The sequence below is a fragment of the Salvelinus namaycush genome, chromosome 11, assembly GCF_016432855.1.
Source record: "Salvelinus namaycush isolate Seneca chromosome 11, SaNama_1.0, whole genome shotgun sequence".
Classification (NCBI taxonomy): Eukaryota; Metazoa; Chordata; class Actinopteri; order Salmoniformes; family Salmonidae; genus Salvelinus; species Salvelinus namaycush.
Window position 1 is genome coordinate 12,924,475 of NC_052317.1, and position 72,089 is coordinate 12,996,563.

General features: G+C 43.4%; 2 protein-coding genes across 3 annotated transcripts in view; one reads left to right on the forward strand and one right to left on the reverse strand.

The window, feature by feature from the left end:
* The window catches only part of LOC120055834 (TLC domain-containing protein 4-B-like), a 13,806-nt gene extending 5,977 nt beyond the window's left edge, over positions 1–7,829 (reverse strand). Inside the window, exons 1-5 of one of the 2 annotated variants that reach the window (XM_039003833.1) lie at positions 7,791–7,829; positions 3,466–3,632; positions 3,141–3,230; positions 2,955–3,013; positions 2,757–2,851 (exon numbers count right to left, since the gene is read on the reverse strand). In XM_039003833.1, the coding sequence (XP_038859761.1) occupies positions 2,757–2,851; positions 2,955–3,013; positions 3,141–3,230; positions 3,466–3,620 (399 nt within the window). In that variant the 5' untranslated portion in view covers positions 3,621–3,632; positions 7,791–7,829. Of the gene's footprint in view, positions 1–2,756; positions 2,852–2,954; positions 3,014–3,140; positions 3,231–3,465; positions 3,633–7,462 lie in introns of both variants that reach the window. The other variant, XM_039003831.1, reaches the window with a different exon arrangement.
* A 9,392-nt stretch (positions 7,830–17,221) lies between these two features.
* LOC120055836 (calponin-3-like) lies at positions 17,222–35,070 on the forward strand. Its single transcript, XM_039003834.1, has 7 exons — positions 17,222–17,518; positions 28,602–28,723; positions 29,184–29,250; positions 29,390–29,527; positions 32,711–32,827; positions 33,097–33,243; positions 33,520–35,070. The coding sequence occupies exons 1-7, from the start codon at positions 17,462–17,464 to the stop codon at positions 33,907–33,909; spliced, it is 1,038 nt and encodes a 345-aa protein (XP_038859762.1). The 5' UTR covers positions 17,222–17,461; the 3' UTR covers positions 33,910–35,070.
* The last annotated feature ends 37,019 nt before the right edge of the window (positions 35,071–72,089 follow it).

Consider the following 72,089-nt stretch of genomic DNA (forward strand, 5'->3'; position numbering starts at 1 on the left):
TTCAACTCTCTAGAGACAGCAGGAGCAGTAGAGATACTCGGAATGATCGGCTATGAAAAGCCAACTGACATTTACTCCTGAGGTGCTGACCTGTTGCACCCTCTACAACCACGGTGATTATTATTATTAGACCCTGCTGGTCATCTATGAACATCTTGGCCATGTTCTGTTATAATCTCCATCCGGCGCAGCCAGAAGAGGACTGGCCACCCCTCATAGCCTGGTTCCTCTCTAGGTTTCTTCCTAAGTTCCGGCCTTTCTAGGAAGTTTTTCCTGGCCACCGTGCTTCTACACCTGCATTGCTTGCTGTTTGGGGTTTTAGCTAGGTTTCTGTAGAGCACTTTGTGACAAAAGCTGACGTAAGAAGGACAATATAAATACATTTTATTGATTGATTGACTTTTGTTGATTTTATATAACAACATTCCAACCTCGTTTAGCATTATCTATTCAATTATGGCATAATTCTACTATTTATATTAACTTGCATCACTGTCAATGACATACTTTTATTTTGAAGGCTAACTGCAAAGTCCACTATTGTGGCTAATCCTTATTGTGGCTAGCTTCACATAGATGGGTCTGACCACCATTAATCAAATAAGAACTGTCTTATAAATTAGTGTTATTTTAGATGACACCTAGTTATATAGTTAGCTAGCTAAATATAGCTACTGAAACAGATTGTCGTTTTGCTATGTTTTTGGGCAAGAACATTGTTTGCATCCATAGCTTTTTAAAAATTTTATGACCAGCACTGTAGGTGCGCGAGACAACTTTATCAGCATCACAGCATTCGTATGTATCGATGAATCGTTGTAACATATGAAATACGAGTGATAGTGTAATAACTACATACAAAATCCATGAACTCGTTCAATTATTATGTGACATGCAGTCATATTCAGGTCCTGATTGGTCAACAAGCTTATTTGACGTGTTAAATAGTATCTTTTTTGACACGCAAAGACCCAAACGGCGTTCCATAGAAATCCTGGTTGAGAATGAAATGACTGAACAAATGAACAACGAAACAGCACAGCAAGTAAGTGAAAGAAATAGGTTTTGATTATGTTTCTGGTAATGAGGACATACGTAAATGCCAACAAAATAACTTTTTGCTCAGTGTGGTGCGTGTGTGTAACCTTTATTTAACTAGGCAAGTCAGTTAAGAACAAATTCTTATTTACAATGATGGCCTACCCCGGACTACACTGGGCCAATTGTGCACCGCCCTATGGGACTCCCAATCACGGCTGGATGTGATAGCCTGGATTCGAACCAGGACTGTAGTGATGCCTCTTGCACTGAGATGCAGTGCTTTAGACCGCTGCATCCATGTGTGTGTGTTAACTATTTAACTGTACTAGAATGCTTAAAAGACTGCAAAAAAAATGTATATCACTTATCGTAACGTTTTTTGGGCAAGGAAAATATCGGTATCGGCCAAAAATGTTATATCGGTGCATCACTATCACACATGTTAGTGGAGGAGAGACAGAAAAAATACATACCTACACAAAACAGAAGTGCAACTAGTGAGAACTGGCACAATTAAAAAGCCCCCATCTCAACATTGAAAAAGAGAACAAACACTCCCGATAAAATAAAAGATGTATGGACTACCTATGTCGATGACAGATAAGTTAATGTCATGATCAATTTCAGAACCTTTACTCTACAATCCATTCTAACATTACCTAGTTTACTAAAATAAGTCAGTGGTGACTTGGAAATATATGAGAGGTCCCTTTCTTTGTATAGTTGTATAGGTTGTAGGGTTGAAAGGTCAAAACAAACAAAAAAAAGGCAGCATGCACCTATCACCATTACAGACTGAGTGAAGGGAAGGCTTCATGCAGTATAGACAGAACATCTACAGGATGGTTTACTGGGACACAGATTAGGCCCAGTCTGGGACTAAAAAGCACTTTCAATGGCGACTCTCCATTGAGCATGTTTTCTAGTCCAGGACTAGGCTGAATGTGTCCTGGAAACCCGCACTACAAGCCATCACATTCCATGCAAAAAATGGTCCCAATTGTCATCATCGTTAGTCTTAGCAGCCACTGAACCTGATGGCCCAGAACACCTACACAGGACAGGACCAAGAGTGAACCGTCATCTATACATACCTACCTACCTACCTACACACTGTTGTCTAGCTTTCGGTGGTACGTCAAATGAAGATATGCAATAAATGCAACAAAAACAATGATTTTCAGTCCAACTAGCTCCCAAATATTTCTTCTGACTCATACATGCACAAAAGACAGTGCAAAGTGTCCTTCCTCAATAAAACTCAAATTGTCAGCCAAATACCTAGTTTAAACTCTATCCGTAGCGATTTTTATATGATACAGATACAATTGAACAAGCAACATTTCAAAAGTGCTTGACAAATGTAGCTACTCACTTACACTGTACCTTCCAAAGAGGGGAGGGAAACAATTTTTTATGTTCCATTACTGGGTAATACTCTCGTAAGTGCAGTAAAACACATTTTGCAATTATTAAAACTGAGTAATAACACGTGTAGCAATGTACTTATAGGTCAATTACACAGTACCAACACTGTAAATCAAAGTGTTCCAAATATAATGCTGACTAAAGTGGAACTCTACTATTTCATCACTGACCAGACTTTTGTTATCCACTCTAACCCATCCCATCAAACTACATGGGTGTTCACCCTTGGCCCATGTCCCTTCCCCATCTTGCCTGCACATTCTGCTCTGGGTCAGTAAGGAACTCACCAGTACATAGTAGTAAGCATAGAGTGCTGCCAGGTGGTGGATTACAAAAAACTTGTCCCCTATCGCCCGCCAATAGTAACATATGAGCAGCATATCTGCAAGACAGACAAGGGAGATAGCTCACTGTATGGGTCAACATAATCCATGGGAATATGCAAAGTAATACAAGGGTTAGACATGTCTGAAGTGGAGACCCACCTGATAGGAGGTAGCCACAGGTTATGGCCACATTTATTTTCACCAGTGACGGATCTCCCCTATTGGCAAGATAGCACAAAGCACATGTTGAAAATATGATAAGAAAGCCTGGTATCAAATATACAAAATATGACTACTCTACCAAGGATTGCACACTTATCACTCAGTAGTCAGGGAGATCCTTACCAGACAGGGTCATAATTGACTGCATCATCATGAAGTAATATGTAGAGACAAAAAAGCCCCACTATCAAGGCGTGCAACGTAGACACAGTTCTAGAAAACACAAAAAACAGACACAAATACTCAGAAAAGCATACTTCCTTAAACGCAACATTTGGTGGCAGCGGTGGTATTCCACGCATATGGACAATTCTCGACAACGATATTTGAAAGTGTCTACGCTCAGAAATATGCTTCAACTGGGAAAATGATAATACAATAGGTCTTCTGATAGGAGCTTTGACTGAATAGTCAATAATATCATTTCTCAGATGATCAGATGCTGTACCTGGAGTTCCACTCTATGGTGTGTCTGGGACTGAGACGGTGGTACCCAGGAAAGAACTGAGCAGAGATCCAGGGGCTGACAAAGTGGAACAGACACTGGAACGTCACAAAGCTGGTGGCGGCGATGGACAGGACCAGCGATGAGAAGCTCTCCATGATCACTCGTTACTGAGAGATAGAAAAAACAGACAGGGGAGTGTGAGTTCATAGTAGAGTGTCAAATAGGAGTGTGAGATATGAAAACATACAGCACAGTCAGTCAGACTACATCAACTGATATCTTATACTAATACACTCACTCAAAGAGATGTAATAGTTTCTCTCTCAAAACATCAATTATTGGCACCCCTAAAGATTCTTATAAATAAAATCTGCATTAATTTTCAACTTTTTAAAATTCATTTCAGCTTAAAAAAGGTCAAATGCAGCCATTTTTAATCTCTACATCAAAACATTTCTGGTTAACAATTAAGTATCTTACTGTGATTGTTTTAAATTTTAAAAATGATCAAGCAAAAATAAAAAATACTGGGGCTTCTTAGCAAAGAGCAATTTCTCATGCCATCTTTTGCTAGGACTGTCTGGGAGTGGTCTAAGTGGGGAAGGGAACATTTTAAAATAGCTGTTATTGGCAGAGAGGTTTGAAACTCTCTTACTGGTCTATTACCTAATTTACAGCCTGTAACCAAGCAGCCCAAAACAAAATCCTGCCAAAAGAGGCTGACATTTGAGGCAGTCTTTTCAAACAGCTCTTACACTAAAAGCTCGTTATCAGTTTCACAAAATCACAGTATTATTCCAAACTCAGTGTGGAAATCAAAACGCTGGAACCGGTTCAGGGAACAGAACTGAAAATGAAAGCTGAACCCGAGATGAAAGCTATCTATACTGTTCAGGAGCAGAACTGTTACTTTAAAAGCATTGGAACCGGTTAATAATGTTTTTTATGTTCCAAGCATTTTTTTCCAGTCCCTCAATAAAACATTTTAAAATCACCTAGCAAAGCCCTCACTCTGTCACTCAGAAACATATTCCAGCATCTGTGGTGAGTTTGCTAGCTGGAAATCTTTGCCAGTGGCTTGCGTAGGCTACCTGCACCTCCCCGCTGAAGCATAGGTTACTGCAGCCTACTGAGGACGTTACAAGCATTACAAAAAAAATAATTTAACATTGGATTCATTAATTACAAAAAGGTAAGTCGCGTTTTAATTATAGTGCTGCTCTGCACACACAACTTCCTCCATAAAAGCCACTCCTCTGTAGGTATAATTCAGATAATGCATGTCATAACAAGATGCCCAGTGATTCAAGGCAAGCTTTCTTCATCCTCCCTTGTGCGCAAAATGTCAGTTGCACCACGCAGTGAGGAAGATGGTTCGAGAGGCAAAGAGAAATCCAGTGGCCAAAGTTGGAGAATTACCGAACTTGGTTACGTCTTCGTGTCACCCAAATCTACAATCTTCCATGCCAAGAAGCTCTTTAAGGGTTGCCAGAAAAAAAGCCTTATTGAGAGCAACCAACAAATGTAAACGCCTGGAGTTTTCTAAACAGCATTGGTACGTGGACTGGCACCGGCGCTCTGGTCAGATGACATGAAAATAGAGCTCTTTTGCCATGCACACCAGTGGTGAGTTTGGCGTCAAAAGAAAGATGCATATGCAGAAAATAATCTCACCTACTGCAAAATATGGTGGTGGATCTTTGATGTTATGGGGCTGTTTTGCTTCCACTGGTCCTGGGGCCCTTGATAAAAGGTCAACGGCATCATGAACTCTCCCAAGTACCAGGACATTTTAGCAAAAAAAACTGATTGCCTTTGCCAGGAAGCTGAAAACTGGACGCAAGTGGATTTTCCAGCAAGACAATAACCCCAAGCACTAATCAAAAACCACAAAGAAATTGTTAATTGATCACAACATCAACATTTTGCAATGGCCATCTCAGTCTCCGGACTTGAACCCCATTGAAAACCTGTGGTTTGAATTTAAGAAGGCAGTCCATAAGCACAGACAAAACAATCTGGAAAGATTCTGTATAGAGGAATGGTCTAAGATCCCTTGCTATGTGTTCTCCAACCTCATAAAACATTTTAGAAAAAGGCTCAGTGCCGTTATCCTCGCAAGGGGAGGGTGCCGGAGTATTGAAAACAGGGGTGCCAATAATTGACACCAATCTTGTTGAGAATTATTTGTATTACTTGTTAAACAAAATCTATTTCACTTAACAATTGTATTAGTATAAAAGTATTCGTTTTTTTACTATTTGAGCATACAATATAGCTCAGTATTTGAATTAGTTATTTTATACAGTACTTTTTGCTCATCTTTATCAAGGGTACCAATTATGTTGGACTGTATGTCATCACTTACTTCTGCAGTATCTGACCTCGGGCCAGGACCCATGTATTTACCACCGGCTGCCTTGAAACAGTGGACTATTTGCCTATTCCTACATAGTATTTGTTGATTTAGTTGCGTTATCACGTTAAGGTCATAATCAGTCCATGGGTCAGCCAAAGCCACATCTCATGTACTCCCCCACTGCTTTACAAATAGGCCAGTCACACTCTCACTCATGTGGTCATCAGATCCTTTGGTGAAGGGGTGTAGTAGATGACCCCCGACCTTCTGTTCACCTGTCATTACTAAAGCTGGAGCGGACATATTTTATGCAAGGATTTATTTGGTGAGAGGCATTTTAGGAGGAAGTGCAACTATGGCAAACTGCATTCCTAAAAGTTACTTGAAGTGTTTCTGTATTTCTTGTTTTTTGAGGTTCTCAATCGTAGAACAACTCAAATTCTGCTCAACTCCCTACTAAGAATAACATGTCCATGTAGAAGTGTTGATTCCTCAAAATGGTGAGAAACATTCCTAGTGCCCTTAAGAAAATCGATTGAATGAACCAAACCTCACCTTTAGCTAACAGGAGTGGGCCAACCAATCATACTTGTAAACAACTCTTTGACCCCATCTGGCTCTGTGTCAAAATCGCTGATGGTCTGTAACTAAATACAGGGACACACGCAGATCCCCCTACATGTCCCCACAGCCCTAAACCCCAACCCTCCTCCACAAATGAAAGGAAACATGGGGAACCTCGCCAAGCTCTCCTCAAGTGTCTGGGTCAGGTAGTTGTTGATCACAAGTGAACCTGTCTGAAATAGCCAATGACTGAGGAAATATAAGAAATTGTGGAATCGCCTAAATTGTGGTCAGACAGAAATCTGAACAGCTGACCTGTTTTAAGATAAAGTAGACATAGCATACTTTTTCAAACTAAAGCACGAATAACTACTGTACAATACAACATTATCTCTACAGTAGACACCGAGTACAGTATACTGTAGTACTGGGTTATGAGGGTAGATACTGTACTGACAGAAGTCCATAAGACAGTAGCATCACTTAAGTGTGATACTGATAGGTCAATAGACAGGCAGACAATTGATACAAGGCAAGCATATCGCACACCATTGACAGAAGCATACTGTACTTACCCTCAAGCCACTGTCGTAGTTTCTAAGCAATGCTATTCCCCCGAGTAAAGGTGCTACAAGGAGTAACAAGACTTGCACTGGCAATGACACCCTATAACCGTCCCGTCAAGGTGCGCTACAGAAGTGCGAGTAAGGCCAAGTGCATTTCAAGGGGAATACCATTTCCCGATATATAAATATCCCCCGTGATGTCGAAACCCAGGCTGTGTACAAGAGAGTACCCGTAAAACTGGTTGCCCGACATATTTAGGAAAAGTGACTCCACATCGCAACGCAGGCTGTGTAGATCTACAATAGGAGTTGGTCGCTATACGGACAAATGCTTTACACCTATGTTGAGATTTTTATATTGACTAAAAGTTAAACGCGTAAAACTGGTAGCGGGAAATATTTAGGCTGAAATGACTAGAATGACTTCAGCATATGTTCATGCAGGAGAAAATGTAAACAATCCTGTTTTATGACTCGTTTGCTTTAGCTAGTGCCCCTGTCAACTTACCTTGTTTTTCACATAGTCATGAAATGGCTTTGAAATAGCCTAATCATAACGCTGCCTTTCCATATTTTAAAGAAAAATGATGCTCAAGTTAATACAAGCTAGCTATATTTGGAATGACTAGGCCTATTCCTTTGTGGCTTTTTTTCCCCGAAAAGATTTAGCCTAAGCCTGTTTTGAAAGCCACTGTTAGGCGGTGAATTCATCTGATGTTTGATAGTTGCACCCGGATGTGGAAGGTAAGCTACTTTTTTTTTTTTTAAACAATAGTTTTTACAGCCTCTATTGTCTTCTAAAGTCAGATATCTATCTTCCTCCCTCCATTTCGCACCTCTCCCTGTATGTCGCTGCTGCTTCTTCTTCTTCTTCTTCTTTGGTGGATTTTTTTGTGGCGGTTGGCAACCAACTTTAATGTGCATTACCGCCACCAACTGGACTGGAGTGTGGACTAGAAACAGGGAAGGCTCCGACTCTATAACTCTTTAACAAAAAAAATGCATTCAGCCACAAACATATTCAGCCTGTTCCCACTTGACACGTGTCCAAACTTTTTACAATTCTGGCATTGCAGTGGCTTGTACACACACGCTCTCACGGCGTATTTTATATACACCAACTGTACATGCGTCGGTAGCTCTTCCTAAAACATCAGTAATGTGCATGTGTGTATTGTGTGACGAAACAGATTGTTATAACCTCAGAGTTAAAATGTACATACATAATTTTTTGTAGAGCTTCCTATTGTTCGATTCCAGTGGCGGCCAGTGCCGTTTATGATGAGGCAGGACAATTGAGCATGGCCTTATTTCTATTACAGCATGATGGAAGACTGTCATTCATATTCCATTCACCCAGTTCAATGTAACACATCGATAGGTTTAGGCTACTACATGATACTCAAATTTTCCCTATACCCATCATGAGTTTGCTACAAACTAGCCTATGAATTAAAGTTTACAATGTAGGTGCACACAGGTTGAGAGAAAAAATGTAGATGACAGACAGTGACACATTCAATACCGCCTTGCACACTCTTGCCTGCGTCTAGCTTATCCAGGGTGTAATCATTAGTCCAACAGTTAGTCTAAAATTCAGATATTTTTATCCCTGTGTCGTTTGCTTCCGTTTAATAAACGTTTTGCAACAGAATCGGCAGAATGAATACTCTGATCACGCATAAACACAGTTCACTTTCATAGCAGCCACATTGTATTCCTTCTCTCCTCAATGCACTCTCCTCCTCTCACCTTTTCCCTTCATTTGTGGACTTCAATGTACAACACATCAGCTGTATGTGACCAGGCAAAAAAAACTTTCCAAGCCAAACCATGTCATAACCGCTACACACAGCCTACATCATTGTCCCCATATTTGCTAAAGTAACGTCCTAGTCAACATAGTTAATAGAACTAATGCGCGAGTAAACCCGCTACAATCATTAAGTAATGTTACAGTGTATAGTCAGTAAGCAGTTACACCGGCGGGCCCCGGTGGCAATAAATTAATAAAACCAAAAGCTTAACTTGACTTGGAAGAGTTCCAGTGTTGGATAGTCATAGCCAGCTAGCTAACATAGCATCCCTCTGTTTGAGCCAGGTGTTCGAGTAACTAAACTAGCCAGCTGCATTTGCTAGCTAAGTAAGTGAAACTGAAAGTGAAAAAATATGAAAATCTCTCTCTCTCTCTCTATCTCTCTCTCTCCCTCTTGCTTCTTCATTTTTTAAGAAATTAATTTGTTGAAAACAGTTCAACAATTGTCTTTCCCTCTCTTTTAGTCAACTACTCACCACATTTTATACACTGCAGTGTTAGCTAGCTGTAGCTTATACTTTCAGTACTAAATTCATTCTCTGACCCTTTGATAGGGTGGACAACATGTCAGTTCATGCTGCAAGAACTCTGATAGGTTGGAGGACATCCTCCGGAAGTTGTCATAATTACTGTGTAAGTCTATGGAAGGGGGTGAGAACCAAGAGCCTCCTAGGTTTTGTATTGAAGTCAATGTAGCAAGAGGAGGATGGAAGCTAGCTGTCCTCCGACTGCACCATGATGCTACCAAACAAAATGCTGTTAAGGCTACTGTAGACCAATTTAAAACAGTGTGTTTTAATTAATTATTTGGTGACTATATTTATTATAGGTTTATCTAAAAATGATAACTTTTTCAATGTTTTACATTTTTTTTTAAATTAAATTCACTGAGGAGGATGGTCCTCCCCTTCCTCCTCTGAGGAGCCTCCACTGGTCGGTTTCGGAGTTTCCAAGTTTTAGTTGTTTTGAACGTGGAAATAAGAACCGTGTGGAGTATCGTACTACTTTACTGTATGCCATTCACCCATAGCATGTCATTGAACCAGTCATATAAGTAAACAGTGTTGTGGGAAAGCTAATGCCACAATATGACCAGCATATTCAGTTGCTCTCTTGTCCTCTATCCAGTTGCTAGTCGACTTGATAAAGGACCTCTGGAGCAACTGTCTACTTCTGATGTGTTGGAACAGCTACTTATGATTGATGTAAAAATAATCAACTGGGGCTGATATGCTTGATCCCTTCTTATTACAGCTTTCTGCTCCATTGATTGCGGAAGCATTAACACATATTTTTAACTTGACAGTTACATCAAGTACTATGCCTAGAGTTTGGAAGGCGGCCCATGTACTTCCTCTACATAAAGGTGGCGACCAGAGTGATCAAAATAATTATCGTCCCATTTCCAAACTCTCTTGCCTGGCAAAAATCCTGGAATCATTGATTAATACTCAGCTTAGATCCTTTTTAACTGCTACATCTTTTCTGAATGTAAAACAGTCAGGGTTCAGACCAGGTTATAGTACCATCTCTGCTACTTCTATGGTTTTAAATTATGTCATAAATTGTTTGGAGACGAAGAAACACCGAGCTTCCCTCTTCATTGACCTGTCCAAGGCATTCACACTGTGGATCACACCTTACTTATTCAGAAACTCTCTACGATTGGCTTAGATCAGGCTGCTTGTCGCGGGTTTGAGAATGATTTAAAAGACAGATCACAGTGTGTACTTACTGATGGCGTTAAATCAGGATTTCTAGACATAACAAAAGGTGTCCCACAGGGTTCGATTCTTGGTCCAGTTCTTTTCTCTATTTATATTAACAGCATTGGTCTATTTGTACAAAACTGTAACTTTCATCTGTATGCAGATGACACTGTTGTATATGCTACTACACCTATGGCAGCTCAGGCTCTGTTGACTCTTCAATCTGCTTTTACTACCTTGCAGAAAGCCTTGGTTGACCTGTAGTTGGTACTAAGTGCTGATAAAACCAAGTACATGCTTTTTGCCAAATCATGTAATAATGTAACTGATGATTTGTGCATAACTACGTTAGATGGTGCCCTCATTGATCATTTCCTCGCCTATAAATATCTGGGCATCTGGATTGACGAAAAGCTATCTTTTACAAAGCACGTTGACGAGTTAGTCGAGAAATTAAGAATTAAGTTGGGCTTATTCTATAGGAATAGGGCTTGCCTTTCATTAAATAGTAGAAAACAGATCATTCAGTCTACATTTATTCCTGTTACAGATTATGGCGATATTATATACATGAATCCAGCTACAGTAACAGTGTTTTGAAGCCCTTGGACACAATTTATCACAGCGCACTTCATATTATCACATCTGACAGTTTTGACACTCACAACTGCATCGTTTATCATAAAGTTGGTTGGACCTCACTAAAAACGCATAGGTCACATCCTTATTCTGTTTTTATTTATAAAGCCTTACTCAATAAACTACCAATTTACTTAACATCATTTTTGAAATATAGAAACTCAGAATACTACACTAGATTCCAGGATTGGTTATTTAAGGAGACTCCACGTGTATCCACAGAGTTGGGGTAAATCTGCCTTTTCCTGCCAGGCCCCAATCATGTGGAATAATCTTCGAGCAATGTTTCATTTGGATGTGTTGTTGTCTCTGGGTCAGTTTAGAAGAAAGACTAGGAATTTTATATTGATACATGTGTTTGTTTGATTGTTTATATAATATTTGCTATTTAATTTAATACATTTTGTGTTTTAAATTGTGTATAATTTGATTTTCTGTATTGTTCCCAGGGCACATTTGGAAATGAGACCTAGGCCACAATGTGTTTTCCCTGGTTAAATAAAAGTTAATACAAAATATAGCTATTTACAATCACCACTAGATGGTGGGATTCCCTTTCTGTTTTTCACTTGTTTTTTTCACCAACACAAATGTTTTCCACTGATGAATACAGTATTTACACTTTCTTGAGTAATCTCAAGCAAGCTGAGGAATTCTTACATGACATAGCTAGCTTATGTGATATTATATCAAATTAAAGTACAACAACCCCATAATGTGTTGCTTCATGTATGATTAATAGGCTGCTGTATGCATGCCTTCATCAATTAGGCTACCTGAGGTTCCTCTACATAAGTGAATATGATTTGAACATGGTTTAATATCCAATATTATACCATGAGCTGAAGTGTATGACTACTGATTACTCTAGCCTATGGTTTATACTCACAAAATAAATATGTTCCGTTACAAAACAAATCAGCAGTCCAAGAGGCTAATTACTAATAGCATCAACTGGCTTACAGTATTCATTCAGAAACCTGGATTTGTTCTGGATAATATTTAACCAAACTAATTCCAAAAATCTCTCTCTGCATGTTCCGTAATAACAATATTACAAAAACTCTCTGCATGTTCTACAGGCCAACCGCTTTGAGGATAATACAGTGCCACCAACGCGACCCGTTACAAAGGACTGTGGGCTCTCCCTGGCAGACGGGAATAAGACATTTATACGTGTTAAACCTCGCAAGGCTGCCGGCCCAGACGACATCCCTAGCCGCGTCCTCAGAGCATGCGCAGACCAGCTGGCTGGTGTGTTTACGGACATATTCAATCTCTCAATATCCCAGTCTGCTGTCCCCACATGCTTCAGATGGCCACCATTGTTCCTGTACCCAAGAAAGCAAAGGTAACTGAACTAGATGACCATCGCCCCGTTGCACTCACTTCTGTCATCATGAAGTGCTTTGAGATGCTAGTCAAGGATCATATCACCTCCACTTTACCTGTCACCCTAGACCCACTTCAATTTGCTTACCACCCCAATAGGTTCACAGACGATGCAATCGCCATAACACTGCACACTGCCCTATCTCATCTGGACAAGAGGAAAACCTATGTAAGAATGCTGTTCATTGACTACAGCTCAGCATTCAACACCATAGTACCCGTCTGGCTGCATCACCACCAGGCACAGCAACTGCATCGCCCACAACCGCAAGGCTCTCCAGAGGGTGGTGCGGTCTGCACAACGCATCACCAGGGGCAAACTACTTTCCCTCCAGGACACCTACAGCACCTGATGTCACAGGAAGGCCAAAAAGATCATCAAGGACAACAACCACCCGAGCCATTGTCTGTTCACCCCGCGACCATCCAGAAGGCGATGTCTTTACAGGTGCATCAAAGCTGGGACCGAGAGACTAAAAAACAGCTTCTATCTCAAGACCATCAGACTGTTAAACAGCCATCACTAACACCCAGAGGCTGCAGCATACATACAGACTTGAAATCATTGGCCATTTTAATAAATGGATCACTAGTCACTTTAATAATGCGACTTTAATATGTTTACGTATCTTGCATTACTAATCTCATATGTATATACTGTATTTTATACCATCTATTGCATCTTGCCTACACCACTCTGTCATTGCTCATCCTTATATTTATATGTATATATTCTTATTCCATTCCATTACTTAGATTTGTGTGTATTAGGTAGCTGTGGAATTGTTAGATTACATGTTAGATATTGCTGCACTTCTCGGAACTAGAAGCACAAGCACTTCGCTACACTCACAATAACATCTTGCTAACTATGTGTATGTGACAAATACAATTTGATTTGATTTGATTTGAACCTGTTATTACTGTAAATGGGGCCACAAATCTGATGAAGTACATCGGATGAAGTGTTACCTTAATTTTGAGAGCTAATTACTCAAATTACTTAACGAATGCCTCTGAATGGCTCAGCTAAGATTTGCAAAGAGGTTTAGAAAGTGTCGATCAATCACAATACTTTTGAATGCTTGTCAAACCTTTTAAATGTTTAAATGTTTAATGGTCATGATACAGAGGGCTGAATGAAAAGTGTATTGTGAAAGTCAAGGACATTACCCCATTGAAATGACATAACTTTTATGACTTATCTTGCCTATTTAAAGGTTATTGTCTCCATGTATAGATATACTGTAAACAGTGAGATGTTAACATAGAATTAGACTTGACTGGGCCTTTTAATCCTTGTGATTCATTAGGAAGCATTCCCCTCTCTCTCTCTCTCTCTCTCTCTCTCTCTCTCTCTCTCTCTCTCTCTCTCTCTCTCTGTGTCTCTGTCTCTTGCTCTCTCTCTTTCTTTCTTTCTTTGTCTCTCTCAGATGTCTAGGCTGAATATTTGTCTGAGCTTTACTGCATGTCTACTCTACATGGGTCAGGGTCAACAAAGGGGTGCTCATTAGCAGTGTGTAGCACCACATCTCAGTGTAATCTGCTGATACAGGACCTCAGTCACCATTCTATATAGTGTTTTTCAGTCAGATTCTCCATATCTAATAGGGCTCCGACTCCATGTTTGTTTGGAAGGAAACCATACATGACAGAGGGGGCCAAGAGTCACAGATGGGGAACGTGTACAATAGAGTTGGGAGGAGTGGGATGGTTGTGTCACCACGATGGAGAGGGAAAGTTGGTGGGGAGGGAAAATTCACATCTTTTCTTTCCTCTAGTCGACCTGAAACTTTTGAAAAGTGTGGGGCAAATGGCCACATAAGTCCACATAGGTGTTTAAAAAATGGCTTTTGAACACATTGAATACATCTAGTCCTGAATCTGGTCGGATTTCTTGTTAGGTTTCTAGTAAATCATGCATGACAGTAGGAGCCAATGTCCATAGCTGGGGAGAATTCCCGAGTTGGGATGAGTGGGATGGCGGGCTCACCGCATAGGAGAGGGAAACTTGGCATTCCCAGATATGTGATGACCATACAAGGGCATTTGAATGAGATCATGAGATAAGTACTTCAAGTACCGGTACATTAATCCCAAGAGGCCCAGACATGGTGAGTACTATCTTTGTTGCCTGACGACTCAAACTGAATTATTTGGCTACTCTATGTTCGCTACATACTTCAATCTAAGACTGCCATCGCTGAAGTTGTTTGTAGTGATGTCAAAATAAGGGGTGTTGTACAAAACAAAGTCATCAGCGATTGGATCATCTCTAACCAATCAGAATATCAAAGCCAATGGCAAATTTTCTAATGCCGCTTTACCCACCTGTGTTCTGGCTCTGGCCCAACCCATCGGTTTCTGAGACAAATCAGAACGGTTAGAATGTGTTTGCATTCTAGAAATCATCGGGAATTATTCAGATCCAGACTCACGGAGGGAGTTCTATTAATCTGAGCTGTGGTGCACTGGTCTATGGCCTGTGACGTGAACGGGTAAAAGCGGTGAGGGAGGAGCACCCTTCTCAAATGGAACAGTAATCTGCGCTGCTCGGCCATGTTGTCAACAAGGCAGCATGGTGCATCGTCCAGAAACATACAATATATATTTTCCATAAAACTAGTTTTCATTGGAAGGCAGAAAAAGCATTTTTATCAAAAGCAATCACTTTCGCATCAGAAAATACAGATTCCTTCACACTACTTCATGTGGTTAATCTAGCCTAGGCTAGAGTTGACTTCGCTGTGGGCTTTGAATAGGGCACCTGGTTTACACCCAGGAGGCAGCCCGGTTCCCCCCAAAATAATTATAATCCAAAATAAATCCAATCACTTTTCCCCGGTGCAAACTCCTCCCATGGGTGTAATATGGTCCAGATAATCAAATCCCCTCATTGCGGAGAAGAAACTAATGTCTATGGGCATGGCATAGCATTTGGCCTGAGCAAGGAGTTTGGGTAGCCAGGCAACTATCTTTTCCTACAGTGGGAGCTATTCTCATGCTGGGAAAAATGGGAAATGGTGTTTTATTATACTGGGTAGTATTTAATGGACAATGGCTGGTTGTCAGTACTCTGCTTTACTAATTGTTTTTGTTTGAGCACTATAGGCTCACAAACACACACACACACACACAAAACATTTTAAACACTGCTCATTTTAAACACTCAGGAATACAGTTCCATGCCATGTAGCCTATTTCCCGGCAGGACCTGATGTAGAGAGAGAAAAAAATGACTGATGGACTTAACAGTAAATGTCTTGGCATTGCAATGTGTTGAAATAAGCCCACTGCCAGTTTCCATGAGAAATGTCTTCTGCACTACCCAATTGTCTTACCTTCTACAGTATTTTTCGGTAAACTGAAAGTCTTAGTTATCTCCCTTCCTAAGCAAAATCATAATGGCTAACAGTCATTGCTTCAGTGAACTGTGGATCAAGCATGCAGTAAGTAGTACACTACCTACAGTAGTTGTGCAGTTGGCATTTATTAGTTGTTGGTGAACAAGAAATGATGCACAGTAATAATTACGCAACAGGTTAAACTGGAACAAGAGCTGAATCAGATCAGTGGAGTCTGTATAGTCACTGCTTGTGCAAATTGGAAAAAGGGAATTGAATTTCCATTCACAGTTTGTTTTTCTTTTTTGTGGCAACTGTTACCTACCTAGGTGAATACCAATTCCCTCCCTTACTTTTTTTCTCATCACCTAAGTAACATCCAAAACACCAGACTCATACGCATGAATATGTTTCATGTACAGAATAAAAATGTTTGACAAAGACAGCCTACACTCAATCCAACAGTAATAATAACATGCACTTGACTCTTTCTATGAGGCATATACAGTAATAGTATGACTGTCATCCTGAGAAAAATGTGTTGTATTTTTGCTCAACTTTTCAAATGACTTTTCCTCAGACATTTAACCCAGAACTATTTCAGGAGTGGAGACAGACTAGTAGACTAGGCCTAGACCACCCTGAGTGTTTCAGAGGAAAAGGCAGAGACTGAGACCCAGCTAGGCCTCATGGTGGGAATAGCATGGGGAGTTCTTCAGAGGGTAGCTCTGTTTGTGTTATTTTCAGGATGAGCAGTTCTGACAGCAAGTTTCCATTGTGGACAGTCTTCCTGTTTATGGACACTTGGAGTCCCTTGATGGCACTGCTCAGGGGACAGGAAACACATGGAGGGAGGGGGAGGGATGCAGGGAGGGAGGGAATGATTTGTTTGCATTCGGCCAGCTTAAGTAGAGATAGTATAGACAGAGACTTACTAGAGGCTGCTTTTTAGAGCTGATCTCAGTCTAGTGTAAACTTGTCATTTCTCAATGCATTGTGGAAGGAGGCATTATTTATGTCACTCTTGCATTACTACCCTAAACCATCCTGTTGTGGAGGACTCTTGGAAGAGAGGCATATGCTGCATGATAGCCTACTATAATGCAATTAGACATCTTCATAAATTATTTGCATTGTTTGTAATTCCCTTTATATTCTATTGATATTTTATGGAAAAAGGATCGAATGGTAGGAGTGTCATATAGCCTAATCAGGGGATACTTGACAAACCAAATTGTGAATCTGTTATTGTGAATAACGTGTGTTTAACATCCTTATTTCTTTATCTTCCTTGCGATCCATGAGCGAGTGCAGGGCAAATCAAGGCTTCTGATTGGCTTACCGCAGGTCTCTCGCGCTGCACACTTTTTTTTGGTCGAAAGACAAGCTATCTACTGCGAACCAGAACTTTCTGCGCAAGCTCAATTCCGTTCTCTTTCCATCTGCTCGTCGAAGAATCAGGCTATTAAAGAGGTTTACGGATTTATTTTCATAGTTGTAACGCTTGTACGGAACTTGCTACTTTGTAACAGAGGAAACGTGGAAGAAGGCGCAACTTTTTTTTGTGCAAATTATTGACACTGTTTTACATTTGCAAAACAAAGAAAATGACTCAATTCAACAAGGGTCCAGTGTACGGTTTGACTGCAGAATTGAGAAGCAAGGTAAGCGTGCGTGAATATTAGGATTATACCATTTTACCTATCAAAGTGATTAAATGAGAGGTGTTTGGGAGAACTGATTATTTACATGAAATAGGTCCCCGTGGAACTGCTTCGGATCAAGTCGGTGCATTCATTTCCTCTCGATACGACCTGCAACTGTTTTTATAATTGTGGAAAGTGTGTGTTGGCAAATGGCCACGTCATCCAGTATGAATTATGCTCAATTTCTTAATCAATGTGCCCTTTGTCTTGTTGCACAATTTGGCCCAAAAGGGATAGTCTATCAGGTTACAGGGTGCAGGACACCCTCCCCCACACAAAAAAAGCGAATTGCCTGTGATTTAATGTCGTTAACATAACATAATATGTAATTTTCTTAGCAAGAACACTGCGCTGGAAAATAAATAGCCTGTATGTCAAGTATTGTCATTCTTGGTCCACTTTTCCCAGACCTTTCACAAATGCAACTTTTTTGGGCTACAGTGATGCTGGATGAAAACAATTCTACATTGTGTACAATATTCCCTTATGATCTTTTTTTGCTACAGGAAAGGATGAAAGCGTCATGAATGTTTGGCAAGGCCAACAACTCATTGTTGCTCCAACATAGTGGGTGGAGCCCTATATGGTTTGTGTAAGGGTCCCTATACTGCTGAGTGAAGTCTGCAGTACTAGACAACATCCGCCTCAACAATGCTTTCTCCTTGTCTGACCTCACTGTAGTTTATTGAATTTTATACACAGTGTAAAACTGCAGTGTCGCCTTCATTGTCAGACTCATGTGGAATCAATTTGCTACTATCGTTTTAAAGGGTCCCCTAGATGTTTTTCTATCTACCGTTCAGCAATATAGCATGAAAATTAAATATGAATCTTTTTAGCTGTTGAATGATGGGCTGGGCCCCTTGCCAAATCCTCTGTGGGTTTTTTTGTTGGCATCTGCTCAATTGAGCACGTTGCTCCTGGGGAGAATCCCAGATGGCCCAGAGGTCTATGATCCACACGTACAGTATGTCCCACACGATAACTAAAGAGGTGGATCACCCCCCCCCCCCCCCCCCCCCTTCACTAGGGCCAGGAGTTTTTCCTGATCACCTAACTTGACCTGGTTATAGCTACAGTATATCTAGGGCCCAGAGTTTTCCAAGTCAAGCCACATGGTGTGAAAAAACTGCTATCATATTTACTAGTCTTTTTATACCGATATCCACAGCTCCTCTCCAGTGGGTTTTTGTCCTTTCACTCCCTTTCTAAATGGAGTCCAAAGTGGGTCATTCCATCCATGCGAAGCAATGGTTCCATCCCAATCCCCGCCTCCTTCCAGTGTGAGCGGAGACATTTTCCATGTGGTCTGCCAGAAGATACGCTTTATTAGAAGTCTGACAGAGATATGCCAGCCCTTCAGTGGTCTGCTGCAACGGCTTGTGGAAAAGAAAAGCGAGATTGTGTTCCATAGGAAGTGCCATGAATGTCTCTGAACTGTCAAGCGGAGTACAAAAACCTCGTAGCCAACCCCCCCCCCCCCCCCCCCCCTTATACCATTTTAATATTCCTTTCTAGTGAAGATCTGCATACGGCACTTTTAGGCAAATCCTTTGGGCCTCTTTGGACTTGTTTCCCAGGCCCAGATTAAGCTTACTCCTGGATTTAAGCATGCTCAGTGGATATTATCCATTGAAAGTGCTTTTTAGTCCAGGTATATGCATAATCTGAGTCCTGGAAGCTGTCCGTAATAGTAGAGTTAAAGCCCTAGTAGAGCCCTCCACATGGGTTCCTGGTCATAGTTTTCATGGTAACTCCTGGCAAGCTGGCACCCAGATGTGTTCCAGGAAGTAAACAGCTGATCACAATGGGAGGCTCCCATCATGTCAAGACCACAGTGGGAGCTTTGGTGTTTGTAACTGGCTGTCACCAGGTTGTCAGCATCACCTTACACAGCCTTTTGATACTTTGATTGTTAAAAACCACCACACAACATCTTCACAAGTATGGCTGTATGCCAGACAGCAACAATGTAGGACATGGTGCTGGTGTAGCAGGCTTGGGTGATTGTGGCCGATTCCTTTTCGACTCAGTGGATTCAGGAAATTTAATTATTGACTTTCTTAAAATGGTATTGAACCCGTCCTATGTTTATTTTACTTACAGAGATGGGAAATGCTTGTATGTGCTATTTATTAATACTTACAATGCACTCAGGAGTACAATGGAGCGCTACACTGCAAAGGAAGTTGCTTTGTCCAGTAATTGCAAAAGTAATTAAAGTGAATTAGCCTACTTTGTAAAATACCCTCTCCCTGGTCTTCAGTCATACCTCAAGTTCTGGCTTCCTGCATTGTGTTATCTGACACCGTCCAAAACGTTATGAATCTGATACAGGGCTGAAACTGTTGTGGTTATAGCTTTTTCTTTAGTAGTACAGATACTTGGAGGACTTTGTAAGCTGTAACATCTGTAAGACAGCTGTAAGGCTTGCCTATTTTTGCCATAACCCTTAACAGTAAGGACTGTAATAAAGTGGTGCTGTGATGGTCTGACCATCTGTGCTAGCTCGAGGACAGGACACTTCAAACCTCCAGTCCGCTAGGAAGTGCTAGCAAGAGAAAATACCAATTTTTAACTATGAAAACCAGGCTGAAAGTGTTGGCACATGGACATGACCCCTACTCATCTAATGTTACATATACCCCTGTAACCTTCACCCCTACAGTAGAGACACAGTAGAAGTGGGCTATACCGGTACAAACATGTTCATGTCATGAATAACCCAACGTGAAACCAAGCACATTCTTTCTCATCAGCTTTCAACGCGTACCGGTTAATCCCACTAAGAGGACACCATTTGCATCATTTGCAATAAGGATGAGTTCAAGCCACCTTTCGCATAACTTGGCTGACCTCTTCAGTAATCAGACAACGTTTACACACTGCCCTTGTATCGTATCTGCAGCTTACGTGTCCACAGCTACTTTTCGCTCCTGTGCACAAGAGATAAGGCTGTGGTGAACATCATGTGCACGGTGCACCTCATCCATAGGACATAAAATAGCTCCCCTGACAACAGTATTTAGGGTTAACCCATGTCCAGCCACACAGAACAAAGACATGCTTGTGGTGTTAGTTGTTTGAAAGAGGACTGAATAGATTACGCTCAAGTGTATCAGTCCAGAAATATTTGCATTTAACTCCCAGGAATACTCACCACTTGTTCTGTTTTGCATAATAGAATGTAAATGCAAAATATGTTCATATAGTTCAGCAAACTGGGGCCAGTGTGTGCATGTGTGTGTAATTGAATTAGTTCTACCACCACAACACATGGCTGTTGGGAGGGAATGTCATGATTTTGTTGACACTCCTCTAAAGTGCTAACTTGGCCATCCTCCATCCGTTGAGGATGTCCCAGAGTGGCCTTTTAAACCCCACGCTGACATCTCAAGGAGAACAGGAAAGCGTCTTCCTGAGTGCTGTTAAGTAAACACTCACTATAATTACCCTTCAAACTCAGGAAGAACACAGGATGGAGCAGCAGCACTTTCTGTTTTTGACATATCGGGAGTTATTTCCTTTTTGGTTATTTTTATATTATCAGGTCAGGAGGAGGTGTCCTAAGGATAACAGTGACATTTTGAGTCATGGCTCACAGGTGAGGATGGATAGAGCCAGATTTGAATTGGAAATGGGGAAAAATGTCCACACAATGTGGAAAATGGCTGCCTTCCAGCTTTACTTGTGTCTCTGTTAACACGTTCTTACTGTATGTCAACAAACAACACTATGACAATGGGCCTAGCGCAACGTAAACAGATGGTGTAATTGTTTCTACCTCACCTCACACTCATCACAGAAAAAAAATCGCTGCATCATTCCACTCCATTGAACGTTTCCCAGAGGCACGTAAGGTTAATCATTTATTAACACCATCAGCTGTCTCTATTGTCAAGGCTCCATTCAATAACATTTCCTCTACAATAAATGGATAACCAATATTTAAACAGGTTTGGGGTTTTGTAGGAGCATACATTTCAAGGTTTTGGAGGGCAACGCCTGTAATTTTCGCACAAACGTAGGCTAACTTTCGCAGTACCGTAATGTCGTATCCTGAAGGAGCGGCCCATTTACAATACAACGCTCTCATTCTTTTTTCAGTCCAGATGTTCTCTCCATTCCCCAGACTCATCAGAAAATACTTCCAGTTGCGTGGGCAGCAGTGGTAGTATAAGAAGAGGGGGTTTCTTTCTTTGCATGTCTAAGAAAGAGAAAGATGAGTCAAGGTCTTTTTGGCTAGACCTGTGTTTCTCCCCCTCTTTCTTCTATGAATGCCTAGCTAGTTCTGCTCTATCAAGAACACTGAAGCTATTGTTTGGCCATGAGGAGTGATTTCTAGACTCGAACAGGGACTGTTCACGCTCCCCTCTCAGCTCTCCATGGGATGTTTTTAAAGGGACTCGCTGTGTGGGACTTGTGTCTTTTGGGTCTCATAGCAACGGCTAGCCTAACGTTGCTTGTTTGGTGTGACACAAGGTTGCGAGCAAACTTTTTCCTTTATCTACCTCTGACCCTCCCAGTGTGGGATAGGAGTCAAATGAATGCATTTCTGGGACATCGCATCAACTTTCCCCCTCCATTTAATCCCATTAAAGACTCTTTGCCCTTTTTGAAGACTGCTGGTCTTTGTAGGAAGGGCTGCCATCTTTCCTACACAGAGCCTTAGCTCTGTAGTTGTTAGCTCTTTTTAATCTTGACAGTTTTCTCATTTGACATGTGGGCGGGTGATGAATTGTTAGACATGATACAAGTGGTGTTTTGTGTGAAGGGGAAGGGAGAGGTTGGTGGGGTTTGAGTCCTCTCTTGCTGAGGGAGGACTACTGATGACAGCTTTCAGCGGAGGTTAGTCTGTGTGTGGAGGATTAGGCCTATCACAGATGGCTCTGAACCTTTGGAAAACCTCTTGTTTGCTTGTTTCCACCATAGGCACAGAGAGCTGCAGGCATTGTGTGGGGATTGATAACCGTGTGTGTGTGTGTAACCCAAGTGCAGACTGGGGGGTTTAATAAATTACAGATGTGGGATCTCTTTAACCTCTACCTCCGCTCTTCCATAAACACAGACAGACACAGAACTTGAAGAGGCTCTGTTCTGACATTGTGGTATCTTCAGTCTGACAAGCAGCAGAGCTAGAATAAAACAGACTGATTCAAATCAAATTGAATTTGTCACAGGCACAGAATACAACCGCTGTAGACCTTACTGTGAAATGCTTACTTAACCAACAGTGCAGTTTAAAAAAAAATAAGAATAATAAAATAAAATTTAGTCTGAAAAATTTGCCAAATAAATGAAAGGAGAAGAAAAAATAACACAATAAATTAACAAAAACAAGGCTATATACAAGAGTACCGAGTCAATGTGCTGGGGTACAGGTTAGTCAAGGTAATTGAGGTAATATGTACACTACCGTTCAAAAGTTTGGGTTCACTTAGAAATGTCCTTGTTTTTGAAAGAAAAGCAAACAAAATTGTCCATTAAAATAACATAATTGATCAGAAATACAGTGTAGACATTGTTAATGTTGTAAATGTCTATTGTCGCTTTTTTTAATGGAATATCCACATCGGCGTACACAAGGCCCATTATCAGCAACCATCACTCCTGTGTTCCAATGGCACGTTGTGTTAGCTAATCCAAGTTTATCATTTTAAAAGGCTAATTTATCATTAGCAAACCCTTTTGCAATTATGTTAGCACAGCTGAAAACTGTTGTGCTAATTAAAGAAGCAATAAAACTGGCCTTCTTTAGACTAGTTGAGTATCTGGAGCATCAGCATTTGTGGGTTTGATTACAGGCTCAAAATGGCCAGAAACAAAGACTTTCTTCTGAAACTCGTCAGTCTATTCTTGTTCTGAGAAATGCAGGCTATTCCATGCGAGAAATTGCCAAGAAACTGAAGATCTGGTACAACGCTGTGTACTACTCCCTTCACAGAACAGCGCAAACCAGAATAGAAAGAGGAGTGGGAGGCAGACACCTCACAAGTCCTCAACTGGCAGCTTCATTAAATAGTACCTGCAAAACACCAGTCTCAACGTCAACAGTGAAGAGGCGACTCCGGGATGCTGGCCTAGGCAGAGTTCCTCTGTCCAGTGTCTGTGTTTTTTTTGCCCATCTTAATCTTTTCTTTTTATTGGCCAGTCTGAGATTTTTCTTTGCAACTCTGCCTAGAAGGCCAGCATCCCGGGGTCGCCTCTTCACTGTTGAAGATATTGCATGGCAATAGCCCATAGCTCACAATCTCTGTTCATGAAATCTTCAGTGAATAAGAATCTTGTGAGTCAGATTTTCTCCTTGATATCCAGATACAATGACTATACCGTACAGTCTGAAACTCTGGTTTCCCCATATGAGGCAGTCAGATCTGTCCTTGCGTGCCAGACTGATCTTTTAGAGCAGTGTTTTCCACCATTACATAGACTAGCCAGCCAAATAGAAAAAGTAGCCAGCCAGGCGCCTCCAGGGTTCAACATTTTTGTCCGAAAGAGCTCTGTTTTGGCGGCCTCTGGTACATCCTAATACCTTGATTCCGTCTGAAATTATTGAATACTTTTTAGAGTTTACCTCACAGATTGGAAAAATGGTTGTGTTATTGTGTAAAAAGACATGACTTTACAATTTTTAGTTACTAAGAAAATGTGAATTCAGTTTGTAAAATGCAAATTAATTACTTAAAAATCATACAATGTGATTTTCAGGATTTTTGTGTACCTATGATAAAAATTACAGACCTCTACATGCTTTGTAAGTAGGAAAACCTGCAAGTAGGAAACACTGCCGATTTTGCAGGTTATCAAATACTTGTTCTCCCCACTGTATATATATATATTTTTTTTTATATTGTTGAATTCTGTTTTAATGCCTGTTCCGTGAGGGCCCCAATTATCATATTTGGACCAGAATGCTTCTCTCCACTACCTATTGTTCCTGCAGTGATGATTCACCATCTTCATCAAATGTTTTCATAATTTATCTGCAGATAATCGCCAAAAAGACTAAGCCTACCAGTAGCCTATGCAAATTAGGGAGCCAAATGAATGGCTCTCACCGATGCGATTTGTTAGGCTGATGAGACGAGAGTCACTCATTTTAGCGTCACTAACTGGCAAGTCCCGACATCCTTGGAAATGGAAAGAAAAACCTATGCGATACCATGGACAATCACTTTGCATGATTTTATGAATGGCAAAGGGATATAGGAGATCGACTTTATTCAGTCAGTTCAACATCTTTTCATAAACTAGTCAACACTTGCTGTTCAGTTGTCAATCGACACACAGTAAGTAGCCTAGGCCTACCATGCACCATGACTCCATGTGGCTGGCTATATGAGACACACAAAATAAAATAATAAATTAAATGTGTCAAACTACTGCAACCAAAGATCTGTATATATTGACGAGATGCTCATTTCTCCACCCTGACAATGGGAGTCATCCCAAAGGCGCGAAGGCAATCTTGGGTCCAAAATAAGCCCATAGAAATGCATTGGGCTTATTTTGGCGAGAGTGAAACCTCTCCCTTCGCATCTTATACTCTGCAGCATTTCCCTGTCATGCTCACTTTGTGACGACTGACAGGCGCCTAGCCTATCAGTAGATCGCTAGAAGACGCACATCGTTCATTCTAGTGGGAGAGGGCTCGACGGAGTAGCGAATCTAAAAAATAAAATAAAAAGTAGCCTAGTTAATATGAAGTGGAAAATGTAGCCGGCTGAAATTGAGCCTGTGACCACGCTAATGGAAAAAGATGCACTACATCCCTCAAACTCAAGTCTGGACTTCGAAGCCAGTTCCACTGCATTGTTTTCATTGTTCCCCTCTAATCAGGGACTGATTTAGACCTGGGACAATTAATTATCAGGTAGAACAGAAAACCAACAGGCTCTGGACCTCGTAGGGTAAGAGTTACTGTACCATAACCTGCTGGAGTTGTTCCTGTAGCCCGGAGAGTAAAAACAATACCTCTTTAGGGCGATTACAATTTTGGTATCTCTGATTTGTTCTGTCAATTCTCACATAGAAACTTAATAGGAAGGAAGGATGTTTGGTATGCTTTTTACATTTGTAACACACCTCAAAAAATTATAACGGTGAAAGTGGCTTGAGCCTGTAATCGAACCCAGGGTCCCTGCTCATCTGCGTGAACGTGCCTTAGGCATGCTGCAAGGAGGCATGAGGACTGCGGATGTGGCCAGGGCAATAAATTGCAATATCCGTACTGTGAGACGCCTAAGATAGTGTTACAGGGAGACAGGACGGACAGCTGATCGTCCTCGCGGTGGCAGACCACGTGTAACAACACCTGCACAGGATCGGTACATCCGAACATCACACCTGCGGGACAGGTACAGGATGGCAACAACAACTGCCCCTGTTACACCAGGAACGCACAATCCCTCCATCAGTGCTCAGACTGTCCGCAATAGGCTGAGAGAGGCTGGACTGAGGGCTTGTAGGCCTGTTGTAAGGCAGGTCCTCACCAGACATCACAACGTTGCCTATGGGCACAAACCCACCGTCGCTGGACCAGACAGGACTGGCAAAAAGTGCTCTTCACTGACGAGTTGCGGTTTTGTCTCACCGGGGATGATTGTCGGATTCGCGTTTATCGTCGAAGGTTTGAGCATTACACCGAGGCCTTTACTCTGGAGCGGGATCGATTTGGAGATGGACGGCCGTCATGGTCTGGGGCGGTGTGTCACAGCATCATCGGACTGATCTTGTTGTCATTGCAGGCAATCTCAATGCTGTGCGTTACAGGGAAGACATCCTCCTCCCTCATGTGGTACACTTCCTGCAGGCTCATCCTGACATGACAATCCCGCCAGCCATACTGCTCGTTCTGTGCGTGATTTCCTGCAGGACAGGAATGTCAGTATTCTGCCATGGCCAGCGAAGAGCCCGGATCTCAATCCTATTGAGCATGTCAAGGACATGTTGGATCGGAGGGTGAGGGCTAGGACCATTCCCCCCCCAGAAATGTCTGGGAACTTGCAGGTGCCTTGGTGGAAGAGTGGGGTAGCATCTCACAGCAAGAACTGGCAAATCTGATGCAGTCCATGAGGAGGAGAAGCACTGCAGTACTTAATGCAGCTGGTGGCCACCAGATACTGACTGTTACTTTTGATTTTGACCCCCCCTGTTCAGGGACACATTATTATTCCATTTCTGTTAGTCACATGTCTGTGGAACTTGTTCAGTTTATGTCTCAGTTGTTGAATCTTGTTATGTTCATACAAATATTTACACATGTTAGTTTGCTGAAAATAAACGAAGTTGACAGTGAGAAGACGTTTATTTTTTAAAGTTTATAACCTTGTCAACGTCTTGACTATATTTCCTATTCATTTGGAACTCATTTCATGTATGTTTTAATGGAAAACAAGGACATTTCTAAGTGACCCCAAACTTTTTGAACGGTAGTGTATATAAAACTGATAATTTCTTCAAAAGTAGAGGAGAGCCCACACTGGAAATGTTATGTTTGAAGAGTATATTGTTCCAAACAAATAGGCAAAATCAAAAAGGTACTTTTTGAGATGTAAATGTGAAGACTTTGTATTTCAGAATATAGATATACTTCATATTTAAATAATCTGAGATTTAAAAAAAAAAAAAAAAAAAAAGGTTTTGGCCATGCTGTCACGTAGTTTCCCCTTAGTCATGTAATTAGCCCTGGAGGAGTGCTGATCTAGGATCAGTTTTGTCATTTAGATCATGATGAATAATATTATGGCCAGGGGGGACCATATGCATTAAACGTCAGAGTAGGGTCTAGGTTCAGTTTAGCCTTTTAGAGAATAATGAATACATGGGGTCTGATCCTAGATCAGCACTTCAACTCTGAGATGGTTGATACATGTACATGGAGCCCCTGAGTGCTTTCTCCTGAGTTCTTATCGAAAGCAGCAAGAAATGTATATCACAGTTGGAAGCCCTGGGCTTCAAACAAGCAGCCAATGAAAGTTATTTAAGATGAATGACAACACTATCCCTCTAATCCTTCCGTCTGCTACGCCAGATAAAGTTGTCGGCTGTGATATTTTCACTTTGTGTGTGTGTCTTTGTCTGTCTCTCTCCTATCTCTCCTTCAATCAAGCCATTGGGTAAAGAAACAGTGTCAGTCTGGTCTTAGGAACCTGTGGAGCAATCCCCCTGAAGCCAGGGTTCAGGCGCGGGGCAGCGATCCATGTAATTTCCTGTGTCTTACCTCTCCTAGCAGCGGGCCTCGGGAAAACACACAGCCTAGACATGGGCGAGGAGAGTGTTTTCCCGAAAAGCTGACCTTCCGGCATTGTCGGCACCACCTTTTTTAGACCAATTCTGTGATGGCTTCACTTGAAAAGCTTTGACCTTCTGCTGTGAGGACTGAAGTGCTACCTCAAGTGGCTTCACAAAATACGTGAATGGATACCAGATTTTTCTCAATGTTTTATTGCGCATTGCTTCCTCAGATGTTCTGTATTTACAGTAGATTGTGCTAAAAGCCCTCTGAATTATTGTGCAAGCCTTCCTTTTAACAGACTGTATCTTTCCCAGGGAGTGGAGCGGCTGGGCCCAATGACCATGAGTTCTAACTATTGAGTGGGCGTGCTGCTCTCTGCTTACTACGCAATCTGACAGTTTGAATCTCATAACAGCAAACTGCCTCTGCTTGGCTATTATAACTTTCCCTCTGTCTCTCACTCCCTGTGGCCAGCACATACATAAATATACAAAGAGGTTACTCAGTTTTCTATGCAAAGTAGTCTGCGTTTAGGCTTGCATTGTGGTTATAATTGTTTCAAATTACAAGATGCCTTAAGTGTGTGGCTCGGTTGGTTAGTGTTAGGACTATGTTTGCTTGCAGGATCGGATGTTTATGGTAATTGATCAACCTTGCCCTTTTCTAAGCTAAGTGGTATTGATGTTTTATAGCCTACCTATCCAAACAAGTCAGATCCCAACAAGTGTCTTGGGGGTCGGGGTTTGATTTTGAACAACTGTTGAATGAAGAGTGGGTGGAGTTAACAGTATTTTGTCTTCTCAGATCGCAGGGAAGTACGACCTGCAGAAGGAGGAGGAGCTCCGGTTCTGGATCGAGGAGGTGACGGGCATGCCCATTGGAGAGAACTTCCAGAAGGGCCTCAAGGACGGAGTCATCCTCTGCGAGTAAGTTTTCTGTCTATACAAAAAAGTGTGTTTAGATTTACCCACTCACCAACAGGGTTTGTATGCTGCCGTTTTAGGTATTTTACACATTGGTATTTGTGCATATTGTACAATTCTTCCAATCAGTAGTCTTCGTTTGTATTATCCCAACATGTGAAGGATGTTTTTCCCTGTTCAGGTTACTGAACCATTTAGACTTCAGCTATGAGGATGTAGGGGAATACTTAGTCACATTCCTCGATAGATGATCACTCAAGTAGAATTAATACAGGATGTTATATTGTTGCCATAACAGTGATCAGGTGTTGAAAAGGCCTACAGAGGATTACCTGGGGTCTTAATCGCTCCATTCTTTTCACTACCACTAGGAATTGTGTATTGTTATTTTCCATTGCTCTAGTTGACAATTTTGTTTATGTTCATATCAAATTGTAAGAGATGGACTTTTCTTCTGCTTCAGGCTGATTAACAAACTGCAGCCTTGTTCCATTAAGAAAATCAACCACTCCAAACTCAACTGGCACAAGGTACGTGAGACAAAATACAATTTGAGATTTTGATGTATACTGTAAAGCTGCTACAGTATTTCAGAGAAATATGCTTTTAATTATACGAGACTAAATAACTAGAATGAACCGGAGTCTGATTTCCTTTGTTCTGTTCTAGCTGGAAAATCTGGGGAATTTCATCCGAGCCATTCTGAAGTTTGGCCTTTGTCCCAATGACATCTTTGAAGCCAATGACCTGTTTGAGAATGGGAACATGACCCAGGTCCAGAGCACACTGCTGTCCCTGGCTGGTATGGTAGGTTCTCAGTTAGACCAGGGTGAGTGTAGAACCCTGAGTTGTTCCTGACGTCGTTATTACCCAGTACCAAACACACAGAAAGAGTGTGTCATAGAAGTGGATTACGATTGATCAAGAGAAAGAGGAAAACATTGTTTTTATTGGTGCTGAAACCTTGGATCGGACAAACACGTGGGTTTAATTTTTTTAAATTGAAATGATCAAATGGCTACCCAGACTATTTGCCATGACCCCTTTTTTACGCTGCTGCTACTCGCTGTTTATCTATGCGAGGTCACTTTACCCCAACCTACATGTACATATTGCCTCGATTAACCTGTACCCCTGCACATTGACTCGGTACCGGTACCCCCTGTATATACTGTAGCCTCGTTGTTTTTATTTAGTGTTACTTTTTAACTTTATTATTTTACATTTTTTGCTTACTTACGAGCACCTAACCAACAATGCAGTTTAAAAAAAATACAAGCAAGAATAAGAAATAAAAGTAACAAGGTATTAACCTCTCTAGGGTACGTGAGACGGTAGCGTCCCACCTCTTCAACAGCCAGTGACACTGCAGGGCGCCAAATTCAAAACAACAGAAATCCCATAATTAAAATTCCTCAAACATACATGTATTTTACACCATTTTAAAGATACACTTGTTGTAAATCCAGCCACGGTGTCCGATTTCAAAAAGGCTTTACGACGAAAGCAAACCAAACGATTGTTAGTTGAGTGCCTATTTACAGAATAACAGCCATTTTTCCAGCCAAAGAGAGGATTCACAAAAAGCAGAAATATAGATAAAATTAATCACTAACCTTTGATCTTCATCAGATGACACTCATAGGACTTCATGTTACACAATACATGTATGTTTTGTTCGGTAAAGTTCATATTTATATTCAAAAATCTGAGTTTACATTGGCACCTTATGTTCAGAAGTTCCAAAACATCCTTTGATTTTGCAGAGAGCCACATCAATTTACAGGAATACTCATAATAAACATTGCTAAAAGATACAACTGTTATGCATGGAATTTTAGATGCACTTCTCCTTAATGCAACCGCTGTGTCAGATTTCAAAAAAGCTTTACGGAAAAAGCAAACCATGCAATAATCTGAGTCGGCGCTCAGAGCCCAATCAAGACACAAATATATCCGCCATATTATGCAGTCAACAGAAGTCAGAAATAACATTATGAACATTCACTTACCTTTGATGATCTTCATCAGAATGAACTCCCAGGAATCCCAGTTCCACAATAAATGTTTGTTTTGTTCGATAATGTCCATCATTTATGTCCAAATTCCTCCTTGTTGTTCTAGCGTTCAGTACACTTTCCAAACTCACGATGCGCGGGCAAGTCCAACGGAAAGTACGGACGAGAAGTTAAAAGAATTATATTACAGTCTGAAAAAACATGACAAACGAAGTATTGAATCAATCTTTAGGATGTTTTTAACATAATTCTTCAATAATGTTCCAACCGGAGTATTCCTTTGTCTTCAGAAGTGCGATGTAACAGAGCCCGCTCTCACGTGAATGCGCATGGTCAGGGCATGTTCAGGTCATGATAGACCTTACTCATTCCCCTCTCCTTCGGCCCCACTTCACAGTAGAAGCATCAGACAAGGTTCTAAAGACTGTTGACATCTAGTGGAAGCCTTAGGAAGTGCAACATTACCAATATTCCACTATCTTCAATAGGAGCTGAGTTGAAAATCGACCAACCTCAGATTGCCCACTTCCTGGTTGGATTTTTTCTCAGTTTTTTGAATGCCATATGAGTTCACAAACATCATTCAAACAGTTTTAGAAACTTCAGAGTGTTTTCTATCCAAATCTACTAATTATATTCATATTCTAGCTTTTATGGCTTTGTAGCAGGCCGTTTACTCTGGGCAGGCTTTTCATCCGGACGTGAAAATACTGCCCCCTATCCCAAAGAAGTTAGAGTAGCAGTAAAATAACAATAACGAGACTATACACAGGGGGGTACCGGTACAGAGTCAATGTGCTGGGGCACCGGTTAGTTGAGGTAATATGTACAAGTAGGTAGAGTTATTAAAGTGACAATGCATAGATGATAACAGAGAGTAGCAGTGGTGTAAAGGGGGGGGGGGGGCAATACAAATAGTCTGGGTAGCCATTTGATTAGATGTTCTGGAGTCTTATGGCTTGGGGGTAGAAGCTGTTTAGAAGCCTCTTGGACCTAGATTTGGTGCTCCGGTACCGCTTGCCGTGCAGAACCTTTTGAGGATCTGAGGACCCATGCCAAATCTTTTCAGTCTCCTGAGGAGGAATAGGTTTTGTCGTGCGCTCTTCACGACTGTCTTGGGGTGTTTGGACCATGATAGTTTGTTGGTGATGTGGACACCAAGGAACTTGAAGCTCTCAACCTGCTCCACTGCAGCCCCGTCGATGAGAATGGGGGTGTGCTCGGTCCTCTTTTCCCTGTAGTCCACAATCATCTCCTTTGTCTTGATCACGTTAAGGGAGAGGTTGTTGTTGTCTGTCCTGGCACCACACGGCCAGGTCTCTGACCTCCTCCCTATAGGCTGTCTCATTGTTGTTGGTGATCAGGCCTACCATTGTTTTGTCATCGGCAAACTTGATGGTGTTGGAGTCGTGCCTGGTTGTGCAGTCATGAGTGAACAGGGAGTACAGGAGGGGACTGACCACACACCCCTGAGGGGCCTCTGTATTGAGGATCAGCATGGCGGATGTGTTGTTACCTACCCTTACCACCTGTGGGCGGCCCGTCAGGAAGTCCAGGATCCAGTTGCAGAGGGAGATGTTTAGTCCCAGGGTCCTTAGCTTATTGATGAGCTTTGAGGGCACTATGGTGTTGAACGCTGAGCTGTAGTCAATGAATAGCATTCTCACATAGGTGTTCCTTTTGTCCAGGTGGGAAAGGGCAGTGTGGAGTGCAATAGAGATTGCATCATCTGTGGATCTGTTAGGGCGATATGTTGGTTACGAATTGGTTGGGCTTGTAAGTAAGCTTTTCATGGTAAGGTCTACTACACCTGTTGTATTCGGTGCATGTGACATAAAATGTTATTTGGTTGAGATAACCATGCAGCACTATGTAGGCTCACAGTACAGTTGGAAATAGTGAGTAGAAACATGGTCATGTAAAACTGAAAGCGACACTGACTTTTGTTCCTTTGTCTCATACCATGCAACAGGCGAAAACCAAAGGCTCAAACTCCAACTGTGACATCGGTGTGAAGTTCGCAGACAAGAGGACGCGCCATTTCGACGAGGACAAAATGAAGGCTGGACAATGTGTCATTGGACTGCAGGTGAGTCGTGCACACACAATAGCAATGACAACAGAGATAATGCTTTAAATGGATCTCATCTGTTTTTCACTAAATAATGATATTATAGCAGTAGACATGTTTGTATTTTTCCACTTAATTAAAAAAAAAAATCCTAATAATGGATCCCAGTCATACTCGGAAATTAATTTGTGGTCAATAAAAATGGCCAGATATAGAAGAGATTTGATTAGAGAACATTATGACCTATGGATGGAGCCTTGTCTGAAAGCTGTTTCTGTCCTGGGTAGATGGGAACAAATAAATGTGCCAGCCAGTCTGGTATGACAGCGTATGGGACCAGGAGACACTTATATGACCCAAAGTCACAGACAGACAAGCCCTACGACCAGACTACCATCAGTCTGCAGATGGGAACCAACAAGGGCGCCAGCCAGGTAAGAATGTAGTCTTTGATGTGTATGCTGTGTTTCTTATGCTTCAATGGTTTCTGCTGCAATGGATTCCTAGCCACTGTAATCCCTGGAAGCAATTAGCAGTAATCTTGTAACAGGGTGAGACCTCTACCAACTAAAGGTTACTGTGGTCAGGTGTACGCGCACACACACGCTCTTTTTCTTTCTCTCTCTCTCACACACACACACACACTATCGGTCACATACACACACATACTACCAACCGCTCCACCGCCAACCTGACCTCCTCTCCCCCAGGCTGGCATGTCGGCTCCAGGTACCCGCCGCGACATCTACGACCAGAAGTCGGCGGGACAGCCTGCAGACAGCTCCACCATCTCCCTGCAGATGGGCACCAACAAGGTGGCGTCCCAGAAGGGCATGAGCAGCTATGGCCTGGGCAGGCAGATTTACGACCCCAAGTACTGCGCCTCCCCCACAGAGCCCACCTCACCTGTCACCCTCGGCAACCACGCCGGTAGCCACGGCAACGGGAGCCTGGGAACAGGCACCAATGGATCGGAGATTAGTGACAGCGACTACCAGGTGGAGTACCAGTATCAGCATGACGACGAGGAAGAGTACAGGGGCGGGTACCAACAGCAGTACAGTGGGCACTATGACGAGGACCAGGGCATCAACTATTAGACTGACTGTGTCTCGTGTGTAATTGCTCTATATGGGTAATAGGGTGCCATGTTCCCCTCTGTGGGCCCCATTTTGGCTTCGCAAAAAGTAGCGCTTGTTTGGACAACTGCATGACTGTTTTGCGTAGTCAAAATGTCACCCTGTGTAGCAGTAGTTCCAAGTGTAACACAGTATGTCTGGGAATATGTAACGTTTATAGTGGCCTTCTACCGGAATCCGGAGTGGAGTTGCATGTTCAAGTACCTTGACGGATCATAAGAACCGTAGGCCTATATATAGTTTGATACAATTTTTGTGGTACCATTTTTGATGAAGTTGTTTAAACTGATGCAAATGTGTTACTCTGGTATAAAGCCACTGTAATGTAAAGTAAGTGTGAGGGGGCGATTTTGTTAACAGAGCAAGACTTTTACCATCCTTGCTAGGTTTTTTAAAACATTCCCCCCCCCCTAAAAGGGAAATGTTGGTTTATCAATCTAGCATTCCTTTTAAACTCGTTAGAATGTCAATATTTTCCGACCAATCGTAATAATGTATAGAATGTGGCAAGTTCTTTCTGTGTTTTGTAGTTCTCACGGTTCAGAAACTCAACTGGGGAGTTCTATGAGAAACATTCCATCACTGGCATTCACTACACATCATGTTTACCTGCTCCCTCCTTTCCTCTTTGTTTTCAATATACTATATCGTCTGTTCTCTTTCATCTCCTTCAAATCTGAACCACAAGTCTACTGCTCTGTGGTAAGTTTTGGTAAGAGACTTATGTTCTGTCCATTCTGAATATACAGCAATCATATTTTAGAGAAGGTTGGCAGGAGAAAAAGATGGATGGTTGTAGTTAAGATGCTTATGGCCGTCATGTCCCAGTTTGACTTGAAAGCACTGCAATGTTTTTGTAGTTCTCTGTTTTTGTACTTTCGCTGCCTATCTTGAGACTCTCAGAAGATCATCTCAAATGTTAGTTTCTGTCACATGACCAAACTTCTTAGGTATTTTTAAATGTTCTTCATATCTCATTGATTCCTTGTGCCATAATGCCCTCGTCTGTATGTAGACCCCATCCACTGTTGTTGTATTTATTGCCATTTGTCCCAATATAGACATTTCATCTATTGTTTTGGTTATTTTGTATCAATAAACTTTGTTTCATGAAGTCTTCCATACAGGATGTCTCTATTTCTATCTAAGCTGAGACCACCGAGAACCCACTGCTGAGTGTTCTTTTACCTCATAATTACTAATCATCTCCGAAGGTCAAGTCATACTGACACTAGCCTGAGTCCCTTATCTGTTTGTGCTGTTTTGGCAGGACAATGACATAGGAGATGGCAATGCCATACTAACCGATTTTTGGGACTCGTGTTTGGGCTAGTGTCAGAATGACTTGACCTTCGGAGATGATTTTGTATATCTGAGATTGCCAACCTAAAACCCAGAGACATCAGACAGTGACCTAACCACTAGTGTAATAGACAAGAGCACAGCCAGGAATTATGTGTGTTGTGAAAAGCCACTGTTGCAGAATGACTGGCATAGACCCCAACTGTCCGGAGAGCAACAGAACAGACTTCCTAGCAACCAACAGAGATCATTAGAACAGCACTGTGGCACACAGTCAAAAATCCAACCTCAAACCCCCCGCCCCCCGTTCACTCTCTCTCCTCCCTTCTCTTTATTCACCTCAACCCCCCCCCCCCCCCCCCTTTATTTTTCTTTCCTTCACTTTCTCCCTCCCCCTCTACCCCTTTCTCTTCCCGTCAACAACCTCTTAAGTGAGTCTATGGCCAGGGGGAATAATCCCCTCTTTGTATGCTTGTGGAATTCACCCTCCATAATACAAGACTCAATTAGGGAGAGTACATGGGAGAGGGACAACTGTTACCTTGGCAACGCCTCCTTTCAGAGCGAGCTGAATGTCCAACCTTGTGGCACAACACTCAGACTTTTGGCACGTCGGCCTAATAGATAGCCATGATGTGTAATCCCACTGGCACAGCCCAGCGTCTAGTTTTGATTTACATGTGGTTGAGTTTTCATCTAACGTGAAATCAACAAAATGTCATTGGATTTTGGTTAAAAGTTGGGTGAGAAAAATTACAAAATTCCCTTAGGTTGATGACTTCTTTTCAAATCCAATTAGTTTTACACGTTCATTCAAAGTCATCACATACATTTTTGGGGTTGAAATGACGTGGAAACAATGTTGATTCAACAAGTTTTTACCCAGTGGGGTGGTTCTTAACCCCATAAGGAGTCTTTGGCTCCGCCGTTTAACTTATCCCAAACTCTGAACTCCCCCTCAGTTCCCATGACAGAATACGCTTGTCTTATTGACCAATTTACTAACTCAATAATGTAGGTTTCATATGCGTAGAGTAACCTTTGTCATAGACTATTGTATTCTTTAGAGCAGGGGTGGGTCATTCCAGTCGTCGAGGGCCTGATAGGTGTGTTAGCTGGGGCAAATGTGACACCAGACTCCAATAATCATCTAATCATGATCTTCAGTTTAAAATGCGATTTGATTAATCAGCTGTGTTTGCTAGGGATGGAGAAAAGGTGTGACACCAATCAGTCCCTCGAGGACTGGAGTTACCCACCCCTGCTTTAGAGCGTTGTGCCTTCACCTTGTCAGTGGTAGCCTAATCACATGGTTACAAGTGGTTTAAATAGAGCTAAGTGTAAGGGAGATGAGATTTAAAGAAGAGTAATACATTGGATATTATGGGAATGAGTTTTGGTAATGAGTTTTGTGCGTGCTAAGATCCTACAGGTGAAGTCTAACAACGATGCTATCGTTAGAATCCCTGTTCTTATAAAACCATCCACATGAAAGTGTTAACACATTTGTAAACATGTTTGGTATGAAAAACACAAAGCTTCATAGCGTCAGCAGCCATTCTTCCAGTAAATAACCCAGGCTAGTTTTTTGCAACTGTGCCAGGTTTCCTACTTGAGAGTGAGAGTCCCATAGTGAAGCTTGATTTACAGTAATTCTCCCAGAGCAGAGCTGGGGTAGGACTGGGTGGTCTTCCCACACACAGGAACAACTCCCTATTCCACCAACACACCCACTTCCTGCCTAAATAGATAATTTTGCAAATGATCTTCTGACCTGTCTGGGTCAGTAAGGGTCTGGGTCCTGTTCAGGATGCACTTAACGTGAGAAAATGGTTTGATACGGAGGTGGTTGTACCTGAACTTGTTCTCCATGTAAAAATATTTTCTCCAGTTTGTGGCTACAGAACTAGTCAGACCCTGGTCTTACATTGTTCACATGGTCGGTTGAAGTTCACCAGCATCTGTTTTATGTGGATCCTTGTGACGTGCTTTGGACCAGTTCTGTGTAACACGCAAACACAAACTTGAGACTTGAGAAATGGTGGGATTAGAACCAGTACATTTAAAACAGGCTAGTGTAGATTTATGAACTTGGACTGAGTTTTAATACTGAGGAGTATTTTCCTACAGGCCTCTCTCTAGCTGAACACATTCCTCTGCCCAGTCGGATGCACTAGCTGTGGAAGGACGAGGACTGGAAATGTTTCGCGAATCGTTACACAAGGACAAGATCTTACACCAGCCCTAGGGGTTGGATTTCGGGACAAAGTTATAAAGAAAGTAATGACTTAAAAGTAAGAATTGGTGACAGAAATTGGCTGAGTTGCATGTGCTAGGTACTATATTGCTGCAAATTTGGGAATATTGTTTTTCAAGAAGAATCAAGCTGAGAACCCTCTAGCCACCAAGGTGAAAATGCTCCGTAGTCCCCGAATTGACTAAGCGGTCATAGACGTCATCATAGCCAGCCTACCAAAGACAGGTTTGTTACAACACATCGCAAAACCCTCACTGCACTGTTTCTCAGTCATGTCTTTCTTTCAAAGCCCAAACCATCTAAGAGGAGAGGAGATGCATTTAGCATTAGCATGTTGTTTAAGACGCATGCTTAACAGGCAAGCCGAGACAAAGCACACCAAAGAGTGTGAATCCTATCCCTGACCTCTGTCATTGATCGGTCTTACTGTAGCTCCCCCGACTCTCTGACTCCTTCGTGTCACCTGCTGCTTTTCCTCAGCTGTCAGGCAGCGTCCACACCTTTACGTTAATCCTTCAGTTAGCCCTGGCTGTTGAACTCTGACCTGTGTGTCATGGTAGAATGACAGAGAAAGGAGGAGAATTGTCAAGTCTTGTGACCAGATGTTTGCAGGCTCAATAATTCTGTGGAATAATTCAATTGATTAGTAACTTTACTTTTTTTAAATTTATTGTACAGTTTTCAGTACTGTACGATAAATTGACCAGACTGTAAGTACTGTAAGGAGACCACTGTCATCAACAGTGTGTTATTAGGATAAACCATATTAGCATGTGGTCATGGTCGATTGCTGTCCACTGTATGCTCCGTGATTAAGTCATGACATAACATTTGGAAATGAACTGGTTTACTGAAGTTAATTGCATGAGGCTGTAAAATTGAGCTTGTCAAACTTAAAAGTCATGAAGCCTACGAAAGCCAATGGGACATGAACTAGCCAAACCTTCCAGTCTAGGCCAGTCTCATCCAGGCCAGTCCAGTCAACCATGTGGAATTCAGGAGTAAGGAAGGGGATGAGAGGATAAAGTCAGTGTCTTAGGTCTTAGTCACATTTGTTTTTTACAAGCATTTCGCTACACCCGCAATAACATCTGCTAAAAATGTGTATGTGACCAATAAAATTTGATTTGATTAAATTTAACATGGTGCAAAACTGTCCCCAGGGTTAGGGACTGTGAAATTCTGTCATTCATTGATACAAATATAAAGGAAGCGGCGAAGATATGTTATAGATATGTAGTGTAGAGCAGCTTCATAATAGCTCTCACTGGCACTCAAACGTTTCCTCCCTGTAACATACAGAAAACTGATTTCCCTAGGTTTGACAGGAACCAAACTTGACACATTTTTATTGTGTCAAATACATTTTAATCATTTGTTTTTGGAAATGAAGGGCAGCTTGTCCCCATTTTTACAATCAACAAGGAGATGATTATGTCTTGCTGAGTACATCTTGGCGACTCAAGATAGCGAACCATTGTCAATTTGCCTAAATGCCTCTTATTTTATCAACTCTGTCTCTCAATTCAATTACATTATTACGGGTTAACAGTTTGACATTCCTGTCGCTCTACACTATAGCTGCTATGTTCAGTCTATATTTTATACAGTCAATGAGTTTAGTCTTATGGAAGAGTACAGTCCAAAAATATTTTGGGACACTGTACCAGAGGTTAGAAAAAAACTTTTGTCAAGGGGAAACGACAGGGGTACAAAAGCCTTACTACCATACAATACTGGATATTTTGGCATCTGGTGCCTGTGAGGTGTATACTGTACACACCAAGGTAGCACACATGCATAAGCAAACACAAAGCAATTTTTTTTCAGTTATTCACGCAATGCTTGTTTTGATTTTGCTTCCTGCTGGTTAATTGGCTTGTTTGAAACCATTCAGTAATGCTGTCCAGGCATTTACATAAAACATCACCACTGTCTTTCCAGGAACCCTCTCCTCCCATCCACCCAACCCTCTCTTCTCATCAGAATATCCTCTGATTCCAGAAAACAAAGTGCTAATAAAAGACAACTATCACCTGCATGAACCTTATTTCAACATCTCATTTCATCATATGATAATACTTCCTGAACTGGAAATTATTCTGAGACTTGTGGCCCTAGACATTATTCTTGGGTTAATGACACATGCCACTGTTCCCTGTGGTTGTTGGGTCAGGAGCTGCTGTACAGAATGTGTGATTAATTGGCTCCAATTTAATTAATACGATTCAAATACTATATGCCAATCCCTCAGCCATAGTTATAAGAGACAAAATCTCATCTGCTCCGTTCAGAATCAATAGAAGCAGCAGACAAGGCGATCTGATTTCTCCTTTGCAATTTTTATTATCCATGCAACCGCTTGCCCAGGCAATTTGTCAATCGAAGGAAATAACACAAATTTCCCTTAAATCTATTGATCACTTCATCTCATTATATGCAGATTATATTTTCCTATATCTAGACAATGTATGTCAATCTCTCCCAAACGCATTGAAGATCATAGATAAATTCATCTCGAGTTCTAAAATGAATCTAACCAAATCAGCTCTACTGCCTCTCAAGACCCTGATGGAGGACTCCATCTCTACTTATGGAATCCCAATTGTTTCCCATTTAAAATATTTGGGAGTAGATATATTTACTTCCTTAGGTAAAACCATTGCCAGAAACTTTAATGGAACATTTAAATCAATTCAATCCGATCACAGTAGATGGACTAACATCCCAGTTGTTTTAGATGGCAGAATATCTATTGTCAAAATGAATATTTTGCCATGGCTATGGAAAGCCGTTTTAACATATATTCATAAAACATTTTATATCAATAATCATATTTTTTTATATAAAATAATTATTTTTATATCAATAATTCCCCATAGGTTCAATGGAGAAATATGGAAAGCCATTTTAACATATATTCATAGAATGTTTTTATATCAATAATTTTATATTTTTATATCAATAATTACATTTTCGATATCAATAATTAAAAAATATATATTTAAAAATATTTATCGATATTAAAAATGGAATTATCTATATAAAACATTTAATAAAAATATTTAATTGAATGATCAATATAAATTATTAGATGTTTATGTATCGATAATTCAAAAATGGATGTCAATATTCCTCATAGGATTCAATGGAGAATTTAAATATAGATATCAATCATTAAAAAAAATGGATCTGATGTTGAATTATTGATATCGATAATTCCATTTTTTATATCAATAATTGTCCAATTCTGCATATATTAGCCTACACAGTGTACAAAACATTAGGAACACCTGCTTTTTCCATGACATAGACTGACCACGTGAATCCAGGTGAAAGCTATGATCCCTTATTGATGTCACTTGTTAAATAAACTTCAGTGTAGCTGAAGGGGAGGAGACAGGTTAAAGAATGATTTTTAAGCCTTGAGACAATTGAGACATGGATGTGTGCCATTCAGAGGGTGAATGTGCAAGACAAAATGTTTAAGGACCTTTGAACAGGGTATGGTAGTAGGTGCCAGGCGCACCAGATTGTGTGTGTCAAGAACTGTAGCACTGATGGGTTTCTCACCCTCATCAGTTTCCCATATGTGTCAAAAATGGTCCACCACCCAAAGGACATCCATCCAACGGCAGGCCAGTGGTTGATAACAGGTCATTGATGAAAGAGGACAAAGGAGGTTGACACCAATTGTGCAGAGCAACAGACGGGCTAAAGTTAGTCAACTGACAGTCCAGTACGACATTGGTGCCCAGAGACCTATAAAATAATGCACAACTCGTCCTACCTTGACACGAATGTTGTATGGCAGCCGACGACCTTAGAGTTCCACTTCCTTCAACAAAAAACAAAATACTGAACTAAGGAACAAAAGCACTGGACACTGGAGAATTGGAAAAACATTGCCTGGTCTGATGAATCCCGGTTCCTGCTGTTTCACGCTGATGGGAGGACTAGGGTATGGAGAAAACCACATGAGTACATGTATCCATCGTGCCGTGTGTCATCATTGCAGGCTGGTGGTGGTGGTGTGATAGTGTGGGGTGTGTTTTCATGGCACATATTGGGCCCCTTGATAAAAGTGGAGCAACGTTTGAATGCCACAGGATATCTGAACATCATTGCCAATCAGGTGCATCCCTTCATGCCAGCAGTGTATCCATCTGCAAAATTATTTTTTCAGCAGAAATAATGCCCCATGGAGTCAAAATGGCCAGCATTCCTTTGGAACGCTTTTGACACCTTGTAGAGTCCATGCCCCAAAGAATTGAGGCTGTTTTGAGGGCAAAAGGGGGTGCAACTCAAATTAGGATTTTTTTGTAAACTGTATATTTAGCATTATTAAGACTTAAACCAACCAGCTTCTAGTGTTTAGAATGTCAATGAAGAGGAGGGTGGAGAGAGCACTGAGAGACAGTCTTCACATTTTGTTGCCTTAAAATGTAATTAAAAATATTAAATTAGAATTTTCTTTCCTACAATGTTCTGAAGTGAAATAATTTTGTATTTAAATGTTTTATTAGTAAAACATTTAAAACGAAGATGTCTTGATTGCGTACTGTATGTCTTCACACACCATAGTTCAGAGGTGGTACCAAAGTCGTGTGGTGGAAAACAAACTCTGGGGCCCAGAGTTTTTCCTGATCTGGTAATCTAACCAGGTAAAACTCCCGATCTTATACGGTCTGATGTGAGATAATCTATTGTAAAAAGGTTTAATATGGGCTATGATGGGACCAGAGTTTTTCTAATCAGGTCACATGTTTGTTTTTTTAAATGCTGGGGGAAAAAACTGTCAAACTGCAGCAACCTTTTACTTGTTCATGTGAATTACAATATACACTCAGTGGCCAATTGATTTGGTACACCACCCTGTTCATGAAAATAGTTCGCTCCTACAGACAGTGAGTCACGTGGCCGTGGCTTGCTATATAGAGCAGGTAGACTGATAACGAGACATTCAGTTACTGTTCGATTGAACGTTAGAATGGGCAAAACGATTGACCTAAGCGACTTTGAGCGTGGTATGATCGTCGGTGCCAGGCGCGCCGGTTCCAGTATCTCAGAAACGGATGGCCTCCTCGGCTTTTCACGCACGACAGTGTCTAGGGTTTACCGAGAATGGGGCGAGAAACCAAAAAATCCAGTCAGCAGCAGTCCTGTGGGTGAAAACAGCTCGTTAATGAGAGGTTGAAAGAGAATGGCAAGAATCATGCTAACAGGCGGGCCACAAACAGGCAAATAACGGCGCAGTACAACAGTGGTGTGCAGAACAACATCTCGGAACGCACAACTTGGCGATCATTGTCACGGATGGGCTATTGCAGCAGACGACCACACCGGGTTCCACTCCTATCAGCTAAAAACAAGAAGAAGCGGCTCCAGTGGCTCACCAACACTGGACAATTCAGGAGTGGAAAAACATTGCCTTGTCCGACGAATCCCGGTTCCTGTTACGTCATCCTGATGGCACAGTCAGGATTTGGCGTAAGCAGCATGAGTCCATGGCCCCATCCTGCCGGGTGTCAACGGTACAGGCTGGTGGCGGTGCTCTAACCTAGTGGGGAATGTTTTCCTGGCATACGTTAGGTCCCTTGATACCAATTGAGCAATGTTTCAATGCCCTGACCAATTCAGGCTGTTCCGGAGGCAAAAGTGTCCCCAACCCAGTACTAGATGGGTGTACCTATGTTAAAGAAGGACCGGGGGGGGGGGGGGGGTTCTTATGCACAGACACAGAAAGCAACATGATTGGACAATGAAACAGGGCTGAGCTTGGTACCCTATTCAGCCCAAATTTGATCCCATTCACATTTCCTCACAAAGAAATGGGCTATAAATACACAACGTTACCGCTTCTTTTAATCTGGCCAGAGGGACAGGGCGCATAGTGGGCTAGACTATGCAGCTTCTGTTGTTAGTAACCTACAGTTGATGAGACTGAAAAATAGTATTGTCTCCATGCAATCCAGCATCCCAGCAAACAGGGCATGTCCTGAGGACATTCAGCAACATTCCCATTAGGTCCCTTAAAGGAAAAGTCCACCCAAAAACTATCTTTTGGTATTTGTTTCATTAGTCCTTGTTGATATAGTTCCAAAATGGTATGCATGTCAGCAATCAAGTTTTCAAGATCTTTAACTTTCAAAATACATAAATACAGCCGGTATGAGGCATTTTGCATCATATCGGCTGTATTTCTGGTTCACTTTCATTTACTTAGCTAGCGAATGCAGCTAGCTAGTTCAGCCTACTCAAACACCCAGCTCAAACAGAGAAGGATGCTATGTTACCTAGCTGGCTCTGGCTATCCAACACTGGAACTCTTCCAAGTCAAGGTAAGCTTTTGGTTTTATTAATTTATTGCTACTGGGGCACGCCGGTGTAACTGTTAAACTGCTTGCTAACTATACACTGTACTGCATGATTGAAGCGGGTTTACTAACACATTAGTTCTAGTAGCTATGTTGACTTGCCGTTAGCTAATATGGTGACATCAATGTAAGCTGTGTGTAGCGGTTATGATATGAAGGTTTGGCTTGGAAATGTTTTTTTGCCTGGTCACAGACAGCTGACGTGTCGTGAACTGAATTCCACAAGCGAAGGGAACAGGTGAGAGGAGGAGAGAGCGTAGGTGCGAGAAGGATTTACAACAAGCAAAGTGATCATGCCGTTTGTATGTGGCTGCTATGAAAGTGAACTGTGTTTGTGTGTGATCAGGGGGGATTCATTCCACCGATTCTGTTGAAAATTGTTTCTTAAATGGAAGCAAACAGAATGAAGCGGGGATTAACATACCTGAATTTGTCCAATAGAAACTCTTGTTTGCAACTGTTGGACTAATGATTACACCCTACTGTAGATCCGAATGTGTCAATGTCTGTCACCTTGATTACTCAAATTTCTCTCAACCTGTGCACCTATGTTGTAAACTTTCATTCATAGGCCAGGTTGTAGCAACCTCATGATGGGTATATCACATACCGATGTTACATTGAGCTGGGTGAGTGGAATATGAATGACAGTCATCCAATATGCTGTAACAGAAATAAGGCCATGCTCATAAAAAAAAAGATGTAACCTCGCTCATCTTGAAGGGCTCCAACCGTCCCTGTGTGGGACTGCCCTATGGTTAAATGCTTCTGGGACAAAGTTAGATTGGATACATTGGATGGAGACATGTTGAATGGGTGGGGTTGTGGGATGGGATGGGAGGTTGGGTGTGGAATAAAAACTGTGGTCAAAATTATTATTTGTAATAATGTGTCGAAATAAGTTGTGGCCAAACACTGTGTAATTCTTGGGAGAGAAACTAAGGGTTCTGTCATGTAGCTACTGTGGTTGTGGTGAATAGCCCTGCAGTATTATCAAACAACTATTATCGTGACATCAGTTGACTGTGATATTTGGCACAGGCCTACTACTGGTGGTATAGTCCAACTGGGTCATACCCTCTGTCCTCTCTGAAGGGGTTAGTGTGTGAAGGCTCAAAGCTGCTGCTTCACATGATGCTTTCTGAGGAAAACGTCCCGCAAAACATGACCTTCCTCTTCTTTGACCAGGACATACACAAATCTCTACCTCCACATGTGAGTGTGTCCATGTGTGCTTGCGTGTGTCAGTTGTTTTAGTCTGTCCTACTCAGAAAAAGTGTGTATTTTTTGTGAGAGATAACATTGTGTTCACTTTTCTATGAAGTTTGTATTCTCGGTTGTTTGATTTGACCGTGTATTGACCATCTTGCGTGGTTAATGTGTGTTCTATCTGTGGTTAGAGGGACCTGGGGTGCAGACAGAAGACGTTAGTGGAGGTGTTTAAAGTGCTTCTTCCTACCTGATGGGTTAGAGGTCTTTGCTTCTACTTATACAATCAATCAATCAATCAAGCAAATTTATATGGCCTTTTTTACACCGGCAGGTATCACATAGTGCTTTTACAGTAACCCTGCCTGCACCATTTATTTCTCCCTGTGTGATGTCATATCCTCTTCCTGTTAAGGCACCTGGCCAACCGGATGCAGCTGAGCGCTCCTGCTGCTCCCGCCTCAAATACACACAGGTACATACATACACAGATATACACAGACACACACACACACACACACTATTAGGAGTGTTCCACTATTTCAATGCTTGTGTGTATGTGTGTTGTGTGTCAGAGGTGATGGATGATACGCCTGTGTTTGAGAAGAGGCGTCTGGTGTGGGAGGAGGACAGGCAGATGCACTCCAAATTCCTTAAGGTGCTTTCAAAAAGTATTCACACTCCTTGACTTTTGTTGTATTATGAATTAATTAATTAAACTTTTATTTAACTAGGCATGTAATTTAAGAACAAATTCTTATTTACAATGACGACCTACCCCGGCCAAACCCTGACGACGCTGGGCCAATTGTGCGCCGCCCTATGGGACTCCCAATCACGGCCGGATGTGATACAGCCAGGATTCGAACCAGGGACTGTAGTGACGCCTCTTGTACTGAGATGCAGTGCCTTAGACCGCTGCGTCATTCGGGAGCCCAAGATTATTACAACCATGGGTGAAAGTAAGGTGGTACTGTCCGGCATCCAGGCAAAATAAATAGTGGGGGTACACTGTGCCGGTAAAACATGAGCCGATCACAATAAATCAAACAAAAGGTCAAGAAAACTGTAGGCTATTACACCACGTTTTATCATTACTGTATGTCAGAGACATGGAAAATGAGTGAATAGACTTGAAATCAGGTGGTAGGCCTATAGTCTACACTCCTAAATGTAATTTTGCTATGGCAGACATGAGTGGCAGACACCGAGATGCACATGGACAGCAGAGGACACATCATTTCTGGCCTAATGACAATTGCCAAATGTCAATACACTTTTTGGTGTTTTGTGTAAAAGATGTCTCTTTCCATTCACCACTGTTTGGTGGCTGGAAATATAGTCCTTTGAAGTGATTGTTTGACAATCAGATGAAAACATGACTGGTTGTGGTTATGCCACAATAAAAGGTCATATATTTTAAAAGTTAAATGACAAATCTTTGACAACTAGGCCCACAGAGATCCTATTGGGAGATTTTTTTTAATAATAAGCAGACATTGAATATTCCTTTGAGCATGGTGAAGTTACACTACATCACCAAAAGTATGTCGAACATCTCATTCCAAAATCCTGGTTATTATTATGGAGTTGTTCCCCCCTTTGCTGCTATAACAGCCTCCACTCTTCTGGGAAGTATTTCCACTAGATGTTGGAACATTGCGGCGGAGACTTGTTTCCATTCAGCCACAAGAGCATTGGTGAGGTCAGGCTCTGATGTTGGGTGATTAGGCTTGGCTCGCAGTCTGCGTTCCATTTCATCCCAAAGGTGTTCAATGGGGTTGAGGTCAGGGCTCTGTGCAGGCCAGTAAAGTTCTTCCACACCGATCTCAACAAACCATTTCTGTATGAACCTTGCTTTGTGCACGTGGCATTGTCATGCTGAAACAGGAAAGGGCCTTCCCCAAACTGTTGCCACAAAATTGGAAGTAAAGAATCAGTTGACTGGGACAGCTCCAGCAGGGCAGAAATTTTACAAACTGATTTGTTGGAAAGGTGGCATCCTATGACGGTGCCACGTTGAAAGTCAATGAGCTCTTCAGTACGGCCATTCTACTGCCAATGTTTGTCTATGGGGATTACATGGCTGTGTGCTCAATTTTATACACAGGTGTGGCTGAAACAGCCCGAATCCACCAATTTGAAGGAGTGACCACGTACTTTTGTGTATATATAGTGTATTAATTACACTTTGGATGGTGTATCAATACACCCAGTCACTACAAAGCTACAGGCATCCTTCCTAACTCAGTTGACGGAGAGGAAAGAAACCGCTCAGGGATGTCACCATGAGGCTAATGGTGACTTTAAAACAGTTACAGAGTTTAATGGCAGTGATAGGAGAAAACTGAGGATGGATCAACAACATTGTAGTTACTCCACAATACTAACCTAATTGACCGAATAATAAACAAGCATCCTGTTTGCAACAAGGCACTAAAGTAATACTGCAAAAAATGTGGCAAAGCAATTCACTTTTTATCCTGAATATAAAGTGTTATGTTTGGGGCAAATCCAATAAAACACATTACTGAGTACCTCTCCATATTTTCTTGCATAGCGGTGGCTGCATCATGTTATGGGTATGCTTGTAATCGTTAAGGACTGGGGAGTTTTTAAGGATAAAAATAAATGGATTTGAGCTAAGCACAGGCAAAATTCTAGAGGAAAACCTGGTTCAGTCGGCTTTCCACCATACACTGGGAGATGAATTCACCTTTCAGCAGGACAATAGCCTAGAACACAAGGCCAAATCTACACTGGAGTTGCTTAAAAAGATGACAGTGAAATTTTGGCCAAGTTACAGTTTTGACTTAAATCTGTTTGTAAATCTATGGCAAGACCTGAAAATGGTTGTCTCAAAATTATAAACAAACAATTTGAAAGAGCTTGAAGAATTTTGAAAAGAATAATAGGCAAATGTTGCACAGTCCAGGTGTGTAAAGTTCTTAGAGTACCCAGAACGATTCACAGCTGTAATCGCTTCCAACGGTGATTCTAACATGTATTGACTCAGGGGTGTGAATAGCAGGGGCGCAACTTTCACGGGGGACGGAGGGGACATTCTGAAATTGCATTTTTGTCCCCCCCAGGTTTTATCATTGGAATGTGATACCAAACAAGGCACTGGTGTGCTTTAAGACCATGCGACGCCTCCGAAGAGGTCGGGTAGGCTATTTGGAGTGTTTAAAAATATGTGACCGACCGCCTTGATTCAGTCTTATGTAGCAACATTTGAAATTGTGTTTTTTACATTGGATAAAATCAGAGACACAGAGCTACAAAGTGTATATCATACACTGCATTTGAAGAACAATGGGAAAGTAATTCTGCTTTGAATGTTGATAAACTTGTAACCTCACTTTTGATAAAATGGCCTGTGAATATTTGGTACCTACTGGAGAGCTCTTCTTTGTCTACAATCATTCAAAATCGTTCACACCCTCTTAAGCTTTAGCCCCACCCATCTCTTTAAGGGTTGATCCGAGCGTTCTGTCCTAACAACAGCAGTCAAGCACCCAAGCTAACTTGCTAGCGTTGGCTAGCTTGCTAGCTACTTCCAGACACAAATAAGGGAACAGCTCAATCTGACCATTTTACTCACACTAGCAGAGCTGGTTAGGCTGTTTTTATGTTATCCAGAGCGTTGGTGACTGCAACTGTGCTGCTGGCAACAATTTACACTTTTTTTCCAACATTTACTGACACCGGCCATATTCAATGGGTGTTGAGTGTTTGTAAATTCATCAGTTATTCTGCTCTGGCACACTCAGACGAGAGTGCTCTGAAATTGGAGAAGATAGCCAGAGAGAACTTACCAGCTACATCTATCAATAGTTGTGACATTCTATTGAAAGGGTTACTTGCATAGTGGAGTCTTTTGGTAAGACATGTAGCTAGCTAACTAGGTAAACAATGAACCATAATCCCAACTAATGACATTACTACCCTGCATGAATCTGCAGGTTGCTACCAACCAGGTTCAAGGCTATAACTAGCAAAGCAAAAGGCTCTGAGATATGAATAATAAGATCATACACGTAACGTTAGCTAGTGAGCCAGCCAGCTTTCGTTAGCTAGCTAGCTAACAGTACACTAACTTGAAATGAAAATGACTTTCTGCCAAAATTAGAAACGTGTAATATCTGAAATGTAGCTAGCTAGACTATCTTACTCGTATACATCATGGATAGACCCTTCTCCCTGTCACGGACGCCATGCTATATGGCAGACCAATCCAAACTCAACTCTCGGCATATCCAGCCCGCTCATTGTCTCAGCCAATCATGGCTAGCGGGAAGGTTGTTGGCTTTTTCTGTGGCTAAACCAACTAGGATCGTAATTTAACAATTGTATTCGTATTTACAGATGGCATACAAGTTTGTTATTAATGCACATTGAAGTTCAAATGTTCCAGAAGGCATTTCTGCCCAAAATGTTAAGGTTTAAATGGCTCTCCTCTGAAGTAGTTACCCGCGACATATGCCTAGTTTCCTGAAACGAGTCACATATATATATATATATATATATATATATATATATATATATATATATATATATATATACACAAAAAAAAGTTATGTCCACCCCACTTCTAAAACCAAAGTTGCGCCCTTGGTGAGTACTTATCTACTATTTGAAGGCACTGTATTACTCTTTCCCTCAAACAAATTCACTTATATACTCAGCAAAAAAAAAAACATCCTCTTAACTGTCAACTGCGTTTATTTTCAGCAAACTTAACATGTGTAAATATTTGTATTGACATAACAAGATTCAACAACTGAGACATAAACTGAACAAGTTCCACAGACATGTGACTAACATAAATGGAATAATGTGTCCCTGAACAAAGGGGGGGTCAAAAGTAACAGTCAGTATCTGGTGTGGCCACCAGCTGCATTAAGTACTGCAGTGCATCTCCTCCTCATGGACTGCACCAGACTTGCCAGTTCTTTCTGTGAGATGGCTCCCCACTCTTCCACCAAGGCACCTGCAAGTTCCCGGACATTTCTGGGGGGAATGGCCCTAACCCTCACCCTCCGATCCAACAGGTCCCAGACGTGCTCAATGGGATTGAGATCCGGGCTCTTCGCTGGCCATGTCCAAACACTGACATTTCTGTCTTGCAGGAAATCACACACAGGATGAGCAATATGGCTGGTGACATTGTCATGTCAGGATGAGCCTGCAGGAAGGGTACTACATGAGGGAAGAGGATGTCTTCCCTGTAATGCACAGTATTGAGATTGCCTGCAATGACAACAAGCTCAGTCCGATGATGCTGTGACACACCGCCCCAGACCATGACGGACCCTCCATCTCCAAATCGATCCCGCTCCAGAGTACAGGCCTCAGTGTAACACTCATTCCTTCAACGATAAACGCGAATCCGACCATCACCCCTGGTGAGACAAAACCTCGACTCGTCAGTGAAGAGCACTTTTTGCCAGTCCTGTCTGGTCCAGCGACGGTGGGTTTGTGCCCATAGGCAACATTGTTGCCAGTGATGTCTGGTGAGGACCTGCCTTACAAAGGCCTACAAGCCCTGAGTCCAGCCTCTCTCAACCTATTGTGGACAGTTGTGCGTTCCTGGTGTAACTCGGGTAGTTGTTGTTGCCATACCTGTCCCGCAGGTGTGATGTTCGTGTTGTTGTTACACGTGGTCTGCCACTGCGAGGACGGTCAGCTGTCCATCCTGTCTCCCTGTAGCGCTCTCTTAGGCGTCTCACAGTACGGACATTGCAATTTATTGCCCTGGCCACATCTGCAGTCCTCATGCCTCCTTGCAGCATGCCTAAGGCACTGTAACGGTCGTCCTCCTCCTCTTCGGAAGAAGAGGAGGAGTAGGGATTGGACCAAAGCGCAGCGTGATAGTTTGACATAATGATGTTTATTAAAGTAAAGACGAAAACACGAAAATACTTAAACAAACTACAAAATAACAAACGAACATAGACAGACCTGAACTATGAGAACTTACAAAATGACGAAGAACGCACGAACAGGTACAGACTACAACAAACGAACGAACAAACCGAAACAGTCCCGTGTGGTGCAACATACACAGACACAGAAGACAATCACCCACAAACAAACAGTGTTAACAGCCTACCTTTATATGGTTCTCAATCAGAGGAAACGTCAAACACCTGTCCCTGATTGAGAACCATATAAGGCTAATTACACCTGACCTAAACATAGAAACACAAAACATAGAATGCCCACCCCAACTCACGCCCTGACCAACTAAACACATACAAAAATTTACAGAAAACAGGTCAGGAACGTGACAGAACCCCCCCCTCAAGGTGCGAACTCTGGACGCACCACCAAAAGTCTAGGGGAGGGTCTGGGTGGGCATCTGTCCACGGTGGCGGCTCAGGCTCTGGGCGTGGTCCCCATCCCACCATAATAAATCCCCGCTTTTTTATCCCCCTCTCAATGACCACCCTCCAAATAACCCCACCTAAATTAAGGGGCATTACCGGGATAAGGAGCAGCACCGGGATAAGAGGCAGCTCCGGACTGAGGGACGGCAGCTCCGGACTGAGGGACGGCAGCTCCGGACTGAGGGACGGCAGCACCGGACTGGATGGCGGATCCTGGCTGGCTGGCTCTGGCGGATCCTGGCTGGCTGGCTCTGGCGGATCCTGGCTGGATGACGGCTCTGGCGGATCCTGGCTGGATGACGGCTCTGGCTGGTCATGGCTGGATGACGGCTCTGGCTGGTCATGGCTGGATGACGGCTCTGGCTGGTCATGGCTGGATGACGGCTCTGGCTGGTCATGGCTGGATGACGGCTCTGGCTGGTCATGGCTGGATGACGGCTCTGGCTGGTCATGGCTCGCTGACGGCTCTGGCTGGTCATGTCTGGCGGAAGGCTCTGGCTGAACCTGTCTGGCGGAAGGCTCTGGCTGATCCTGTCTGGCGGAAGGCTCTGGCTGATCCTGTCTGGCGGAAGGCTTTGGCTCCTCCTGTCTGGCGGAAGGCTCTAGCGGCTCCTGTCTGGCGGAAGGCTCTAGCGGCTCCTGTCTGGCGGACGGCTCTGTAGGCTCATGGCAGACGGGCGGCTTTGCAGGCTCATGGCAGACGGGCGGCTTTGAAGGCTCAGTACCGACGGGCAGTTCATGCGACGCTTGGCAGACGGACAGTTCAGACGGCGTTGGGCAGACGGGCAGTTCAGGCGCCGCTGGGCAGACGGGCAGTTCAGGCGCCGCTGGGCAGACGGCAGACTCTGGCCGGCTGAGACGCACTGTAGGCCTGGTGCGTGGTGCCGGAACTGGTGGTACCGGACTGAGGGCACGCACATCAGGGCGAGTACGGGGAGAAGGAACAGTGCGTACAGGGCTCTGGAGACGCACAGGAGGCTTGGTGCGTGGTGTAGGCACTGGTGGTACTGGGCTGGAGACACGCACCATAGGGCTAGTGCGTGGAGGAGGAACAGGGCTCTGGAAACGCACTGGAAGCCTGGTGCGTGGTGTAGGCACAGGTGGTAGTGGGCTGGAGCGGGGAGGTGGCGCCGGAAATACCGGACCGTGCAGGCGTACTGGCTCCCTTGAGCACTGAGCCTGCCCAACCTTACCTGGTTGTATGCTCCCCGTCGCCCGACCAGTGCGGGGAGGAGGAATAACCCGCACCGGGCTATGTAGGCGAACCGGGGACACCATGCGTAAGGCTGGTGCCATGTAAGCCGGCCCGAGGAGACGCACTGGTGGCCAGATGTGTAGAGCCGGCTTCATGGCACTTGGCTCAATGCTCAATCTGGCCCGGCCGATACGAGGAGCTGGTATGTACCGCACCGGGCTATGCACACGTACAGGAGACACCATGCGCTCTTCTGCGTAACACGGTGTCTGCCCGTACTCTCGCTCTCCACGGTAAGTACAGGGAGTGGGCGCAGGTCTCCTACCTGACTTCGCCACTCTCCCTTTTAGCCCCCCCCCAAGAAATTTTTGGGGTTTACTCACAGGCTTCCTACCGCGTCGTCGTGCTGCCTCCATTCGCCGGTATCCCTCCTCGCACTGCGCCAGAGAATCCCAGGCGGGCTCCGGCACTCGCCCTGGGTTGATCGCCCACCTGTCGATCTCCTCCCACGTAGTGTAGCCCAGATCCTTCTCCTGCTTCCGAGCTAGCTCCTCGAAACGCCGCCTCTCTGCTTTCGCTGCCTCCAGCTCAGCTTTGGGGCGGCGATATTCTCCTGGTTGAGCCCAGGGTCCCTTTCCGTCCAATATTTCCTCCCAAGTCCACGAGTCCTGGTTCTTTGGCCGCTGCTGTTGGTTCCTCTCACGCTGCTTGATCCATGGTTGGTGGGTGATTCTGTAACGGTCGTCCTCCTCCTCTTCGGAAGAAGAGGAGGAGTAGTAGGGATTGGACCAAAGCGCAGCGTGATAGTTTGACATAATGATGTTTATTAAAGTAAAGACGAAAACACGAAAATACTTAAACAAACTACAAAATAACAAACGAACATAGACAGACCTGAACTATGAGAACTTACAAAATGACGAAGAACGCACGAACAGGTACAAACTACAACAAACGAACGAACAAACCGAAACAGTCCCGTGTGGTGCAACATACACAGACACAGAAGACAATCACCCACAAACAAACAGTGTTAACAGCCTACCTTTATATGGTTCTCAATCAGAGGAAACGTCAAACACCTGTCCCTGATTGAGAACCATATAAGGCTAATTACACCTGACCTAAACATAGAAACACAAAACATAGAATGCCCACCCCAACTCACGCCCTGACCAACTAAACACATACAAAAATTAACAGAAAACAGGTCAGGAACGTGACAGGCACGTTCATGCAGATGAGCAGGGACCCTGGGCATCTTTCTTTTGGTGTTTTTCAGAGTCAGTAGAAAGGCCTCTTTAGTGTCCTAAGTTTTCATAACTGTGTCCTTAATTGCCTCTCGTCTGTAAGCCTCTCGTCCTCTCGTCTGTCTCGTCTGTAAGTGTCTTAACGACCGTTCCACAGGTGCATGTTCATTAATTGTTTATGGTTCATTGAACAAGCATGGGGAACAGTGTTTAAACCCTTTACAATGAAGATCTGTGAAGTTATTTGGATTTTTCCGAATTATCATTGAAAGACAGGGTCCTGAAAAAGGGACGTTTCTTTTTTTGCTGAGTTTGTATATTAACCCATTTAATCCCAAATTTTTCCCAGACATGAAAATATCCAAATCAAGTGCCATTAGTAACCCTTTGAAGTAATCAATCATTATTTTTTGAAATTTTAATGGAAAAGTAGGTGAAAAAGTGTGTTTTATGGTCAGTCACAATTGTGACCGGTGGGATAATGTTACGTATACTGAATTAACATATTTCTCCTATGCAGTTATCAAAGTTCTTATATATCCCAACCCAGTTATTAACACATTTAAAACTCTGTCACTAGCAGTCCCCAGCATTGCCACTAGAATGCCCCGTCACATTCTAGTGTGACTATTTGACACATCAAAAACCATTACACTACATCGATATGAATACTGAGAGCAAAGACAAAAAAACAACCATCAATGTATTTCAACATTTTTACTTTATTGTAACATTGTTACTTTAGTGCAACATGTATTGAAACATTAATATTGTAACTTTATTGTAACATTTGAACTTGTACTTTAGTGCAATATTCATTGTAACATTGTCATTGTGACATTTTAGTGCAACATTCACTAACAACTGTATAGCAGTCGTGTGATTCATTCCCACTGAACATAAAGGTAACATTTAGGATAGAGGTTGCCTGTAGAATATGCATTCAAGTAGAGGCCTACACTGAACAAAATACAATTATATGTATATATATATATATATATATATATATATATATATATATATATATATATATATATATATATATTTAAAAAGCACCACTGCACAATGAGTGCTTATATATATATACATACAGTATATCATAGAGTTAGGCTTCAGAACCAAGAGCAAAATTAGTTTGTGCATCACTATTTTGAACTGTGATCAGTCAGTCCTACTGTCATACAGTATGTCTTGAATCAATTGACCTTTTCCAAAAACATTTCAGTCATTTTGATTGTCTTTTTCGTCGACTTTTCTTTTCTTCCTAGAGTCCGTTGTACTGCTTCTCCTCACCCTTTATCGACTTTTCTATTTTTCTTTTATTGTCTTTTTCAGCCCTTTTTCATTCGATCTTATCTCCTTTTCTACTGTCCATGGTATATCTTGAAGCACTCAATGTGCAGTGGCGCTTTGCATTTCTCACATGCATAGGTAGTACGTTTGTCACAATGACGACTTCTCTGGAACTGGTGCATCGTCTTGATTGGCCAGTGAGAAGTTTTGTCATATCTTGCCTGATCTTCAACAGTAGCAGTCAGTAAAGATCTCCTTCCGTGGCTCAGTGGTTTCGTGCCAAACTTTTGCATATTTGGGCTGTATACTATGTGTTTTGGAATCACATCAGTGGCAGGCCTCTTCGATTGTTTGAACACTCAATCTTTATTTTTGACCACCTGCAGCTTTTCCCTTGGCTCTTCTGGCTGACCCCTATGGCTTGTAGAGGCCCTTGGCTCTTCTGACTGGACCCTCTGGCGGGTAGAGGCCCTTGGCTCTTCATTATCAACAATGGAGGGGGGTGGGGGAGGTTGTGGATGGGGGGGGATGAGGGGTAGGTCATCATCACTGATAACGTTGTTCCTGTCATGATCTGTTTGCATATGTTCAGCATATGCATTCAACAGCCTGGCTGGCAAATGGCCTGTCCATAGTCCATATCTGACCCATCGCTATCACAATCACTCAGGACAGCATCTTTCTCATTTTGAGGGATAACTGCAATGTTGCATGCCTTGTCTGGGCAGTCACCTAGATCCAACATATCCAGAACTTGACTCAAAGTGAAATGAAAAGAAAGAACAGAGTAGAAAGGTAGAACAAGAACTATGTATGTGTATAAGTATGTGTATACCTAGATGCACTGTGTTATCCCGCCGGTCACTATTGTTGCCGTCAACATGTTTACTCATTCTATGACCACACTGAACAAAGTTGAGTAATTGCAAATGAATGTATCAATACTAGACACCTTAAAGATGAGGTGTACCAAAAATCTTTGTCCTAACTTTGTTAACATACTTTACTAACCTTTTGTTTGGGAGCTTTGATGCAGTCATCCTCTTCTCATGGTGCAACCAGGAAGTAAACAGCTCTGGTCATGTGACAATTCACACTAAACATGTGACACTGCACATCTTTCATTGAGACCCTTTATTATTTCAATATTTGCTGGAAATACATTGATAGATCATTCAGTAACATTTTTAGAGCCTTATAACTGAAAACGTTTTTTACGGTCACTATTGTGACCGATGGGATTAAATACGTTAAAGTAGTCAAAAGTTTAGTATTTGGTCTCATTTTCTGCAATGATTACATGGGGGGGACTATGTACAAAAAGGGCAGTAATTTCTAAACTGCTCACCCGATATGGATTAAAAAACCCTCAAAATAAAACTGACAGTCTGCACTTTAACCTCATAGGCATTGTATCATCCTTTCAAATCCAAAGTGCTGGAGTACAGAGCCAAAGCAACAAAAAATGTGTCACTGTATGTAGCCTACAAAAAAGTGTTAAAATCCATTAAATAAACACCACCACAAAAATCATTCATTATTAATTCCTTAAGGAACCTTATGAACTTCAGAAAATGCATTTCAAAAGATCAAAATGGCATATAGTGAGTTTAAATATGCAGTGCATTCGGAAAGTATTCAGACCCCTTGACTTTTTCCATTTTGTTACGTTACAGCCTTACATGCTGACCACACCGCTCGCACGCATGTTGATTAAACATTTATGGCAATTTAGCTAGCTAGCTTGCTGTTGCTAGCTCATTTGTCCCGGGATATAAACATTGGAGTGTTATTTTACCTGAAATGCACAAGGTCCTGTACTCCAACAATTAATCCAGAGATAAAAGGGTTAACCGAGTTTGTATCTACTAATCTCTCCTCCTTCAGGCTTCTTCTTCTTTGGACTTTATATGGCGGTTGGCAACCAACTTTAAGGTGCATTGCCACCACCAACTGGACTGGAGTGTGGACCTCAGTTCATCTTTCAATCACCCACGTGGAAATATGCTAAAAAAAAAACAATGGGGAGAGGCGGGACTTGCAGCGCGTCAAGTGTCACAAATAGAACCAAGTTCTATTTCAGCGCCTGGCTACGCAGACCCTCGTTGACGCATGCGAGCAGTGTGGGTGCAATGATTGAATAACATCTGTGTACATTTATTTTGCAACGCTTGCGCACGCAATGTGGGTTGTGTGGTCAGCATGTTATTCTAAAATGGATTCAATAAAACATTCCCTCATCAATCTACACACAATACCCCATAATGACAAAGCAAAAACACTTTAATACATTTTTGCACATTAATAAAAAGAGAAATACCTTATTTACATAAGTATTCATACCCTTTGTTATGAGACTCAAAATTGAGCTCAGGTGCATCCTGTTTCCATTGATCATCCTTTAGATATTTCTACAACTTGATTGGAGTCCACCTTTGGTAAATTCAATTTATTGGACATTATTTGGAAAGGCACACACCTGTCTGTATATGGTCCCACAGTTGACAGTGCATGTCAGAGCAAAAACCAAGCCATGGGGTCGAAGGAATTGTCCGTAGAGCTCCGAGACAGGATTGTGTCCAGGCACAAATCTGGGGGAAGGGTACCAAAAATGTCTGCAGCATTGAAGATCCCCAAGAACACAGTAGACTCAATCATTCTTAATTGGAAGAAGTTTGGAACCACCAAGAATCTTCTTAGAGCTGGCCACCTAGCCAAACTGCGCAATCGGGGGAGTATGGCCTTGGTCAGGGAGATGACCAAAAACTCGATGGTCACTCTGACAGAATTCCAGAGTTTCTCTGTGGAGATGGAAAAACCTTCCAGAAGGACAACCATATCTGCAGCACTCCACCAATCAGGCCTTTATGGTAAAGTGGCCAGATGGAAGCCATTCCTCAGTAAAAGGTACATGACAGCCAGTTTGGAGTTTGCCAAAAAGGCACCTAAAGAATCTCGGACCATGAGAAACAAGATTCTCTGGTCTGATGAAACCAAGCATCACGTCTCGAGGAAACCTGGCACCATCCCTACGATGAAGCATGGTGGTGGCAGCATCATGCTGTGGGATTGTTTTTCAGCAGCAGGGACTGGGAGACTAATCAAGATCGAGGGAAAGATGACCCCACCTCAAGGGGTCATTTTGTTGTTTGGCATGGATAGGTGATTGGGAAACTGCAGAAGCTGTGCCACACATGCACTGAATGTATACAGTGGCCTTGTTGTTTTGATTTTTGTTGTCCTTGATGACTTTTGTTTTTGCATTGTTTTCTGTTGTTTTCCTTTTTTTCTCCTATGTTAATTTTGTTGTTGGTGCACATCAGGCGTACTTCAGGGGTACTCAATTCAGTTGGTGGTACAGTAACAGAAAAGGGTTGGGAACCAATGCATTAGATGACTGACAGGGGGCACCATTTTGAAGCCACCGCGCCGCCATCTTGGCACTCCCCCTCCATTGTAAAAATATTTTGGAAGCTGTTCAAATGTATTTATTAATGTCTACATTTGTTTTGCCATGTTTATTCTATTCTATCATACTTTTAAATTATATTTTATGAGCTAAACATTAAAAAATGATTTTTCTTTTCCTTAATGTATTCATTCATGTTACCGTCCCCACTACACCCCCAAAAATACTTAAATACATGTAATTTTGTCCTTGAAACATTTAATTAAAATACTGTAGAATTCCAAACATTCCTATGAGGACTGCTTCTGGGTAGTGCCGATATGGCAGACAGGTGGCATCAAAGCCTCCCATTGGCCATTAAATGGCATCAACAATCCAGGGTTTATATACATCATTGGTTTGAAGACTCTCTGGTGACAGTGACCAAGGGGAGAGCTGGGAGAGTTCAAGGTGACTGTGGAGAGAGCCAGTTGCATGTGCTCCGGTGATCTTTCAAAGTAAACGCTTAATGTTTATCAGATGGATATATCTGATCATGCTTCAAACATATTCCTTTGAAAAGAAAAGGTAAGTTTAGGATATACTTTGTCATATTATCACACTAATAGCTAGTATCAGAGACCATAGCAACTCATATTAAAGTACCTCTGAGGACTATCCAGATGTGTTGTGGCATCTGAGAGGAAACAGTTACTGCTACAGCGAATTTAACAAGTTATCTGATTTGTATGTAGGGGGAGGGGAACGCTCTCTGAGATCAACCCCACCCCACACCCACACAATTTATACAGAGAGATGGTCTAATCTCTGTCATGGGCCTGTAAACCTACTATATCCAAGGTTTAATTAATGTTAATGTTCTCTTTCAGGTTGCTATAGTGATAGCTAAGCCATGTCTACTGAGAAATAGACAGACCGTCCTTGCTGTGTTGGAACGTCTAAGGCCATTTCTACTCAACATGTAGCAAAGCCTTGTGACATCTCTTGCACCCAAAATGCTACTGAGCTTACAGACATAGGCTCCTATATAATAGCCCAGGAATTTTTGACGCTGAGTTTCTGCAGGCTCAGCGCTGGAGAACTGGCCGGTGTTTATGGAGCCGTCTCTCCAGTGTTAAAGCTGTGATCCTGGCCTCCGTAGTACTGGAGGAGGGTTTGTACTCCCAGTGGGGCTCTACGCAGTCTGCAGCTTGGTGAGCATTTCCCGTGTAACTGCGCCGCTCTCTGCAGCTCGTTGAGCATTTCCCGTGTAACTGCGCCGCTCTCTCCAGCTCGGTGAGCATTTCCCGTGTAACTGCGCCGCTCTCTCCAGCTCGGTGAGCGTTTCCCGTGTAACTGCGCCGCTCTCTCCAGCTCGGTGAGCGTTTCCCGTGTAACTGCGCCGCTCTCTCCAGCTCGGTGAGCGTTTCCCGTGTAACTGCGCCGCTCTCTGCAGCTCGTTGAGCGTTTCCCGTGTAACTGCGCCGCTCTCTGCAGCTCGTTGAGCGTTTCCCGTGTAACTGCGCCGCTCTCTGCAGCTCGTTGAGCGTTTCCCGTGTAACTGCGCCGCTCTCTGCAGCTCGTTGAGCGTTTCCCGTGTAACTGCGCCGCTCTCTGCAGCTCGTTGAGCGTTTCCCGTGTAACTGCGCCGCTCTCTGCAGCTCGTTGAGCGTTTCCCGTGTAACTGCGCCGCTCTCTGCAGCTCGTTGAGCGTTTCCCGTGTAACTGCGCCGCTCTCTGCAGCTCGTTGAGCGTTTCCCGTGTAACTGCGCCGCTCTCTCCAGCTCGGTGAGCGTTTCCCGTGTAACTGCGCCGCTCTCTCCAGCTCGGTGAGCGTTTCCCGTGTAACTGCGCCGCTCTCTCCAGCTCGGTGAGCGTTTCCCGTGTAACTGCGCCGCTCTCTCCAGCTCGGTGAGCGTTTCCCGTGTAACTGCGCCGCTCTCTCCAGCTCGGTGAGCGTTTCCCGTGTAACTGCGCCGCTCTCTCCAGCTCGGTGAGCGTTTCCCGTGTAACTGCGCCGCTCTCTCCAGCTCGGTGAGCGTTTCCCGTGTAACTGCGCCGCTCTCTCCAGCTCGGTGAGCGTTTCCCGTGTAACTGCGCCGCTCTCTCCAGCTCGGTGAGCGTTTCCCGTGTAACTGCGCCGCTCTCTCCAGCTCGGTGAGCGTTTCCCGTGTAACTGCGCCGCTCTCTCCAGCTCGGTGAGCGTTTCCCGTGTAACTGCGCCGCTCTCTCCAGCTCGGTGAGCGTTTCCCGTGTAACTGCGCCGCTCTCTCCAGCTCGGTGAGCGTTTCCCGTGTAACTGCGCCGCTCTCTCCAGCTCGGTGAGCGTTTCCCGTGTAACTGCGCCGCTCTCTCCAGCTCGGTGAGCGTTTCCCGTGTAACTGCGCCGCTCTCTCCAGCTCGGTGAGCGTTTCCCGTGTAACTGCGCCGCTCTCTCCAGCTCGGTGAGCGTTTCCCGTGTAACTGCGCCGCTCTCTCCAGCTCGGTGAGCGTTTCCCGTGTAACTGCGCCGCTCTCTCCAGCTCGGTGAGCGTTTCCCGTGTAACTGCGCCGCTCTCTCCAGCTCGGTGAGCGTTTCCCGTGTAACTGCGCCGCTCTCTCCAGCTCGGTGAGCGTTTCCCGTGTAACTGCGCCGCTCTCTCCAGCTCGGTGAGCGTTTCCCGTGTAACTGCGCCGCTCTCTCCAGCTCGGTGAGCGTTTCCCGTGTAACTGCGCCGCTCTCTCCAGCTCGGTGAGCGTTTCCCGTGTAACTGCGCCGCTCTCTCCAGCTCGGTGAGCGTTTCCCGTGTAACTGCGCCGCTCTCTCCAGCTCGGTGAGCGTTTCCCGTGTAACTGCGCCGCTCTCTCCAGCTCGGTGAGCGTTTCCCGTGTAACTGCGCCGCTCTCTCCAGCTCGGTGAGCGTTTCCCGTGTAACTGCGCCGCTCTCTCCAGCTCGGTGAGCGTTTCCCGTGTAACTGCGCCGCTCTCTCCAGCTCGGTGAGCGTTTCCCGTGTAACTGCGCCGCTCTCTCCAGCTCGGTGAGCGTTTCCCGTGTAACTGCGCCGCTCTCTCCAGCTCGGTGAGCGTTTCCCGTGTAACTGCGCCGCTCTCTCCAGCTCGGTGAGCGTTTCCCGTGTAACTGCGCCGCTCTCTCCAGCTCGGTGAGCGTTTCCCGTGTAACTGCGCCGCTCTCTCCAGCTCGGTGAGCGTTTCCCGTGTAACTGCGCCGCTCTCTCCAGCTCGGTGAGCGTTTCCCGTGTAACTGCGCCGCTCTCTCCAGCTCGGTGAGCGTTTCCAGTGTAACTGCGCCGCTCTCTCCAGCTCGGTGAGCGTTTCCCGTGTAACTGCGCCGCTCTCTCCAGCTCGGTGAGCGTTTCCCGTGTAACTGCGCCGCTCTCTCCAGCTCGGTGAGCGTTTCCCGTGTAACTGCGCCGCTCTCTCCAGCTCGGTGAGCGTTTCCCGTGTAACTGCGCCGCTCTCTCCAGGGCTCTCTCCAGCTCGGTGAGCGTTTCCCGTGTAACTGCGCCGCTCTCTCCAGCTCGGTGAGCGTTTCCCGTGTAACTGCGCCGCTCTCTCCAGCTCGGTGAGCGTTTCCCGTGTAACTGCGCCGCTCTCTCCAGCTCGGTGAGCGTTTCCCGTGTAACTGCGCCGCTCTCTCCAGCTCGGTGAGCGTTTCCCGTGTAACTGCGCCGCTCTCTCCAGCTCGGTGAGCGTTTCCCGTGTAACTGCGCCGCTCTCTCCAGCTCGGTGAGCGTTTCCCGTGTAACTGCGCCGCTCTCTCCAGCTCGGTGAGCGTTTCCCGTGTAACTGCGCCGCTCTCTCCAGCTCGGTGAGCGTTTCCCGTGTAACTGCGCCGCTCTCTCCAGCTCGGTGAGCGTTTCCCGTGTAACTGCGCCGCTCTCTCCAGCTCGGTGAGCGTTTCCCGTGTAACTGCGCCGCTCTCTCCAGCTCGGTGAGCGTTTCCCGTGTAACTGCGCCGCTCTCTCCAGCTCGGTGAGCGTTTCCCGTGTAACTGCGCCGCTCTCTCCAGCTCGGTGAGCGTTTCCCGTGTAACTGCGCCGCTCTCTCCAGCTCGGTGAGCGTTTCCCGTGTAACTGCGCCGCTCTCTCCAGCTCGGTGAGCGTTTCCCGTGTAACTGCGCCGCTCTCTCCAGCTCGGTGAGCGTTTCCCGTGTAACTGCGCCGCTCTCTCCAGCTCGGTGAGCGTTTCCCGTGTAACTGCGCCGCTCTCTCCAGCTCGGTGAGCGTTTCCCGTGTAACTGCGCCGCTCTCTCCAGCTCGGTGAGCGTTTCCCGTGTAACTGCGCCGCTCTCTCCAGCTCGGTGAGCGTTTCCCGTGTAACTGCGCCGCTCTCTCCAGCTCGGTGAGCGTTTCCCGTGTAACTGCGCCGCTCTCTCCAGCTCGGTGAGCGTTTCCCGTGTAACTGCGCCGCTCTCTCCAGCTCGGTGAGCGTTTCCCGTGTAACTGCGCCGCTCTCTCCAGCTCGGTGAGCGTTTCCCGTGTAACTGCGCCGCTCTCTCCAGCTCGGTGAGCGTTTCCCGTGTAACTGCGCCGCTCTCTCCAGCTCGGTGAGCGTTTCCCGTGTAACTGCGCCGCTCTCTCCAGCTCGGTGAGCGTTTCCCGTGTAACTGCGCCGCTCTCTCCAGCTCGGTGAGCGTTTCCCGTGTAACTGCGCCGCTCTCTCCAGCTCGGTGAGCGTTTCCCGTGTAACTGCGCCGCTCTCTCCAGCTCGGTGAGCGTTTCCCGTGTAACTGCGCCGCTCTCTCCAGCTCGGTGAGCGTTTCCCGTGTAACTGCGCCGCTCTCTCCAGCTCGGTGAGCGTTTCCCGTGTAACTGCGCCGCTCTCTCCAGCTCGGTGAGCGTTTCCCGTGTAACTGCGCCGCTCTCTCCAGCTCGGTGAGCGTTTCCCGTGTAACTGCGCCGCTCTCTCCAGCTCGGTGAGCGTTTCCCGTGTAACTGCGCCGCTCTCTCCAGCTCGGTGAGCGTTTCCCGTGTAACTGCGCCGCTCTCTCCAGCTCGGTGAGCGTTTCCCGTGTAACTGCGCCGCTCTCTCCAGCTCGGTGAGCGTTTCCCGTGTAACTGCGCCGCTCTCTCCAGCTCGGTGAGCGTTTCCCGTGTAACTGCGCCGCTCTCTCCAGCTTGGTGAGCGTTTCCTCTTTGTTTCCATGGAGATCATGTACATTTACCATCTAACTCAAGGATACTGTATGCTTGAGGGATTTGCAAGTGCTTTCAGTCTTCTAACCTGTTCATTTGCCTGTACTGTCAGTGAGCTTTAAGAAGAGGGAGTCTGTGGAGGTGTAAGGGCCACAAGGCGAGACCCAGACACAGGAGGCAGATAGTTTGAGTCTTTGATATTTATTAATAATCCAAAAGGGGTAGGCAAGAGAATGGTCGTGGACAGGCAAAAGGTCAAAGCCAGTTCAGAGTCCAGGAGGTACAGTGTGGCAGGCAGGCTTGAGGTCAGGACAGGCAGAATGGTCAGGCAGGCGGGTACAGAGTCCAGAAAACAGACAAGGGTCAAAACCGGGAGGACTAGTGAAAGAGAATAGAAAAGGCAGGCGCACGGGGGAAAAAAATGCTGGTTGCCTTGGAAAATACGAAACGAACTGGCACAGACAGACAAAACACAGGTTTAAATACCCAGGGGATAATGGGGAAGATGGGTGACACCTGGAGGGGGTGGAGACAAGCACAAGGACAGGTGAAACAGTTTAGGGTGTGACAGGAGGCAGAGATGTCACTGTCAGCTCTCGTCGCCATGTAATTACAGTGTATCATAAACGGCTTGTTTATTCATGTCTATCACAATTAAAGTGCCTTCAGAAAGTAGTCATACACCTTGACTTATTACACATGTTACAGCCTGAATTCAAAATGGATTAAATAGATTTTTTTCCCTCACCCATCTAAAACAAAAACACACCATAATGACAAAGTGAAAACGTACTTTTAGAAATATTTGCACATTTATTGAAAATGAAAGAATGAAATTTAATTTAATAATGCAAGTATACACACCCCTTTTCTACAACACTCCAAATTGAGCTCAGGTGCATCCAATTTCCTTTGATCATCACTACAACTTCATTGGAGTCCACCTGCGCCCAAATCAAATGTTTAGACATGATATAAAAATAAATAAACCTGTATATATATATATATATATATATAAGGTCCCACAGTTGTCAGCGCATGTCAGAGCAGGAACTATACCATGAAGTCCAAGTAACTGTCCGTAGATTTGTGATGAGACATGTACAGTACCAGTCAAAAGTTTGGATCTACTCTGCGTCTCACAAAGACACGGCGGTTGGATCCAAAAATCTCAAATGTGGACTCATCAGACCAAAGGACAGATTTCCACCGGTCTAATGTTCATTGCTCGTGTTAATTGGCCCAAGCAAGTCTCTTCTTATTTGTATCCTTTAGTAGTGGTTTCTTTGCAGCAATTTGACCATGAAGGCCTGATTCACTCAGTCTCCTCTGAAGAGTTGTTGAGATGGGTCTGTTACTTGAACTATGTGAAGAATTTATTTGTGCTGCAATTTGAGGTGCAGTTAATTGCCGATTTCTGAGGCTGGTAACTCTAAAAGGAACTTATCCTCTGCAGCAGCGGTAACGCTGGGTCATTCTTTCCTGTGTTGGTTGCCATGAGAGCCAGTTTCATAATGGAGCTTGATATTTTTTGCAAATGCACTTGAAGAAACATCCAAAGTTCTTGAAATTTTCCAGATTGATGGACCTTCATGTCTTAAAGTAATGATGGACTGTTGCTTCTCTTTGCTTATTTTAGCTGTTCTTGTCTTTTACCAAATAGGGCTATCTTCTGTATACCCCACCCCTACCTTGTCACAACAAAACTGATTGGCTGAAATGCATTAAAGGGAATAAATTCCACAAAATCAACTTAAGGCACACCTGTTAATTGAAATGCATTCCAGGTGACTACCTCATGAAGCTGGTTGAGAGAATGCCAAGAGTGTGCAAAGCTGTCAAATATAAAATATAGTTTGACTTGTTTAACACTTTTTTGGTTACTACATGATTCCATATGTGTTATTTCATAGTTATGTTGTCTTCACTATAATTCTGCAATGTAGAAAATAGTACAAATAAAGAAAAACTCTTGAATGAGTAGGTGTGTCAACTTTTGACTGGTACTGTAAATGGGGAAGGATATAAAACCATTTCTAGAGTGTTAAAAGTTTCTAAGAGCACAGTGGTCTCCATCATTGGGAAATGTAAAAAGAATACGGAACTACCCAGACTCTGCCTAGAACTGGCCGTCCGACCAAACTGAGCAACCAGGCAAGAAGGACCTTGGTCACGGAGGTGACCAAGAACCCAATGACCACTGACAGAACTACAGGGTTCCTTGGCTGAGATGGGAGAACCTGCCAGAATCGTTTCTACAGCACTTCACCAATCTGGGCTTTATGGGAGAGTGGCCAGACGAAAGCCACTTCTGATAAAAAGGCACATGACCGCATGCCTGGAGTTTTCAAAAAGGCACGCGAACGACTGAGCTCATAAGGCAAAATATTCTATGGTCTGATGAGACAAAAATGTAACTCTTTGGCCTGAAGGCAAAGCGCTATGTCTGGAGAAGAACAGGCACAGATCAGCAAACGTGTAACGCCATCCCTACCTCAAAGCCTAGTGGCGGCAGCATTATGTTATGGGGATGCTTTTCAGCAGAAGGGACTGGGAGACTGGTAAAGACAGAACGAACAATGAATGGACCCAAATCTTTGACGGGAACCCGCCAAAGGTGTTTCTACAAAGTATTGATTCAGGGGTGTGAATCCTTATGTAAATGAGATTTCCGTATTTCATTTTCTAAAAACATATTTTCACTTTGTCATTGTGTGTAGATTAAATATATATTTTTTTATATCACCAAACAATTTTGAATTCAGGCTGTAACAACAAAATGTGGAATAAGGGGTATGAATACTTTCGGAAGGCACTGTATCTATGTTTCTTCTCATGAAAGGACTGAAAATTAAGAACTGGAAGGCACACATTGCATGGCCACATGAAGCTGAATACATTGCTCATTGTCTTTATGGTCTTTGGGCTTGTTCAGTATTTATTCTGTGGTTAATGACCTTTTGTTTGTCTCTTCAACGTCCTGTGTTATGTCCGCTGACAGCTCAGCCCTGTGAGTGGCTTCTCCCCAAGGATGTGCAGTGTTTGAGCTGAACGTTAACGGCCTTCCCTCTGGTAGTAATGGGGGGGGGGGGGGGGGTGAATGGCTGTGAATGTGTGTTTACAACAATCTGATCCCCACCGCTCTTTTCTCCTCCTCTTCACTCAGTGTGAAGTGCAAAGTGCAGCGCAACCTATTCACGATCAGAACCCACCAGGTCCTAAACCGACTGAGTGTGGATGTGAATAGGGAGCAGATCTAATCAAATCAGCTCTAGGTTAGACATCAGAACACAACTCACAAAAGCAGACAAACGTGACTGGTGAGGATGTTTTGGGTATCTCCATAGTTTCCTATCATCTGAAATGGTTTGGTTGCTGTATTTATTTGTCAATGAAAACATATTCAAGTTCACTGTACAATAATTTCATACAGTTGAAGTCAGAAGTTTACATACACTTAGGTTGGAGTCATTAAAACTCGTTTTTCAACCACTCCACAAATTTCTTGTTCACAAACTATAGTTTTGGCAAGTCGGTTAGGACATCTACTTTGTGCATGACACGTCATTTTTCCAACAATTGTTTACAGACAGATTATTTCACGTATAATTTATTGTATCACAATTCCAGTTGGTCAGAAGTTTGCATACACTAAGTTGACTGTGCCTTTAATCAAATTGGAAAATTCCAGTAAATTATGTCATGGCTTTAGAAGCTTCTGAAAGGCCACTCGGCAAGGAAGAAGTCACTGCTCCAAAACCACCATAAAAAAGCCAGACTACGGTTTGCCACTGCACATGGGGACAAAGATCGTACTTTTTGGAGAAATGTCCTCTGGCCTGATGAAACAAAAATAGAACTGTTTGGCCATAATGACCATAGTTATGTTTGGAGGAGAAAGGGGGAGGCTTGCAAGCTGAAGAACACCATCCCAACCGTGAAGCACAGGGGTGGCAGCATCATGTTGTGGGGGTGCTTTGCTGCAGGAGGGACTGGTGCACTTCACAAAATAGATGGCATAATGAGGAAGGACAATTATGTGGATATATTGAAGCAACATCTCAAGACATCAGTCAGGAAGTTAAAGTTTGATCGCAAATGGGTCTTCCAAATGGACAATGACCCCAAGCATACTTCCAAAGTTGTGGCAAAATGGCTTAAGGACAACAAAGTCAAGGTATTGGAGTTGCCATCATAAAGCCCTGACTTTAATCCCATAGACAATTTGTATGCAGAACTGAAAAAGCGTGTGCGAGCAAGGAGGCCTACAAACCTGACTCAGTTACACCAGCTCTGTCAGGAGGAATGGGCCAAAATTCACCCAACTTATTGTGGGAAGCTTATGGAAGGCTACACGAAAAGTTTGACCCAAGTTAAACAATTTTAAAGGCAATGCTACCAAATACTAATTGAGTGTATGTAAACTTCTGACCCACTGGGAATGTGATGAAAGAAATAAAAGACTCTATTATTCTGACATTTCACATTCTTAAAATAAAGTGGTAATCCTAACTGACCTAAGACAGGGACTTTTTACTAGGATTAAAATGTCAGGAATTGTGATAAACTGAGTTTAACTGTATTTGGCTAAGGTGTATGTAAACTTCCGACTTCAACTGTAGGTAGCAATCCAGGTGTAGGTTGAGACAGTAGCATGGTTGCACACAAGCATATCACTGCATACTGTATACCTGGTGTAAAGTTAGGGTTAAGTTACTGTGCCATACATATTTTCATTTGAATGTACGGTTTTGGGTCAGTTGTCTTATAATGAACATAGATTAAATGTATTTACTATTGAGATGTTCACTTGTTTTATCATAATCAGATTGAGTTTTTTGTAAGATTTTTTGTAAGCATATTGGAAAGTAAACTTCTGATTTTTGTCAATGAGGCCCTTTCTCTACTTCCCCAGAGTCAGATTAATGTATGGATACCATTTCTATGTCTGTGTCTAGTATGAAGGAATTTAGAGGTAGTTTTGTGAGCCAATGCCAACTAGCGTTAGCACAATGACTGGAAGTCTATGGGTATCGACCAGTATATTTTTGTTGAGAGGAAATATTTGCCTTCTGATGATGACTGAATTATATTAAAGAAAAGGTTGCCAAGCCTATGGATGAACTAGACTGATGTTGGTTCATTTCAGGCACCCCAACGATGTGTTCATGTATGTAGCCATTTTGTGACTCCACCAGTGTTCACGGGAAATATTACAGAAGTCTGTCAAGCGCAGGAAAATGTAAGTAATGTGGCTCAAGTGTGGTGATTCGAGCAGTCCAATGTATTGTCCTCACTAAAGTGTCTGGGATAGGAAGTTACTGGTCTACTGAGACACAGCCCCATTGTGTCTCCTTAAGGTGAGGTGGTGTTGATAGTGCCCCCCGGGGATTGGCGGGAGGCGAAGAAGTACTTGCATGAATACGTCACTCGGTTTTCGTAGTAACTGCGAGAAGTCGGCCATCACAGCGCCGAGCTCCGGGTGCTGCCGCCTTCAACTCCTGTAACACAGACACATCAGGCCATGTTGGAAACTTAGGGGTTTGTGGTTTAAGAGTAAAGGGCTAGGGTGAGAGCAGAGGATAATGGGTAGGATGTAGGGTAAGACTAATGTCACCTTTCTGTCCAGGAACTTCGAGTGCATCTGCATGTCCTCTTCCCAGACCAGAGGCCTCTTCTCAAACATTGGCTTATCATCCATCACCTCTTACACACAAACATGTAACTAGGGTAACACTCCTAATAGTGTGTGTGTGTGTGTGTGTGTGTGTGTGTGTGTGTGTGTGTGTGTGTGTGTGTGTGTGTGTGTGTGTGTGTGTGTGTGTGTGTGTGTGTGTGTGTGTGTGTGTGTGTGTGTGTGTGTGTGTGTGTGTGTGTTAGGGGTGGGAGCAGCACGGGCCTCAAGTTCACAGGAGAGTCCACCTGCAGTCAGCTGGCCAGGTGCCTAAACAGGATATGACATCACACAGGGAGAAAGAGATTGCAGGAGCAATGGTGCCCTGTATGTCCCGGGTTTCTCTAGTGTAGGCGGAGTTACTGAAAAAGCACTTTTTGACAACTGCTCATGTAAAAAAAAAAAAACATATACACTGAACAAAAATATAAATACAAAATGTAAAGTGTTGGTATCACGTTTCATGAGCTAAAATAAATGATCACAGAAATTTGATACACACAAAAAGCTTATTTCTCTCAAACGTTGTGCACAAGTTTGTTAATATCTGTAGTGTCTTAGCTCTTATTACTTATTTATATAATAAGAAATACTCTGAATACAAGAAATGGAACTGGAGCTTCACATTTACTGAACTGAGTGAGTACCAGAATAAACAAAGAACAACACTGTGCATGACCAAGGATGCTCCATTCTTAAAGGGGACATCAGTAATTAACAGAACATAACAATATCCCTGTTAGTAAGCATTTATCCTTTGCCAAGATAATCCATCCACCTGACAGGTGTGGCATATCAAGAAGCTGATTAAACAACATGATCATTAAACAGGTGCACCTTGTGATGGGGACAATAAAAGGCCACTAAAATATTCCGTTTTGTCACAACACAATGCCACAGATGTCTCAAGTTGAGGGAGCATGTAATTGGCATGCTGACTGCAGGAATGTCCAGAGCTGTTCCCAGAGAATTTTATGTTCATTTCTCTAGCATAAGCCGCCTCCAACATAATTTGAAAGAATTTGGCAGTATGTCCAATCGAGCTCACAACCGCAGACCACGTGTATGGCGTCATGTGGGCGAGCGATTTGCTGATGTCAATGTTGTGAACAGAATGCTGATGGTGGCGATGGGGTTATGGTATGGGCAGGCATAAACTATGGACAACAAACAATTGCATTTTATCGATGTCAATTTGAATGCACAGAGATACTGTGACGAGATCCTGAGTTTTTTTAAAGGTATCTTGTGACCAACCGATGTGAAATCCATAGACTAGGGCCTAATGAATTTTTCACAATTGACTGGTTTCCTTAAATGAACTGTAAAATGTTTGAAATTCTTGCATATTGCATTTATATTTTTGACCAGTATTTCAATTTGCAAGATTGATTGATTATACATTTACATTTACGTCATTTAGCAGACGCTCTTATCCAGAGCGACTTACATTTTTAACCTTTTTTATTTAACTAGGCAAGTCAGTTAAGAACAAACTCTTATTTTCAATGACGGCCTAGGAACAGTGGGTTAACTGCCTTGTTCAGGGGCAGAACGACAGATTTGTACCTTGTCAGCTCGGGGATTTGAACTTGCAACCTTTCGGTTACTAGCCCAACGCTCTAACCACTAGGCTACCCTGCCGCCCCATTATATAAGTAGTGATGTCCTCTTACCCGTCAGGTAGGAAGTAGCAGTGTGCCTATGTTTTTGACCACTGACCTGCTTCTGTTGTGTGGAGCAGCAGGTCATGGATACGATGGTAGGGAGGCGTTCACGGGGGGTCCTGGCAGTGCAGAAGGAGGGCGTGGGGTAGAGACAGGTCCTGCACACTTGACGGACAACTACACCCCACAGGCAGCCGGTGGCACCTTAATTGGGGAGGACGGGCTCGGGGTAATGGTTGGAACAGAATGAATGGAATGTATCGAACACATGGTCCATTCCGGCCATTATTATGAGCCGTCCTCCCCTCAGCAGCCTCCTGTGCTACACTCAGTTTGGGTAACTCCACCTCATAGCACAGAGCCATGTGGAGCTGGGAGTTGGAGGTGTACAGGATTTGTTAAGAGAGTTTGTTGAAGGTGCAGTATTATGTTTGTAGGGATGTCAGTGTACAATAGGCTACAGTGCACTACAGCGCGAGATTAGAATGTACAATAGGAGTGCCACACATGGGCAGACCTGTGGTCTGCCATACTTAGGGTGGTCTCCAGCACTGGGTGTGTTGGAGGCCCTCTCTCCAGGGACCTGCTGGCTTGTCTAAGACCTGTGGCTCTCCTCTCTTGCCAGCCTGCCATGGAATAATACACACAAACACACGTCATCACTGGTAGCCTAGAAGTAAATAGGCTATGTATAAATGGTTAGCTATAATTTTCACAGAGACACAAACTTTGGTCCTACTAACGTTGGCAAGCCTACCGGTACAGTAGCTAGTTAGTTAGCTTTAAATGCTAGTTACATAATCTAGTTATGTACACAGCCACTAAATTAACGTTCATTTAGCTGGCCAGATTACCATGATCAAGTTCCTCAACTTCCCCAGTCAACTTGTCAAGCCACAAACAGATGTGAACATTTCGCCACAAACACTAAATACACTCACCTAAGAGGCTGCACGAACGTTAACGAGCTAACTGCACTCGATGTAAACAAAATTAAACGC

Bases quoted from the DNA above. Each gene is read 5' to 3' on its own strand.
- LOC120055836 (XM_039003834.1), top strand. From the start codon at position 17,462: ATGACTCAATTCAACAAGGGTCCAGTGTACGGTTTGACTGCAGAATTG. The intron at 17,519-28,601 runs GTAAGCGTGCGT...TTGTCTTCTCAG, and splicing joins CTGCAGAATTGAGAAGCAAG to ATCGCAGGGAAGTACGACCT. The intron at 29,251-29,389 runs GTACGTGAGACA...GTTCTGTTCTAG, and splicing joins CCAAACTCAACTGGCACAAG to CTGGAAAATCTGGGGAATTT.